At 39.2% G+C, this 53,232-nt stretch overlaps 3 protein-coding genes across 4 annotated transcripts in view; 2 read left to right on the top strand and 1 right to left on the bottom strand.

The window, feature by feature from the left end:
• The window catches only part of LOC109208593, an 11,146-nt gene extending 298 nt beyond the window's left edge, over positions 1–10,848 (top strand). Inside the window, exons 2-4 of the mRNA XM_019371723.1 lie at positions 2,956–3,110; positions 3,277–3,570; positions 9,968–10,848. Of these exons, the coding sequence (XP_019227268.1) occupies positions 2,967–3,110; positions 3,277–3,570; positions 9,968–10,615 (1,086 nt within the window). The 5' untranslated portion in view covers positions 2,956–2,966 and the 3' untranslated portion in view covers positions 10,616–10,848. The remainder of the gene's footprint in view (positions 1–2,955; positions 3,111–3,276; positions 3,571–9,967) is intronic.
• Positions 10,849–14,392: 3,544 nt separating this feature from the next.
• LOC109208592 (50S ribosomal protein L24) lies at positions 14,393–20,412 on the top strand. 2 transcript variants are annotated; one of them, XM_019371720.1, is made up of 6 exons: positions 14,393–14,476; positions 15,953–16,039; positions 16,137–16,232; positions 19,029–19,132; positions 19,212–19,348; positions 20,052–20,412. In XM_019371720.1, the coding sequence occupies exons 2-6, from the start codon at positions 15,980–15,982 to the stop codon at positions 20,132–20,134; spliced, it is 480 nt and encodes a 159-aa protein (XP_019227265.1). In that variant the 5' UTR covers positions 14,393–14,476; positions 15,953–15,979; the 3' UTR covers positions 20,135–20,412. The 2 variants fall into 2 exon arrangements, with proteins under 2 accessions (XP_019227265.1, XP_019227266.1); XM_019371721.1 differs by lacking the exon at positions 14,393–14,476 and adding an exon at positions 14,516–14,906.
• A 3,474-nt stretch (positions 20,413–23,886) lies between these two features.
• On the bottom strand, positions 23,887–25,577 carry LOC109208597 (replication protein A 70 kDa DNA-binding subunit C-like). The gene is made up of 2 exons (XM_019371727.1): positions 25,095–25,577; positions 23,887–24,217 (listed from the first exon to the last, which is right to left on the bottom strand). The coding sequence occupies exons 1-2, from the start codon at positions 25,379–25,381 to the stop codon at positions 23,887–23,889; spliced, it is 618 nt and encodes a 205-aa protein (XP_019227272.1). The 5' UTR covers positions 25,382–25,577.
• Between the last annotated feature and the right edge of the window lie 27,655 nt (positions 25,578–53,232).

Raw genomic sequence — 53,232 nt, 5'->3', positions numbered from 1 at the left:
GGGGGGGGGGGGGGAGTTGGTGGTGTGTGTAGGAATTAGAATAAATTATACTGATTTCTTCTGTATGCGTTTAGCTGAGATTAGTTTTTGGTTTTCTCTTTTTCCTTTTGTTATTTCAAATGATTTGGGATATTGGTGTATTTTGATTTTTGAGCTCAATTGTAGTTGATAGTATGACAACAGGGGGAAAAGAAATTAGCTAAAAAAAGTAAAAATTAAAAAGGCAGGGTGGACAAATGACGATAGGGTCTTAACTCTTTTAGTGTTCAGGAAGTTGAACTTAATTGATTGTGCTACCATGATTTACTGATTTACTCCCACTTGCTGTTAAAAGAAAAAACATCTGCGGATTCATATAGCTGATCCCAACTTGTTTGGGACTGGGACATAATTGTGTAGAAGTTGCAAACTTGTGTGGACGAAGATTACACAGAGAGGAATAGATGTCTTAACATCTAGTAAAAGAGTTCAAAAGATACATGGAGCTTTACAATCTAGTTGATAAAGGGATTATCTTGAAGGAGCCTATTGCTGAACACCTCTGGGAATACCAAACTAGGTGTAAAAGACTGCTGGAACATTGACCTATATGCTTTTGCCTAGCAACTCGGTAGAATACGGAAAGCACGTGCATTTTCTAGTTTTAGGCGTGATTTGATATATGATTGTCCAGTCCCATATAATGTGACTCATCCAGGTATCTAACTCTTCTCGCTATAACCGATAAAATCTCCTGACCCCATTTAAACACCCTCCCCCCACGCACACGCAAAAGAAAAGGGGAAAAAAGGAAAGAAACTGTATTTGGAAAATAAAGGCATGTTTCTTACAAATTATTGGAACGATAAATATCAATCAACCATGTCTCAAAGCCAAACTAGTTGGCATTGGCAGTTTGAACAATTAAATAAGTATGTAAAGTTCCCCTTTCTTTTGGATCTACCATGGTTTTGGGGTGTTTGGTGGAGAGAGATGCATAGTGTATTCAACTTATTGTATGTGAAGTTAGTGTCAAATGGATAAATAGGTTGAGATAATGAAGACTTGAAATGAGAAGAAAGATAGGAAAATTAGGATAATAAAGCTAGCTTGAGACCTCAAAGCGAAAAGAAATGAAGTAAGTTGGCTGAAATGAAGAAATGAAGTAGATACAGCTTAATGGCTTGGAGCTATACTGAGAGAAGTTTCAATTCATTGAAAAATATACTCCAAATAAGTCTATGTAATCATAGTTATGCTGTCTGTGAGAAAGAAACTATGTTAACAATGGAGTAAAAATGGATGCATGAAATAAGTAAAGAAGAAGCAGCAGTCAGAATAGAGAAAAACCTCAGTTAAGAACTGGAAGGCTAAATAATAAAATCTAGTTAAGGTGAATTTGTAATTTGCCCTAGAGTTGTTAAAGCCACGCTTAAAGCGCTCTTAATCCCTGAAGCGAGGCTCAAAAAATGTTGAGCACTTCGCCTCGCTTAGCGGACACTTCAGTGTCGTCATCAAGGCTTTAAGGCATACTTTTCCTAGCCAATGAGCATAATCCTGAAGAGGCGACATGAAACGATTGATATTTCACTTTAGCATAAATTTTTTTCAATTTCTTTTCCACATGTTTGTTATTCATGCTTATAATTATTCGTCTTGGACTACATATACATATTTGTACTTTTTTGTCCCTTGCGCCTTTTTTCATTAAAGCCCACGCTTTATTTGCGCTTTCGGCTTAAACCCAATGGACCTTAGAGCTTTTTCGCGCCTTTTGCCTTTGATAACATTGATTTGCCACGAGTTTTTAGTAATTATAATCCAAATCCATGCTACTTCATTACCTGAGATTTGGTCAAAGTCCTCTTTTTCGAAAAGAAACTTATAGGGTTGATCCCCAATGTCTCAGGTAAGAAGTGGTTTGGGATTGGATTATAATTACTAAAAACTTGTGGGTAAATATTAAAACTCCCAAAATGCCTGAGTGTTGTTCGGCACAAACTCAGGTTGTTTAGTTCAAACATTCTAAGTGCATTTGAGTGGCAGATTCAGATTTCTGAAAGAAACTGAAGGAGGAAAAAAATATCAAAAGAAGTATCTTTGATATCTGGTATTGCATACTAATGCTAGTGACATCCTTTTCATGTTTTCCCCAGTTTAACAATGTTTTCAAAGGCTCAATTTAGGTGCTTAAGCCCTGAAGCTCAGAGAAGCTCAGAGTAAGCGCTTCACACCACTTAGGCTACTTGAGTATAGGCGAGGCATTAAGGCGTGCACCTAATTGTTATCTTGAATAGAATGATGCTAAACAATAAATGTGATTAGCAAAAAGATATTAATTGTTAAGGAAATCATTATCGGTCATTCTTGTTCGTAGTGGTTGAGAGAGTCTTCTTCATGCCACTAGGTCAAGAGTTTGAGCCTGGTATCCTGGCAAATAAAAAGTTGTTAAGGAAATCATTAAGAATGAAGTTGTTACTTTTTTCTTACATTACATATACATTTTTATTTTTTTCTTTGTTGTGCCTTTTCTAGCTAAAGCCCACACTTTAATTGCGCTTTGCGCTTAAAGCCTTGATAAACTTGGATCATTTTTTAACGTTTTTTGCCTTTGACAACGATGCCCAGTTATAGGTGGCTGGAGGGACATATAAAGCAAGTCTAAGTCGAGGAAATCATATTTTCTGTTGTCTATTCTCAGTTCATTTCTTGTTTCTTGATTTGATGCTGAAGACTCTCCTCTTCTACTCTTTTTCTGTCCTTTCTTTCTCTGTCCTACTTTGCATCATTACGATCTTGGAAATTGCTTAGTGCTAGTTATATATTCTATCTGCTATCTTTTGTATTATGCTAACAGAGTTTTGCCGTGAGCGGCATCTTAATAAATTTGGACATAAATGCTACATCCTATTCCAAAATATGTACTCAACCCTCATACCCGTTCTAACAGTCTTCTTTGCTTATATATTCGTTCAGGATCAGAAGAAATGGAGTTCTTCTTCAGGACACAGAATGAGGAGACATCTGGTTGCTCCTTCAGTGGGCAGGACATTCAAAGATGCCCATTCTTGAGGAACATCAATAAACCGACAAACTTTTCTGTCTTCTCTTCCCTGAACTTCCCCACAGCTGTAAGTTGTGATTTCTTATTGTTGGTGCTTCAAGTGATATGGTTATCCATTTGCTGTAGTACTTTTTAAACATAAACATCCTAGTTTTTTTATTTTTTGCTTTTGCTTATGCTGTTATTGCTTCTAATGCTTGTGTGTCTCACGCTTAATCTCTATTACCTTTCAGGTAACGGGGGGTAAAGGTCCAATTTTTGAAGATGGCCCCAACTTCGATATGGCATTTAAAGTCTTCCATGGAAAAGATGGTGTTGTCCCACTTTCTGGAAGATCTCAACCTTCCAATGACAACACGGAAGCAGAGTCTGCTCCTCAATTTCATCCGTTAGCGGCAAAAGCTGCCACCATAAGTTTGTCAGCATTCGGACCAGGAGGTCCTTTTAGTTTTGATTCTTTCTCTCGGAAATGGAATTCACAGAAGAAGAAGCCTGAGTCATCCAAAAAGAAAAAACCTTCTTCTCAGGTTTGTTTGCTGGAATTAACAAGCATATGTGGTATTGAAGAAGCCAAGAATGTTATATTGTAGTTAATAGCAGCAGTTATGATCATGATTCTAAATTCCTGTTATTGACTATATACTTGAAGACTGAAATGTTCGAAAAATGAATTGGTTAGTTTGCCTGGAAATGGGACTTCTGAAATTTATTCTGTCTTGTGGAGTCCAAATTGTGATGTTCAAAAGATGAAAGGAAATGAAAAGAATGGTTAGATGATAAAACTATTGCTACTAGAGATAGCACTGAATATTCTCGATCTATTGATACTGAAACATGAAAGTTATTCACTTTCTGTATATTAATTGTCTTGTCAAATGATATTGTCATTCTTTTTAATTGTTTTTTTTTTTTTTGAGAATATATAAATGATTAAAAATATTTACAGGAGATTGTGTAAGCCACAATCAAACCTCAAAAGATCTGTGACTGCCTTGCCTATATTTAATCGATTACATTTCTTCTAGCAAATCTAGTAAAGAATGTACATCCTCCCTATAGCTCTCTTTGCACCAAAAATGAAATAACAAAAAACAATTAAGCTTAATTTTCTGGTAAGAGCTAGGTCTATCTTCAAAAACTCTGGCATTCCTTTCCTTCCATATGACCCACCAGATACAAGCAGGAACTACTTTCCGCCATTTCTTCTGTTTAATATTTGCCCCTCCATTGTTCCAGCTACTGAGAAGAGATGCAGTGTTATTGGGCATTGTCCAGGATATTCCAGCCAAATTGAGATAGAAATGCTAAAGTTGAATAGTGACTGGGCAGTGTATAAAGAGATGGGAAACTGACTCCCCATCTTTGCCACATAGGCTACACCTAGCATGTAGCTGAATTCCTCTCCTAATAAGATTGTCCTGAGTTAGAACAGCTTCCCTTGCTACTAACCATGTGAAGCATAAGACTTTTGTGGGCGCCTGACCCTCCAAATTTGTTTCCATGGCCATCCTTGAGTAGGATTAGGAGTATTATTGATGAAATGATAAGCAGATTTCACTGAAAAGGATCCTGATTTGTGACCCTTCCACATTAAAGCATCTTCCTCTTTTGTGAGACCTTGGAAAACTTCTAAGGTCTCCCAGAAATCTGCCACACTTTGCAACTCCTAGTCACTGAAGTTCCTTCTGAAAACAATGTTCCACCCATGTGTGGATTTTGCTTCTGCTACTAAGATTCTTGGATTCGCAGCAATGTTATATAATTCTGGAAACTGATCTTTCAGAGGAGTGTGCCCAAACCATGTTTCACACCAGAAGAGAACTCTTCTTCCATTTCCAACCTTGAAACTAGAATGATCAACAATGAAGCTCCATTGTCCCCCAAGTGTTTTCCATACACCAACTCCATGTGGGGATGATACTGGTTTGGTGTACCAAGGACCTCCGTGGCCATACTTCTCTTCTATCACCCTTCTCCATAAAGCTGTTTCCTCCAGATTATACCTCCATAACCATTTTGCAAGGAGACTATTGTTCTGTGCCTTTAGCTTTCTGATACCTAAACCACCTGCCTGCTTAGAACACAAAAGAGTATCCCATTTGACTAAGTGAATAGTCTTTTTCTCACTATTTCCTTGCCAAATAAAATTTCTTCTTAGAGAATCAATCTTTTTCCTCACCTTAGTTGGCATTGGGAATAAGGACATCACATAGGAAGGCAGTGCATCTAAGACACTATTCACCAGAGTCACTCTGCCTCCAAGTGACAAATATTGGCTCTTCCATCTTGAAAGTCTTTTTTCACTCCTTTCAATCACCTCTTGCCAGATTTCTTGCGACTTGTTTTTGGAGCCCAAAGGAAGACCTAGATATTTGGTAGGTGGGTTCTCTATTCCACATTCCAGGATATTAGCCAAATCCTGTATGTTAGGAACTTCATTTACCTGATACAGCTTACTCTTTCCCCGGTTAACATGTAGGCCTGCCATAGCTTCAAAGGTTGTTAATATTAGTCTGAGATGCAGCATCTCCTCTTGTTGAGTACCCATGAAAATAATAGAGTCATCTGCATATAGTAGATGTGAAATCTCTAGGCTGCAATTTCGTCTGTTAGACACCTTGAACCCCTTGATCCAGCCATTTGACTTTGCAGTGTTGATCATCTGATTCAGCCCTTCCATTGCCATCAAGAACAAAAAGGGAGATAATGGATCCCCTTACCTTAACCCCCTTTCTGAGGAGAAAAAACCTTGGGGTGAACCATTAATCAAGATAGAGAATTTTACAGTGCTAAGACAGAAACGGATCTAGTTAATCCATTTAATTCCAAAACCCATATCAGACATTAATCTCAGAAGGAACTTCCAGTTGACATGATCGTAAGCCTTCCCTGTATCCAGCTTGCATAGAACACCTGGAAATTTGCTTTTGAGCCTAGATTCTACCACATCATTAGCAATAAGAGAAGCATCCATGATTTGCCTTCCTTTTATGAAGGTCATTTGATGACCTCCAATGAGCTTGTTAATTACAGACTTCAACCTCTCAGTTAAGACTTTGGCTATAATCTTGTAAACACTTCCAATCAATCTAATTGGCCTAAAATCTTTAAGTTCTCTAGCCTCATTCTTCTTTGGGATGAGAGTCACATAGGATGCATTAAAACACTTCTCAAAGTATTCATTAGAGTGAAAATTCTTCATGGTCAACATGACATCTTCCTTGACTGTTGGCCAGCACTTTTGGAAAATCCCATGGTGAAGCCATTAGGTCCTGGTGCTTTGTCTAAAGCACATGACTTGAGGCATTCCACCACTTCCTGTTCTTCAAATTCTCTTTGTAACCAAATACTTTCCTCCTCTGTTAAAAAGTTCCCTCTAGCAAGATTGAAATTTGGCCTCCATACTTCAGGTTCAACATACAACTTCTGATAGAAGTCTATGATTTCCTTCCTAATTTCTTCACAGTTTGTGGTAGTTTGCCCTTGCACCTCCAGCTTATCAATGTGATTATATCTCCTATGTGCATTAGCCATTTTGTGGAAAAACTTTGTATTCTTGTCCCCTTGTTTCAGCCATAAAGTTCTGGACCTTTGTCTCCATGTTGTCTCTTCATACTTGGCTAACTCCTGAATTTCTAGCATGAGGCCAACCTTTTCCAATAACTCTCCTTCAGTGAGCCTTCTGCTTTCTTGAATCTGATCAAAGATTGAGATGTTACTGAGAACTGTCTTCTTCCTTTCTTTTAGACTGCCATACTCCTCCTTATTCCACTCTTTTAGCTTAGCTTTGAGAAGCTTTAATTTGGTAGCTAGCACAAAATCTGGCCTACCAACAATCACAAAGGAATTCCACCAAGTCTGCACTTTTGAGGGGAACTCTTGGACATCTAACCACGAGTTTTCAAACTTAAAATAAGATTTGTTGAGTTCCCATTCCCCACATTTCAAGGAAATTGGTGTATGGTCAGATATAACTTTTGGGAGAAGGCTCTGCGTGATGAAACTAAATTCCTCATCCCACTCCATATAGAAGAGAAATCTGTCTATTCTAGAAGCACATGCAGAGTTGTCACCTTGACTCCAGGTGAATTGGCCTCCTAGGAGTGGAGGGTCAATCAATTCCAGTTCTTCCACAGTTTCTGAAAAATCTGCCATTGCTCTACTGTATGAGTTCCTATTTTTCCTTTCATTAGCAAATCTAGTGGTGTTGAAGTCACCACATACCACCCAGTTTCTATTACATAAACCTTTCATAGCACCCAACTCTAACAAAAGCTCATTTCTTTCCACTCTCTTACATGGAGCATACACCCCAGTTCCCCTTTCCATTCTCTCTTATCCCACATAATTAAGATGCCTCCCCTTGTCCCTTCAGCTTCTAGCTTTATATGATCAATCCACCTACTGCTACCCAGTTGTTTTGCAATACCATCACAGCTCCCTCAATCTTCGTTTCTTGCAGACAGTAAATGTTTGCCCTCCACTCTTTGAAAGCTGATTTTATCAACTCCCTTTTCTCCGCCCATTAAGACCCCTANCCCCCCCCCCCCAAGAAGAGCATTTGAAATAGGAGCAGAGTCTGTCACGTGCAGCCTACTCTCTTCGAGAGGGTAGAGCCCTTGATCCTTTCAAGAATGTAATTATCCTTAATATTCAGGAGCAAATTTAGAACCTTTATAGTGGATCTCTATCTATTTATCTAGCTTCTTAGGGCTTAACTACTTTATCCGCTAGAGGAAGATAAGCTGCTTCATTGTAGGATATTATGTGTATCTTCATCAACTTTTAGTGAGTAGTTGCCTCCCCTTGTTCCTTGGAATTCCATCTTTGTACTTCACTCCAACCTTCAGATTCTTCCTTTCATACACTCCTTTTAATTTTGGTGAAACCACTGTGCTTTTGCTTTTTGGTAGGATATTGCCTGTAAAAATCACACCCTCGTATTTGATCTCAACCCTAGCAGGAAACAGTTCCGGTGGTCCTTTAAACCTTTAATCGGGCCCATCTCAAATGGTTTCTAAGATCAGTCTCCTCCTCTGTTTCCAACCATCCACCGCATTTATCGCCGATTATTTTCATCACCTTCTTGTTCCAAAGCTGTAGAGGAAGGCCCAAGACTCTAATCCAAGTCCAGTCGAATTTTTTAGTTGTTGGAAAGCACCCGCCGTCGGACTCCACCACTCCAGCCTGAGATTACTATTTTGTCTTTGCCAGCGACCCACCAAGACGTGTTCCGCCAATTTCCTTGAGGGGAACTCAAAAAGGAATTGAACTCCATTCATGTCGTATACGTTGAAACCATGAGCAACCTTCCAGGTTTGAGCGGCCCATCTACGAACATCATTCCTTGTCGGAGGCTCATCCTGACCAGCAAAACTACCCACCAAGCATCTTTGCAGCATTTCAGATTCATCCGAGGATTTGCCACCAGTTATTCTGATCAGATTATTTGAAGAAGTCGCTGTTTGAAGACAAGCTTCATCTGTTCTCCATTTGCTCTTATCTAATGCCTCTTTGTATGATTCTTCTCCAGTTAGTTTCTGTAAATTCCTCCTGAAAGGAACCTTTGTGGCCAATGGAGTACTATTTATGAGATTTTCTATATTCCTAGCATTTATGTACCACCCTGCATATGGAACATTATCTGGCATAACCATAACTGTTCTTCTGTGACCCTGCACTGAGATTAAGCATATATATCTGCCAAATTTATTATGCTTAAGAGAGCCATAAATGTCTGTGAAATGGTCCCCACTCTTCCATGTTTTGAAGCTCCTTCCCTTGCACATTGAAGCCTCTCTGAGCGTTTGACAGACCCACAAAGATAGCTTCCTGCTTAACATCATCTTCCGTTTGATGTACCTACTGCTTTCCACCCATTCAAACCAACTTTCAGCACCTTCATTGTAGGCTTAAATGTCAAATGACTTCCCCCCTGACCTGAAATAAATCTTATGTTCCATGTAAAACAAATAGACGAGATATAAAAACCTTGAAGCTAATAACTGAGAAAAAAAAGAAGAAAAACAAACTGTCCTCCGATGGAAGACCGGAGAAGGAGAGGTTCTCCCTCCTAGAGGTTAGGAGAGAGAGAAATCTCGAAAAGAGTGCCTGAGAGCATTTTTTTCTACCAATTTTCATGCATATGTTTCGCCAAACAAAAAGAAAAGTAAGAGAGAACCACTTCTGTTCCGCACACTTCAACAATATAGATTCATTCTTTTTAATTGTTCATATTATGTTGACTGACTTTTACTGGTTTAGTTACTCTGTCGAACCCTTTTGTTTTTCACTGAGGTTCTATCTATCATATGTCAGAAGGAGATGGCACGAAACATTGTGATCTCCTTGGAAACTGATAAGTCAACATTAGTTTCTCTTTGATTCTTTAAATTATCATTATAGAGTACTTGCACTTGTTGACTGTTTTGAGTGGTATGTTTGTTTTATCTTTGGGAGTATCAATGTTCAAATCTAATGCTTGGTGTGAAATGGATTTCTTTAGGGTAAAATGATGACCTTAAAACAGTGTAGGTAGAGTTGCACAACATTGGGAAAAAGAAAATTGTCTGTCTGTATGGCCCTTTCGGATTATTTTCTAATCAACAGGAGGGACTTCATTAAATTAACTGTGGGTTGTCAACTATAAGTCTATAATGTTGGATTGACATTAACTAAATGGTTGTCATAGAAAATGTGTATAGGAAGTTGTTGAATTTGATAAACTCTTCTTGAATATCACGTCACAATTTATTTTGATAGGTCTTCTTGTTTCTGAAAGTGAAATTCAATGGTATATAATTTTTTCAAAGAAATTGACGAGTATTCTCCTTGGTGAAGTGCTACTTTCTCGCATTCTTATCTGCAAAAATGGCATCTTATAAACTTCGGCTTATCTTTAATTCATCATTTTTTGTTCTTCAGGACAATTCCTCTAAGCACGAGGCAATGGGGAACGAGTGGTTGGAGACAGGGAACTGTCCTATCGCCAAATCTTATAGAGCTGTGAGCGGTGTCCTCCCACTTGTGGCAACAGCATTTCAGCTGCCTCCTGGAATGAAGCTCAAATGCCCACCTGCAATTGTTGCAGCCAGGGCTGCCCTTGCCAGGACTGCCTTTGTGAAGACTCTGCGGCCACAACCACTGTCTTCAAAGATGCTTGTTATTGGAGCCTTGGGTATGGCAGCCAATATTCCACTAGGCATATGGAGAGAGCACACTGAGAAGTTCTCACCATCTTGGTTTGCTGCTGTCCATGCTGCTGTTCCTTTTATAGCTATGCTGAGGAAGTCGGTTGTGATGCCCAGAACAGCTATGGCATTAACCATTGCTGCTTCAATCTTGGGACAGGTCATTGGCTCAAGAGCAGAGCGACTTCGAATGAAAGCAAAAGCCGAGAGTCTTAAATTGGTAGCGCAGACTGGCTCAGATGGGATTATTGCAGGTCTCAACTCGATCGAGGTCAATAGTATGCCCGACCGGTGCTCATGTGGCAAACAGGGGATGATTAAAGACCAATCCTCGAATGAACCCGGCAACCCTATCACTTCATCTGCCAGTCTTTGTTTCTAAAGGAGGTTTATAGAACTGGTAAATAAGCAGTAGAACTATAAGCTGCATATAAAAAGTGGCAGAGACCAAGGGATTTAACTGTAATATGGATTATTACATATTTAGTTAGGCTCGAGAAATATTACCATGACCTATTTGGTCGTGTGTTGCAGAAGAATCCACAAATACAATGTACTATTGGATGGAACCACTATAATATACTTATTTACCAATATTATCCATTGGGTTCTTAATTGTGTTGAATGTAAATTACCATAAAGTGTTAAGAGTGGGTGGAGAAATAGAAGGAGCACTTTGCTATGAAGAAGTGAAGACTTTCTGACATATTTCAGGAACTACCATACAAGTTGTGTGAAGAAAGGAGCTCATCTGCAGTCTAATATCCAAGTCCTTTCAGCAGATTGGTGGCACACACGTTTCAGTTTGTCTTTTATCATGTGACAACTAGCATATGTTTAACTAGAATATGTTGTCAACAAATCTCTCTCTAAATTAACCTTCTCAAGACTACAACATTAAAAGTTAAAAAGTTTAAGTGGATCATTGACGATGTCCAACTTAAATAAGAAAATGTGACATTGACCTCTTTTCTTCCTTCAAAATTTCAATTTCGAATACTATCTTCCTCTATACTACTTTTTGGTTTCTCTTTCCTACATATCAACAAATCGAGCTACCTATATAATTGTTCGGTTGCCTAAATTCGATTTTGGTGGTTAATTTGACTAATTTTATAATGATAACCCATCAAAATTCAAAAAATTAGAATAAGCATTATCGAAGTAGATGAAAAATATCATCAAATTTTTTTGAAGTCAAATATAAAATTCGGCTTTCAAATTCAATTTATGATAATTAATCGGGCAAAATACAAAGGTCGGTTGGCCGAAAGTAATTGCATTTGCTAGCCAAAAAGTGCGCGCGCGCGCACAAACACACACACACACACACACATATATATATATATATATATATATATATATATATTGATAGCAGCTAAAAATATATATTTCTCTAATTAATCTAAGGATGATGGAGGGAATGTTTAGTCTTGGGGATGGAATAAAAGAAGGGAAATTTTCGTTCCTATACCATATAGGAAACTATATTACCAAATATGTTCATAGTTTGCATATTTCCCTTCATGCTAATAGTATTTCTACATAATATATACAATGAATTAAATAAGGAATCATTATAGCTGTAGGATTCCTTATTTAGGCGCGCTAAAAAAGGGGAATTAAATATTTTCCAGATCTTCCAACGCAAATCACACACAGTAATCACTATCGTCGTCTTCGTTACAAAATTTCTGTACTCTGTTTTTTGCGCTAAACTCTGTTTCAATATTTTTTCTGATTTCACAAATCAAAAACGACTAAATCTTCTACAATTCATCTACATCATACGCAATTATGTCCAAATTTCAATAACACAAAGCAAAGGAAAAGAGAGCAGCAATTCCACCATTGACAGCCATTAAAAAGCTATGAAGCTTTGAATTCAAATTTGGGTTTTTAAAAATCATTATTTGTTTGGATTGGGTGTTGTTGCAAATAATTGGGAATATGGTTTGGAGTTTATATCTCAATTTTGAGGGGTTTTGGTGAAGATTAGACTTGGTTTTGGCTGAATTTCGGATTGAAACTCGAAGAAGAAGAAGAAGACATGACATACATTATATTGCAGAAAATGTAGATAAATTGTAGAAAAATTGTATTTTGTTGTTTATTTATTTTTCTTTTATTCATTTAACTATTGTATGAAAGTTAAACAACATTGTATAAAAATTATATTTAAGTTGTATTATATTGTAGTTGTATATAACTTAGTAGAAATAATGTACGAAAATTATAGATAATTTGTAGATAAGTTGTATAATATATAATTAATTGTATGAAAATTATTTTTACTATGTATAAATTAGATACAAATTATACAAAAGACATATTGTATAAATTTTGTATAAAATTTGTATGTAAGTTTTATGTTATTGTAGTTGTATTTCACTTGGTGGAAATAATGTGTGAAAGTTGTAAAAAATTATAGATAAGTTGTATTCCTCTATAACGGGAGATGCTGGCATATCAAGTAACTTTAGTGTTCCAGACGAACATGCATGAAAATAAGGATAAATTCTGTTATGAACAGTTTGTAGATAATTTCTAGATAATTTGTAGAAACATTGAAATTCTGTATTTTCATATTAATTTTTCAAATGATATGCAGTTTTCTTGTAGAATAAATGTAGAAAACAAGACATTGTGAGTCTTATTTGACTCATTCCTCACATTCAACCTATTCTACAAATTCACGCCTCTTTAAATATAATGCAACCATACTTTCTTGAATTTAAAGGTATAGCAATATATATAACTTAAAAAACATCTTCTCCTCTGCACAAGTTAGATCCAAAACAGACGAAGTGGAATAACAAGCTCCCATCAAAACTTTTTACACAAAAATGCAAAGCTCAAATTTTATGTTATTGTAGTTATATTTCACTGGGTGGAAATAATGTGTGAAAGTTATAGATAAGTTGTATTCCTCTATAACGGGAGATGTTGGCATATCAAGTAACTTTAGTGTTCCAGACGAACATGCATGAAAATAAAGATAAATTCTGTTATGAACAGTTTGTAGAAATTTTGTAGATAATTTGTAGAAACATTGAAATTCTTTATTTTCATATTAATTTTTCAAATGATATGTAGTTTTGTTGTAGATTAAATGTAGAAAATAAGCCATTGTGAGTCTTATTTGACTCATTCCTCACATTCAACCTAATCTACAAATTCACGCCTCTTTAAATACAATACAACCATACTTTCTTGAATTTAAAGGTATAGCAATATATATAACTTAAAAAACATCTTCTCCTCTGCACAAGTTAGCTCCAAAACAGACGAAGTGGAATAACAAGCTCCCATCAAAATTTTTAACACAAAAACACAAAAACTCAAAAATAAATAAACAACAGTCTACAATTTATCTACAATTGCTGCAATATAATGTATGTCATGTCGTTTTCTTCTTCTTCTTCTTCGAGTTTCAATCTGAAATTCAGCCAAAACGAAGTCAAAATCTTCACCAAAACCCCTCAAAATTGAGAAATAAACTCCAAACCATATTTTCAATTGTTTACAACAACACCCAATCCAAACAAATAATGATTTTTGAAAACCCGAATTTGAATTCAAAGCTTCAAAGCTTTTTAATGGCTGTCAATGGTGGAATTGCTGCTCTCTTGTCTCTTTGAAGGTTTGTTCTTCTTCATTGAGAAAATTTGAAGCTGAAGGTAAATGTGTGTATGAACTTTGAAGCTTTGACTTCAATTTTGACTGGTTGTAGAAGAAAAAGCTTGAAATTGGACATTAATGGAAGGGTGTTACATATGTTTCTCTGGTTTTAGCAGAGGGAATAATGGGTTTGAAATGTGGGTGTGGGGAGATACGTGGGTGAGGGGTTTGGGAGGGAGAAACGTGTGGAGGGGGGGGGGGGATTTGGAGGAATATACGGTAGCGTTAATTAAGGAGTGATATACGGTACATTAATTGTACAGTTAAAATACATTATGGTATAAAATTGATAATTAGATATACTAAATGTAATTAAATCAAACCTTAAACATTGAGGGTAATATAGTTTCTTATATGGAATAGGAATGTAAAAATTCCATAAAAGAAACTAGTTTCAACAAATAAAAGGTTGAAGCTTATCAAGATTTGGGCCAACATTGGACCTTAAAAGTAATTGGGTCGCTTAGACAGCCCAAAATAAAAAACCTAAAACGATAAAGTCAGACAAGTGAAAATTCCATTTAATTAAACCCCCAACCACCTTCTCAAGCTAAAACTTGAGGTACCCTTCTCTTTTTTTTTCTCCTATCTAATCTAAGTAGTTTTTCTGATTTGAAATATGTTTGTGAAATTAACGACTTTTTCTCAATTTTATTTATGTTGTATCGAGATATTTAGAATTTAGGTTAGGCCCCATTTGAATGGACTGTTTTTGAATAGATTTTGTGATTTTTTTCTTAATTTGGATTTATTGGAACGAGTTTGCAAAAGATTTGATTTTTTCTTGATTCTTGATAGTGTTAGGCTTTTTATTTATTTATTTACTTTATATTCATCAAGTGAAAGTACAAACCTCTTTGTTCTCTCTATGTATATATATATATATACATACAACACTTCTTGGACTTGTTCTTTCTTTTCTTCTTCTTCGCAAGCGAAATTTCAGTTCTTGAAACTTGCATTCCAGAACAGAAGAAAGAAATTAAAGAAAGGTAGAGAAACCTAAAGGGTCGCTAAATGCTTGAAGAAACAGAGAAGTTTACTTTTATCTTATTTTGGTGTAAAAATCTAATCTTTTTTTCTATTTTTGGTGATGAAATGGAACTGGGTTTGTAATGTGGTATCCGGTTTCATTATAACTGGATCATCGAATTTTTCTTTGTGGTTTTTTTTCCTTCTAATAGATGCATTGGGTTTTGGAGTTTTTGTTGGTACTAATTTTTTCTTTTTTGATGATATCAATGCTGGAAAAAATGCATTGGTGTTTATTTGGGTCTGCATGTGGTTGAAGATAAGATCTAAGTGTTGGATTGGCTTGTTTTTGGTTTTCGTTTCAGAAAGATGTGTGTTTTTTCTTTTACTTTGCAGGTAAATTTAGCTCAGCATTTTTTACAGCTGTGATTGAATTTTTATCTTTAACTAAGTCTTATGTTTGTCTTTTTTTTTTTTTTTAAGTTTCTTGTTGATGGGTTTTCTTCTTTTGTTAATGGGTTTTAACTTTCATTTCAAAGTGTTATGTTTTTTATTTATCTTTTTGTGACTATGGTTGAGGTTGGATTGTGGTTTCTCAGTCCCCCAGTAAATTTTATTAATGAGTGGTTATATTAGTGTTGTGAAAGTCAGAATTTTGAAATTCTCTTAACTGATAAAAAAAAAGTCAAAAAATTGAAATAAATAGATGCCTTTTAAGTTGTGGGGCTAGTTGGTATTTGGCACCTTTTAGTCTCTTGTTTTTGGATATTAACCAGCTTATGTTAATTGCAAATGGATTTTGGTGCATGCATTTGTATAAATATCTGTGATATTTTATATTGATGTTAAAGGCCTTTTCTTTTTGCTATTTTTAAATTTGTGGTCTTTTCTTTAGCCGAGGGTCTATCGGAAACAGCCTCTCTACCCTTCCCGGGTAGGGGTAAGGCTGCGAACATCTCTCCCAGACCCCACTTGTGGGAATTTACTGGGTTTGTTGTTATTGTTGTTGTTGTTGTTTATATTGATCTGATTAATGGATTTATTTTCACATCTGAATGCAAAGCAGGTTGCTTGTACTTTACTGAAGCTGAAAATGGGTTGGAAAAGTTATCAGAAACTCATTCATCAGTGGAGAATTCTCAGAGGTGATAATGTAAGCTCATTAATCACTGTTTCCCTGGATGATTGACCTCTAATACCCTAGGGATTTTTCTAATTATTTCCTTTTTTGTTTTGTTTCCAATGCTCAGGTCATGATTATCAGAGGAAAAGATAAAGGCGAGACTGGTACCATTAAGCGTGTCATACGTTCCCAAAACCGTGTAATCGTTGAGGGCAAAAACCTGGTTAGCATTTTTCTTGGCACATGCTTTATATCCTTTAAACGTGTCTTGTGGTAATTTACCCTGGTTGTCAAACATATCTTGTCATAATTTAGTTCTTTTTCACTTTTTTTTTGCATTGTTTCCAAAATCCTGTTTTTATCTGTTTACTTGTTATTATGTATTAAGGAGTCCTGTTGTGGAATTGATACTAATGAGTGGGAGAAGATTTAATGTCAATTTGAGAATCTTAACTCATAAAGTTCACCTAATTCCAACTTTGAAGTTGCAACTTGCAAACAAATTTCAAGTCTTACAACTGTTTTTGTTTCTCCTCTTCTGTGTCTCGTCATCTGTGATGGTTATGCTTATCTTTGGTTATATTTTTTCAATGCAAGGGTTATGCAAGAGGTTTTTCAATGCTTATGGTTATCTTCGAGTTATTTTATTGCATGTAAATGAAATGTGGAACCATAAACTGAAATCGAGTATTTTTTGGATTCTTTATTTTATTTTTTAGTTTTATTAAGTTCAACTAATTTCATCTATACAGTACAACGTATATATCAAATAAATAATTTAGATGTGAAAAATTATCCTTAAAAATATTGAATGAATTAATCATAAATTATGAGATTTTAAAAAAATTGCCTTCGAAAGAAGATATTAATGGTAGAGAAAATGGAAAGAGATTGTCTCTCAAGTTTGAAGACATTTCTATCTAATCTTACACAATCTTCAGAAATTTTGGGAAAGTACAAATCTGCAATGAAAATTTATGATGCTCTTAATTCCTTTTGTCTTTTGTTGGTATAATGATTAAAATATTACTTAGATCACCTATTCATGTTCCATTCCCCCACCTTGAGTACCTGATTTTAGCTTAGTACTTCGGAAGCCTGAGAACCTGGTTGTTTTGGCTTGAATCGAGAATTTTGACAGTTTGGCCTTTGGGTCATCTAAAGCTTCACTGGTTGTCTTCTGGGAACGATTTAATATTATGAGCTTCTTAGTAAGTTTGCAAGTATAAAATGGCTGTCTCGAAAATAAAATCCATGCTTAATGATCAAAAAAATAGTGGAAGAGGCTAGTTTAGTATGTTTAGTCTCCCGCACAATGTAAAAAGGACCAAGGAGGATCCTATCCTAAAGTAGAAGGAGGCAGAGTAGGAGCTATAATTGATTGTTGAGTCCCAAGTGTTGTATAGCATCTATTACAGTGTCAGGATATTCAAAATTAAGTATGTGCCGTATTTTATGGTGGAGCCATCATAACCATGTTTCTCTGACGTTCCAACATATGCTCAAAGTGGAGGTGTTGTGTATTTAGAACTGAGGACTTATTTGATGAACCAGAAAGTTTGTTGTTAGAGTTTCCTTTGCGTTGCCTTTCCAAATCTTGGCTCTTACATGAATGTTTTCTTTCTAATAGTTGTGATCCAATATATGGTGTCTTGTGAATTTTACATAGAAAATTGATAAGTTGTTCGGACAATCTGATAGTTGTTTTTTATGGTATGATGTTGTTTGCAACTTAAAAAAAAATAAAATATCCCTACTTTTAAAGCAAAAGGCATGTTGCAATTTGAAGGTACAGCTCACTATGTATGAAGATTACCAGATTTATAGCCTTAATGAAAATATTGAAAAGAAAAGAGATGTTTTGATGCTATAAAGTCGAATGCAAATGAGATGTTTCCTTCTAAAACAATGTCAATGCAGCTGAGCTGTCTGAATTTTCTGCATAATAATAATAGTTCTACATATAGAAACCTTGAGCAAACACTAAACAATAGACAGTTTGTGAATATAATAATAAGTAAAGTAATAGGTAAAGAAAAAAGGAATAATTTTATATCATAAAGTGCTGGTTAGTCAGTTAACAGCATATACTAGTGTTAGGTTAGTAGATGTAGCAATTCCTAGCAAGAAAAGCTTTAAATTGAAAAGCTCATAATGGATAGAGAAGGATCTTGAGGTGTTAACAGTCCTATATGATCCTATCAGACTTTACGCGACTTTCATGACGCTACTCTGGTATGCCACGATTTCACGTTACCTCTGAATTTGGATTATTTCTGTCTGGGTTCAAGTGTTGATAGTATCAGCCTTTGTTGTGCTTTCTTTTGCATTAAGTTTTAGTGGTGGTGTTGGAGAATGGGTGTAGACTGAAGAATGTTTAGGTTCTAATTTCCCAATGGTATACGACTGTAATCTGAGAACATAAAGATAATTTCAATGTAGTAAATCCTCATTGGTGACCGTAATATAAAGAATATGAGATAGACTTATGACACCTTTGTCAAACTATGTGGGAGGAATCGACATCAAGATTGTTAGATTGAACAAGAAACTGAGTTGCTCAAGGTGGTTTTGTTGAGATGTAGCTAGCTGTAGGAGTCTGCTTCACTAGTTAGAACTTCAAGACAACCTCTCCACGGATTGGATTATTAGTGAACAGCAAGCAAGAATCAGTTGGTGGTGTTTTAGACAAGTAGCTCGTTCACTATCACACTTAATGATAGCTGTATTAAGGAAGGGAGCTGTTAATTTGACTAAGAAGCGCTTCAAGCTATTCTTTTTATGTAAACAATATAGTTAAGACTGTTGGTGTAAGAGAGATTCTTTATCTAACATGACCAAAATATTTTGGCCTTAGTTAGACTTTCTAAAGCTTTGGCAGAGGACAAATCACTTATTTTGTAACATATTTCGGTACCCACTTGATACTGTTTATAAATAAAATTATGTTATTTTATCAAAAACATAATCAGTATGTAAAACAACACTACCCCTTGCTGTATTATATGCCATTTTGCAGGTCAAGAAACATATTAAACAAGGGCAAGGCCATGAAGGTGGAATATTTACAGTTGAAGCCCCGCTGCATGTATCCAATGTTCAGGTTGTAGATCCAGTCACAGGGTATGGATGTATTCATTTTTCTCTAACCATTTGTCTTTTGCTCTTAGAACATGGTGGTAGCTCATGTCTTCTTCCACAGGAAACCAACAAAGGTCGGAATTAGATACCTAGAGGATGGCTCTAAAGTAAGAGTCTCAAGAGGTATAGGAGCGTCAGGTTCTATTATTCCCCGGCCCGAGATCTTAAAAATAAGGACCACAATAAGGCCTACAATTGGTAATTATCAAATTCTTTCACCTTCGCCTGAGTATATGCTTCTAGATGAGTATTCTGTTGCATCTTAAATGTAGTATATGCTGTATGTTTCTTCTCTACTTTTTCTCTTCTTTTTTTTTTTTTTTTTAAGAGTTGGGGGGTCGGGGGGGGGTCTTAAAAAAATATTTCTGTTTGTAGCCTTAGAGGTATAATCTGATTTCAACTGGAAGAAGAAATTAAAGCTTAAAACCTTAAAGAGCTAAGAATCAATTGTAGACAACTTTATGATGCAACCTTAATGTAGGACAAATTGTTGAGATATGCGTGACACGTCATGGTGCAGTTTTAAGAAGTGTAACCTAAAATTAGATTGTAAGTCAAATGTAGATGAAGCGTGGATCCGGGGAGATCAATAATATAGTTTATCCTTCTGTTACTTTCCTGTGGGAGTAGTGTTTGGGAATATGGAAGGTTGAAGCTAGGAACGGCTTGGGGATTGTGTGCTGAGTGATGATGGATGGTTCCTGAGGTGTGTGACTTAAGTATTCTTTCTGCTGGGAGTTGATGGTGCTTGTTTGACATTGTTGCTTACCACGTTCCTTGTTTTGACTAAAAGGAAAATTTTCATAGAGTTGGTTCTACCAAATATAAGATGTTTGATTACTCTTCCAGGGTCAATTTTCTGATCCTCTTTCTTCTGGATGTTCTCCTTTTCTTTGTGCAGCTGGTCCCAAGGATACTCCAATGGAGGTGGTCATGGAGAGAACATATGATCCAAAAACAGGAAAAGGCATGCCAGATCTCTGATGAATTTATACATCTCAATGTGATGAAGATGCTTGTTACCTGCATTACTTTTGTGAAAGCTGGCATAATATGGTTATTTGTTTCAGTCAGAATCTCAATGTACACTGTTTGGCTTTAGACCAAGTCAATTTGCACCGAGACTTCTCCCATTCTTTTTTTTTTTTTTTCAAAACTTAAACGAGTCATCTGGGGATTCTTCAATTGAAAAATTGATAGGATGTTCACAAACCCGATTGGTTTTAACAGATAAATATCTCAACCACGAGAATTATGGTGTACTTAAACAATCTTTGAATTTTGTCGTTCCTAGCATTTCAAACTCAGATGACAGCTTCTCGCATTATGGCTCCACTGAATCTAGACGAATGAGATTCCTTACAAATAGAAAAAGGAAGAGCTTCTCAGTACAGCCTCTAGGCAAAGACTGGAGCTATATCCTCACACTAAAGTTTGGACAGGAGTCACAATTAAAAATAGGGTCTCAGCCATTACAGTTCACGATGAGAGTCCTAAGATCAAATATTAATTAGCAGTTCCAACTTAGGAGCATAGCCACTTCTTACAGTCTAAAATAAGCCAGAGTAAGAGGAACTACAAGAAGCAGGATCTTCTTCTATTCGTGACGTATACATAAATCTATATACAAATACAGGAAAGATACCTGAAGTAATCTCAGGTATTACATCCGATCAATCTGACAGAAACAACAATTAAATATCATATGATTCAGAAAGGCACTTTATTCTGTGTTTCAACGCCCTTTAAGTTCAATATAGAATGATTTAGTCACAGAGATAAAATGGGTTCAATTGACCACAATGCTTCACAATAACATATAAGGAGACACGAGAAGAAATAATCATTGGAACAGTGAAGAGGTAGCTTAGGCTCATCGAAATAAACATTGCTGACGCAAATAACTTCCCGCCCACCTATATCTGTCAGTTTTAACCAGCAATCACGCCCTCTGTAATTCATATCTCATATTCTTCCTACTATAAAAACCATCAAAGGTGGCTTTTACAAACATTGAAAATGTGGAGAACAACAGCACCAGCATTTCTTAAACACCTTGAAAATAACATAAAGTTGTAGCCCTTTTTGCATTTACGGCTATTAAAACTCCAGCACTGGCACAGTTCCTTAACCCTTTTTATGTCACAAAGGAAAATAATAATTTTTTTACTAGAAGTTAATACACAAATTCTTTGGTCTATCGACCTTTTGCAACTTTCAGATGCAGCAAGTTTATCACCTGCTACTCAACAGAAACTATTTTGTCGGATAATAGGAAGGTGAGAGCCTTGAGGATTTAATAAAATCCCAACTATACGTTAAAAGAAATACACTGTTCATTTTGGTCTTCTCACTGTCATAATAATTGGTCAATACCAGAATCACTTCTGAGTGCTATCGAATATGAAGCTTATTACCCAATTATTAGGTATTCAAGACACGAATACAGATGACACATCACAGATGAAAAAAGATAAATAAGTAACATTAATATAGCAGTCTACACTATAACACAGGAATTTTGCTCTTAAAAGGACGAAACCACAAAGACAGACTACCTAAAAAGAACAATAAAAGAGATCAAGAAAAACTTAAACAGGAAATAATTTACAGGGAAGAGCAAAAACATGTCGCTCCTCAAAACTGAAGACAACTTTAAGCCCAGGCATCCAGGAACACTAGCGCAAAATTTCAGCCCCAAGTAGTCACTGTATAGAAAGAAGGCAAAATCCATGAAGGTACTACCTACCTAAGAGAAGGCATCTACCCGCACAGGACAACTTTATATGCTCAAAGGTTGATCAAAATCCACCAACACGTTGCCTTGGAGGATTCCCATATCTTCCAGGAGTCATGTTATTGGCAGCGGGTGCACTGCTTACACCTGGGCAATCTCTTGCCCAATGTCCAAGCTGATGGCATTTATAACACTCACCAGAAGCACCACCACTACTCATTCCTGAAGCAGGAGTCATGTTATTGGCAGGGGGTGCATTGCTTACACCTGGGCAATCTCTTGCCCAATGTCCAAACTGATGGCATTTATAGCACTCACCGGAAGCACCATCACTGCTCATTCCTGAAGTTACCTTATTGCCAAAGCCACCTCCATATGCCTGGACCTGACCACTCATGATGCTTGGACAGTTTGAAGCACTATGGCCTGTTCCACCACAACTATTACAGCTCATACACATGCCTGTAGAACCAGGTGGAGCAAACTGTGAGCCAGTAAACTGATTTCCGTATTGACCTTGCTGATTTCCCTGCAGTCCACTTTCTCTGCTGATACTGCTATTGCTGCCACCATAATTTGCAACAGGATTCATCGATTCTATGGTTCTACTCCCAAATCCAGCATTATNGTATCGGTTGGTGTTTGGTAAGGCTTGCCATCTTCCGGTGGAATTAGAACACAAGGCTATGTGGGCGTTGAGAAAGTTGAACTTGGAATGGGATGTTGCAGCCAATCTACGTGTGGAGCAATTGAATGAACTTGATGAGTTTAGATTTCATGCCTACTCTAGCTCGTCCTTGTATAAGGACAAGATGAAGTACCTTCACGACAAATATGCTCGGGGTAAGGAGTTCAAGGTGGGTGACATGGTTCTTCTTTTCAACTCCCAGTTGAGGTTATTTCCGGGAAAGCTCAAGTCAAAGTGGAGTGGTCCTTTTGAAGTGGTATTTGTGACTCCTTTTGGCGCTCTTGATCTCAAAAACAAGAATGGTGAAGTATTCCGGGTCAGTGGGCATCGTGTCAAGCATTATTTGGGGAAGTTTGATGACAGCCACGTGGTGGCACTCATTCATTTGAGGTGATATGATGGTAACATGAGTCGTGCCGCGACGTTAAATCAGGCGCTTCTTGGGAGGCAACCCATGTCTTTTTCTATTTCTTTGATTTTCTTTGTAGACTATGATTTTTGGGCTAATGGTTTGTGAGATGTTGCAGGGATAATGTTGAAGCAGTGCAAAATAAAAGCACAAAAAGTCAGGTCTCTGAAGTTTGCCAACGCGGCCGCGCTACAAATCAGTACGGTCCGCACTAGCTTGTGCTAGGGGGTGTAAGTCTCTGAAGTTACCCGCGCGGCTGTGTAGCATTTTTGCGCGGTCCGTGCTGGGAAACTATGTTCAAGTGTGCTGGACATAAACCCAGCGCGGTCCGCGGCCATTTTTGCGCGGCCGCGCTGGTAGGTAAGTGAAGGGTCCCACGATTTTCTATAAATAGAGACCCAAGGCCTCATTTTACCCTTTTCGCACTCTAACTTCCTGAGCCTAAATTTTTACTGTTCATCTGAGACCTTTGCATCAAGTAGTTTGAATCTTCATAATTCCTGGTAACATTTCTTGCATATTTCATTCATTAGTCTTAATTTTTAATTATTTTGTTTACTTCCGAGTAGTATAGCTTCTTCTTTCTTCACATTTTCCTTAGGTTTAATGATTAGGTTAGTTTTTTTGTGTTAGTTTTGAACACTGGGCATGAACTTCTATATGAGTAATTGAGTAGGGACAACTAGGACCCTAAATTGATAAAAAATGGACTAAAGTGTTAAACCCTAACTCAAGTTAAAAATCCATGGCCCAGCGCGGCCGCGCGTCCTTTCTGCGCGGTCCGCGTCCATTTATCTGTGTGCTTAACTTGTTACCAGCACGGCCGCGTCGCATTCTTGCGCGGTCCGTGCTGGCCCAACGCGGCCGCGGTCCATATCAGTGCGGACTGCGTTGAGGAGGATTCANTTGGGGTAAAGGGGTGCACTTGTTGAACTATATCTTTCAGAGTCAATATTACCAGCAGAGGAAGTATTATAACCAATGCTACGGGTTGACTCGGGAGATTGCATCCCTCCAGGCATATTTGATCTTGGAGCTGAGCTTGAAGTAGCTGAAACAGCAGTAAAGGATTGAGGGCTGCCACTTAAACCACCTGATTGATTGGTGGAAGGCTGAAGTGGGGCAGCTGGCCGTGGCACTGAAGGACTAATACCATTTGGGAGATAATGCTTTGGTTCTCCAATGGTATCACATGTCTCCAGTAAAATATCTAATTCAATAACAATGATGATCCTGTTTGAAGAATTAGACAAGAAAAATCAATAAACAAACAGTGAAAGCTACAAGTATGATTCTCAAAGACACTTACAAAAAATGAAGTGTGTGTATATATAGTTTCTTATTGGAAGCATGGTGGGGTTGCAGGTCAGCTGTTTGCTAATTTTTTTGAAATGGCCAATCTCAGAAAGCTCATCATACAAAAGTGTCATCCACTCACCTTAGAGGAAAAATTAACAATTAGGGTCTAACTATACACATATAAGATGTGCTTCAAATCACAGCACTGTCACTAGAGGAAAAGCCAATCTACAAACCTAAAAAGTTGCAACACCAACTGCAGGAGCAAAGCATATACACAGAAGTTTACCATATACACATTTAAGGAACCCTGTTAATAATAGGAAAAAGTTTACCATATACACAGAAGTTTAAACCCAAGTTGAGCCTATTCTTCATTAGGTTTATAAAGTAATCCTAGGTAACTTAGGTATAAGCAAGCATGCAATAACAGCCCCTAATAACGATCAACAAAAAAGAAAAAGTCCACCACTCTCCCAGGATTTTTTGGTTTATAAGGTATAGAAGATAAAAACAAATTCACAGACACAAATTATTGAACAGAATCACCTTATTTTCTCCCATTGCTTTGACCGTCCTAAACAATACGGGAGTTCGTGCTAAAATTTGCAAACAGCTAATTAAATAAAAAGCATAAGCAATTGATTTTCTCAAACCTAATAATCATATATATCTCCAAGCAAACATACACAGTTCTTGTGGCGAAGCATCTTAATGAAAAAACTCACTCAAGGTGCACATATGCAATCCGAAATTTCAAGCATTTATATCATATAAATTGACAAAATTGAAGGAAAATAAGAGCAATTACATTCGATTTTGGATGTTATTACAAACGAACTGATTCATCTGAATAATAGATCCTTTTTGAATCTGTTGAGACCGAATAAGATCGTTTTTTTGCGTAGCTAACATCCCTTGCTGAAGAAACTCCCCGTCCGATAAAAGGATCCGGTACCGTTCGTTATTGTTATTCTGATTCTGAGTGTTCACCAACCGAATATCTGTGATTTGTAACACCGGTTTAAAATCCTCCGCATGTGCTTCGCGGTTCGTTAGAATCGCTATCGCGCCTTCCGTCAAGTTTATCGGCGGCATTTTTTCCGGCGAAATTACACTTTTTTTCTCGAGAAACTGACAGAGAGAGAGAGAGAGAAAGAGTGAGTTGAAAGTGAAGCGGAAGAGCTTTTCAAAACCATAAAAATGAAGCGGGATAGAATAGAACTGAGCGGGCGCGAAACTGGAAAAAAGGGGGGAGCCGCTCTTTTTTTGTGATGTGGGTAATGACAGGATTGGCCTTTTGTTCGCTGCTTGAGGCTTCTGAGAGAAGCTTGGAAGTTTTGATCGGAGGTTCTACAGAGTAGAGTAATTACTAATTGCAAAGGAAGCCACAAGTTTTTTAAGTTTAGCCATGTAGACTATCAGGTTTTAAAAAGAAGGAAATGAACCGCACAAGTAACTAAAGCAAAACATGTCGTGGAATGTGCTGGCACTTCAACTAACTTCACAAAGGTATCCGCTATCTTCTACTAGCACAAATTAACGTACTTTTAGTCTACTAGTATACTTTAATTTAGGCTTATAGTTAGCAATAGTAGACATTTGATTTAGGTTTTATATTTAGCAAATACTAGTATATGTTACGACCCAAAATCAACCCAGTCGTGATGGCGCCTACCATGGAACTAGGCCAGCCGACAGTCCGACACAATCTCAAAACCAATCAATATTCTCATTCTTAGGATAAAAGCAAAGCTTTTTAACAATAAACCTCTATAAAGTGTTTAATACAAAACAACACTGCAGAAAGAAAGCCCGACATCGGGATGTCACTAGTCATAAGCATCTACTACTATCGTCTGACAACATCAAGACCAACATGGCCGGGAAAATCACTTAATACAACTAAGGGAGAATAAGGAGGGAGTAAAAAAGGGCTACGATCGCCAGGCAGCTATCTTGCTAACTCCGATGAACCTGCCACTGGGTAATCAACACCCGCTATCGGGTTCAGAAATACCTGAATCTACACACAAGGTGCAGGGAGTAATGTGAGTATGCCAACTCAGTAAGTAATAAAGATAAATAAAGACTGAGTGCGGTGACAAGCATTTTAAAAGTCATATACATCTCATAACATAAAAACCTCAGTGGAAATAACAAGGTTCAAATTAGCAGTTAAATTCCGAACATCTCGTAAAAATTCCAGTTTCAATGAAAGTTGGTTAAAATATTTGTTCAACATTTTCAATAGAGGCTCAGTATAAAAGAAAAGTGAAAACAGTAATTTCATAAAAACAAGCCCCTCGGGCAAAGTATCACTCATATATATGTATAGCCCCTCGGGCAAGCCTCTCAGTCACCCGTGACTCAACTCTTACCAATCAGTGCTCGCACTCAGCACTCACGCTCAATAGGTACCTTATGATAATTGTTGCGGCGTGCAGCCCGATCCATAAATATATATAGTCGACTGCGCTCACTGGGGGTGTGCCGGAGGGGCTCCTACAGCCCAAACGCTATATCGTTGCGGCGTGCAGCCCGATCCAACATATCGTTGCGGCGTGCAGCCCGATCCATAATTATATAATCCTCACCTTCAGGCCCTCGGCCTCTTTCAGTCATCAACCTCACAAGCCACTCGGGTATTTCAGCGTAAAATCAGGGAACTTGGCCCAAACAACTTTCATATATGTAAAAATAGAGTAATGAAACTGAATCAAACAATAAACAGGTAAAAATCATGACCGAGGATATGCTTTCGAATCAAAACAGTGTGAGGATCCAAACAGTACGGCACAAGGCCCCAAACATGGCATTCAGCCCAAGTTAATAGAATCATTTCTAAAACACATAAATATCATATAGAGTTTATCAAAATATGCAACTTTACAGTTTTCACGGGACAAATCAAGTCACAATCCCTACTAGTGCACGTCCACACGCCCGTCACCTAGCATGTGCGTCACCTCATTTATCAAAATAGCATGAAATTGATTTACAACCATTACTTACCTCAAACCGGACGAAAATCTACACCGCCATGCCCTTGCCGCTCGACTCGGCCTCAAATCACCTCGAATCTATCCAAAATCAGAATCATATCATCAATACATGTGATAAGTTAGGATTTTACCATGATTATACCCCTTACTTGCTATTGCTTTTGTTACAAATTGCCACAAAATAGTCCCAAAAGGCTTACAAGTTGTGCTTGATTGCAGGTTTGAGCGAAAAGGTGACAAATGTCAAAGATCGACTCAAAACGGAGTGAAACTTGCCAAGTGTCAAGAACAAGTGAAGTTGAGGAACAGGAAGACCTAGCGCGGACCGCACTGATATGCCACGCGGCCGCGCTAGGAGATTCAGAGAGGGGTAAATTGAAGTGCAAGCCACGCGGCCGCGCTCCATTTCTGCGTGGTCCGCGCAAGGGAAGTTCAGAGAACCACCAGTGCAGGCTTAAGTCCCACGCGGCCGCGCTACATATCAGTGCGGTCCGCGTGAAGGAGATTCAGAGACCTGGAGATTTGACCAAGTCAAGCCATGCGGCCGCGCTCCATTTCTGCGCGGTCCGCGCCGACCCTCCGCCGCGGCCGCGCTACATTTCTGCGCAGTCCGCGGCCCCCAACTTCAGAGATGAGATTTGAGAGTTCAAAGAGCCTACACGGCCGCACTACCTTTTTGCGCGGTCTGCGCTGACCCCGCAGGGGTATTTTTGTCCAAATTTTCCAGCTCGGTATAAATAGATCTTTTTACCATTTTTAGGTCATGTTTTAGCTTCTGAACGAAGGCTGCGCTCGTGAGACGTGTTGTGTAGCCTATTTTGGCATTTTTACTCTTGAATATCATAGATTCTAATTAGTAATCAGTTAACATGCCATTTCATCATCTATTTCTACTGTTTCTTCTTTAATTATGTCTAGCTAAACCCATTAGCTAGGGTTGTGGCTCAACCCTAGTATGGGTAGTTAATGGGTGTTGCATTCTAGGGTGAGATTGAGATTGGGTATTTGTTATTTGGGTTAATTTTGTGTTTCAATCTATAATTTGTGGTTGCAAACATGAATTCAAGCTTAGTGGGTCTAACTCTTCTTGAGAAAGAGAGTCATATGACCCTAAAAGTTGACCTAACAAGGAATTGGGATGGACCCATGAGAATGGTAGTCCCAAATAACGGGTTAAACCTCGAAAGAGTAACTACCCTACTTGAGCCCTAGTTGCTCGGTCTAATTGGCCTACCTAATTGGTCTCGAGAGAGTCAATTGGGCAAAATCGTTCTCTCTACCGAGAGGTGTGAGAATGAGTGCAATTGTGCAACGGTTATAGCAATAAACCCAGATTTATCAATCTCCCCTTAGTAGCTTCTACCCGTTAGCTAGCCACCTAGGTAGTGTCACCATCCTAGTGCCTTTTTCCTATATTAAGCACAACTTAGCAATATTCTCCTAGCATAATTTAGTTTAAATCATTAGTTTTACAAGAGTAGTTTAAAAAGAAAACCCCAAAAATGTGTGAAGCGACATTAGAAGCACAACCGCAACTCTAGGCTAGACAGATATTTCAACTCCTTTACTAGCTCCCTGTGGAATTTCGACCTCGATCCACTAATCGGGTATTAGTTATTGCTACCCACTCTTCCTACCATTGTGTAGTGTTGATACGGCCGCGATCAACATGCCAAAGGAACAAAGCCCAGCGAAAATTATCAAATTTAATCAAAATTCTCGAAATTGGCCAAACCCGACCCCCAGGCCCACGTCTCGTCATCCGATGAAAATTACAAAACTAGAATGCTCATCCTCTCACCAGTCCACACATACCAAAATCATCAAAATCGGACCTCAAATGGCCCTTCAAATCCCCAATTTGAACTCTCCACTTTTCCTCCACTTTTCCCCCAATTTTCACTCCAAATTCCCAATTTAGATGTTAAAAATCAAGACACAATCATGGAATTTAACCAAAAACAAGTGAAGAACACTTACCCCAATTGCTCCTCTGAAAATCCCCTCTAAATTCGGCTTCTCCCGAGCTCTCTATTGAATTTTGAAATTATGGACTCAAACTCTCGTTTTGAACTTAAACATTCTGCCCAGATGCCTTCCGCGAACGCGGTAGTGCCCTCGCGTTCGCGAAGCAGAACTGCCTCTGACTTGGAAATCCTTCTACGCGAACGCGATGCCCCACTCTCGAATGCGTACCTTAACCAGCTCAACCATCGCGAACGCGACTCCCTCCTCGTGAACGCGATGCATACTCAAATCAAACCTTCGCGTTCGCGGCCTCCCCTTCTTGAACGCGAAGAACAAAATCCCTCAGCTCTCAATAACTCTTCGCGAACGCGAAGAAGGAATTCTCTGCAACACAATACCAGAAATCTGCCAACTTCTAAAGCTAAGAATTGGTCCGTTAACCACCCAGAACTCACCCGAGGCCCTCGGGACCTCAACCAAACATGCCAACAAGTCACATATCACCATTCAAACTTGTTCCAACCTTCGAAACACTTAAAACAACATCAAAACATCAAATCACCCTCGGATTTAAGCCTAAGGATCCCAAAACTTCTGAATTCCGTAAATGATGTAAAAACCTATCAAACCTCATCCGAATGACCTGAAATTTTTCACACACATCAAAAATGACACAACAGACCTGCTTCAATTTTCGGAATTCCAGTCCGACCCTGATAACAAGATTTCCACTGCCGACCGAAAAATGCCAAAATTCTAATTTCGTCAATTCGAGCCTAAATCTACCACGGACCTCCAAATCACATTCCGAACGCATTCCCAAGTCCAAAATCAGCTAACGGAGCTAACCAAATCATAAAAATTCAAATCTGAGATCAAATACTAGAAAGTCAAAACTTGGTTAAACCTTTCAAATTTAAAGCTTCAAGCTGAGAATCATTCTTCTATATCCGTTCCGATTAACCTGAAAACCAAAGACGACGATTTACACAAGTCATAACACATCATACGGGACTAGCCATGCCCAAGAACCGGCGTGCGAAGTGCAAATGCTCAAAACGACCGATCGGGTCGTTACTTCCTCCCCCACTTAAACATACGTTGTCCTCGAACGTGCCCAGAGTTGTCCCGAAAACCATCAAATCGTTGATAACCTTACCGTGCATATACCCGGGGGTGATCCCTCGTCACCCTATCCCATATAGGTCCGATCACACAACATAACTGGAATTTCACAATTCACCATATGCCATAACCTTAGAACCAAATCTCCATTTCCGAAATTATCTATATGGTTAGAATCTCACATCTATACACTGTTCAAGTCCGAACAAGTTGTAACAACCCATAACTGTAACCCAAGATGTAATCACATGATATACCACATAACTCAACCACTCGTAGCGATAACTTTTAATCACATCAGCTGCTCAAACAACCCAATACCAGTAATAAACCCTCTTATCAAACCAGCCTCATTCCAACACTTTCGTATACTACCAATGATGAAAGAAACACGCAGAAAGTCATAACCATTCCTCAGATCAACCCGTCTGGAGCTCCCTCTCCTTCGGCAAGGACCATAGTAAATTTCTAAGCTGAATCTCGATATTATCCTTCCAACATGCTGAAATCGAATCTGATAGTATTCATTCAAGATCCCAATGACCTCTTCTCATCCAAAACGGCTACTCTAGTGACATGACACATCGATACAATCTAAAACCACAACCTGTGCGACCCGCGCACCAATAAGTAACAGTCCAAATGTACCCAAATCATGAAAAAAATAACTCAAATGAGAGAGCTGCCCCGCAAGTTCACTAGTACCACCACAACACCACGCTAAGAACACATCACACCTCGAAAAACCAGAACACGCGAATCTATCCCGAAGGATCATACCTCCACATAACTTTGCTGCAATTGCGACCCTATCCAAACACTGGTCCACATGAGTCACCTCAAGTCACCATGCTCAAAGTCATCAACCACGCACAACTTGATGTCTAATACCAAAAGTAAATAACCATAACCACGGAGAAGTAAATGACACAATGCCATGCCAGCCCGAAAGAACATATCCAATGCGCAATCGATCATGCAACACCCAAATACCTGTCTCATCCAAATTCCGCTATAAAGCCTAAATAGAACCCTATCACTCGTGCATAAAATCAACAAATCACAACTCCTCGCCACGCGGAAAGGTAACTCATAGATCACTCTAGAACGCGAATATGCTCAATGACAATCGAATGGTACATCTCTCAACAATAGCAACTCGGAGTCAACAATTCCAACCCGGTGCAGAATAGACATCCATACTGGGCCTACCAATGAACCCTATATCAACTCTAGACAACAACAACAGATAATTAACTGTCCAAAAGTTCACAACGACTGAATTACACACATACCATCACCAGACTAGCTTTGCCCACATCTTCACAGTGCACAACCATGAAACAACCTGCTTATGAGAACTCCTAGTCTCAAAATCCATAAAGTGCAGGAATCACCATATCCGATCTCAACTCCACCGCTCGGATATATAACACAACTCTAATACTCAATCATTCCACGAGGGATACTCCTATTATTCTTCTGTGCCACCAAGCAACCTCGAATATCAACCGTCGATTAAACAGGAGGGTGCCGCAATACTAATGAAGTATCCTTAACTCGAGCACATTGCTCCTTTATGAAATGTATACCCTCATCAAGGCACACCAATTAGAATTATCATTTACCTAGTCATCTTAAACTGCCCATGCTGCCTAAGAATTTATGTCCTTCCTTCCAGAACAAAATTGTGACCTCACACATGCAAATCTCAACCTTACACAACATACCGCATATGCCATGCCATCCTATGATAAATATGATAACTTCATAATCCCTTCCGATCCACATGCAACTACGTGCTCAACTAGCCAAGAACTTTCCATTTGATCCCATCTAGAAGAAGATCACTATACATCACCTGCTCCTCACGCTAAAGGAAAATATACATCTCTAACCGTGGTAGAAACCATCAAAAACTCTCCGAATCCCACTCGCACCAAAACTAAAACATCAGGACCGATTCCTTCTAACTCAACCCGGCTACACAGGTCACCAAAAACCCAAGAGCATTGCCACAAAACCCTGTAGAAACTCATTACCTCACAAGCACCCAGAGAACTAATCATATACCTTACCATACCGATCCGACCTACTACCAAGCTGTCTTATTTATCCATATTCCTTATGAATTACCTCCAATTGATACATCTCCTCGCCATAATACCGCAATCCTCGACCCAGACTCACCACATGAGACCCAAACATAAAACCACACAGTCTAAGGCTCATAAGCCACTGAATGTTCCTCTTAAGCATCCCAAAAGTAACACAACTCAATTACTTACTCAGAAGAGACTTTCTATCGAGTTAAGCTTTTTTTTCCCTTCCCTGATACCGAAATGTAGGATCCCCTACGATATAGAAATTCCACAAATCTTGACGCCTTCCAATGTAAGTCCCAATTTCTAGCCACATACACAACCTGAAGAATTCCCAATTGTTATATATAAATCTTGAATCCGTCGAAACATTCTCAAAAGTCATCCACTCTGCTCAAACCTCAGTTAGACTGATCAAACGGACTGAACGACCTGTGCTCCATTAGCACTCCAACACCCCAGGAAGTAACCCCACCTTAGTGCAACCAAATAAGTTCCTGCTCCATGCACATCACATCCTTCACCAATAATAACTTACGTCATTCCATGATTCTGATACACCCATAAAGCATAACACAACATCTAACCACAATTTTCTTTACACGAGTCATTCTCGATCTCAACCCCTGTAAGCCACAACTGATTCGCCAGTATACCTCAACTGAAACTGATACGACACTTAGCCGCGCAATCGATTTATCAATAGCAGACTCCCCCACTTAGCCCAAGGCCATATATCAAAACACACAATAACTCACGATACCCATGCTCTATTACTGCCATAGTGAACTAAACTAAATCTTTCATAAGCTCGTGCAACACAAACTATCTAGTACTTCAAATCATCTGCAAATCTCACATTCCCCCTCGTATCAGTCAAGACAACTCCCACACGCGATCCAAACTCACTCTGCAACACGTATAATTTACTAGTAAAAGAGGACTCACCACAAACAACATAGGGATCAGACGCCCTCAGGACACCCCGCGAAAAATAACCCCGCCTGCTTGGCCTCAAACTGATATCCCTCTATACCCTATAGTCATAACTATAAGATATCAGTTTACCCTCCTGCATTTAAACCCAACCAATGCCTACCCTCGAGGCATCACAATACATGGTATAAGAACCGAAAGTTGATGGCAGAACTGACACTGAAGCTATGGTCAAAGCAATCTTGAGCTTCTGAAAGCTCTCTCCACACTCGTCTGGCCACCTGGATACCCTCACTGGACATTGCATGCCCCAAGAATGCTACTGGATTGAGAAAAAATTCACACTTGGAGAACTTTGCATAAAGCTTCTCCTCCCTCAATCTCTGGAATATAACTCTCAAATGCTGAGAATGCTCCCCTTGGCTATGTGAATACACCAGGATGTCATCAATGAACACAATAACGAAGGAATCCAAATATGGCTGAAATACACTATTAATCAAATACATGAATGCTGCTGAGGCATTGATCAACCCAAAAGACATCTTTCACGACCCCGGTTCGCCCTCCGTGAACCATCGTGATGGCACCTAGTCCCTACGACTAGGTAAACATAAAATGCAGAAAAATAAACCAATTTACGGAAGAAAACAAATAGTAAATAAAACAGTGTTCAATTTTACCGCTCGGCATACACCATATCAACTTTCGAATACTAATACTTTCCCAAAACCTGGAACTCATGAAATCACAAGCTAAGAATACTACATAGTGCTCTAATTCCAGAATGTCTAAAACAAAGTAAATACAAAAGGACTATAACTACAAGAGAGAATGGAGAGAGACTCTTCGGTCTGCGGACGCGGCAGATATACCTCGAAGTCTCCGAAAGATCGCCTCGCCTCAGGGATGGTAAGTCTGAGTAGAGGTACCTGGATCTGCACATGAAAAACATGCGCAGGAAGGGCATGAGTACACCACAACGGTACTCAGTAAATGCCAAGCCTAACCTCGGTCAGGTAGTGACGAGGAAGGTCAAGGCACTACTGAGATTAAATATAATATAAAGTTCGGCAGTGTAGAACAGAGCAATACAAATGAGTACAAAAATAAGAGTAACACAGGATATAAAGGACAACGACAACTGAAACAGAAAAAACAAGTAATCACAGTAAACGAATACAGTTCAACGCAGAGGTAATAGTCGGGGGATCTCTCAGGATACCGTCCTGTAGTCCCCAAATATAATATCTAGTGATCTCCCGGGTGCATTCCCGTAGTCCAACTCATAAATGCGCAGGGATCACCGGAATACCACATCCGTAGTCCCAAATATAAATACTCAATAGTGGGGAATCTACCGGGTGCAATCCCGTAGTTCCAATGTAAAAGTGCAGGGGGATCTGCCGGAATACAAATTCGTAGTCCCAAAGTAAACATACAGGGGAGCTCCCGGGATACAGTCCCGTAGACCCAAAGTAAATACACAACAGCAACAAGAAACTCAATTCAATCAATTTCACACCGAGGTAGAGCAGGTATTCCTAACCTAGCATGATGTACATAATTCAAGTAGGGCAGTAGAATAAATAAGCAGTTAAATCAATTAGGCATGCTTTCCTAAGCTAACGACAGGCTTAACTTGCAAGTAGTGTAAACATGAAAGGAAAACACAATTCTAAGCACTTAATGCGAATCGAATTTTTCAACAATTAGCACAAGTACGCATTCGTCACCTTTCGTACAAGGCATTTCAATTAACAAATATTCCAAATCCTAAGGGGAAGGTCCCCCACACAAGGTAGGCAAGCCACTTACCTCGAACCAGCTCAAAAATCAACCCGAAACCACGTTCTTGCCACGAGTATTCGACTCCAGATGGCCCAAATCTATTCAATTCAACTGCATAATGTAAATAATACTTCAAGTAACTAATTCTACAAATAAATTCTAAGCTAATGCACGAAATTAGGTGAAATGACCAAAATGCCCCTCGGGCCCACGTCTCGGAATCAGGTAAAATTTATATTTTTAGAATCCTCATACTCTCACCAGTTCATGCATACCAACATTATCCAAATCTAAGGTCAATTTCCCCATCAAAATTCGAATTCTAGGTCTAAGAACCTTCTTCCCATTTTTCTCAAATTTTCATCTCTAAATCCGAATTTAAATGACAAAACTAAGATAAGATTAATGAAATATAACTAGAAAGGAACAAGGAATCATTAACCAATGATCTTCTCTTCAAAAACCTTACAAAATCGCCCTACCCCGAGCTCCAAATTTGATTTTCCAAGTTTTGAACAAAACCCTCGATTCTGCCCCTTTTCTGCCGAGTAAAACCGCATCTGCGGTCCCGCTTATGCGGAGCCAAGGTCGCACCAGCAACTTCTCACTTAAGTCAGTTTTCTGCTTCTGCGACACACTTTCCGCACCTGCGGTATCGCAGGTGGGTTAACCTTCTCGCACCTGCAGCTCCTGGAGCTGGGCCAAATTATCACTTCTGCGGTCCAATAGCTGCTTCTGCGGCGCCGCACCTGCGGTCCCACACACGCAGGTGCGGTTATGATAGGTTCAGCAATGCAAAAATCTTCCAAGTCCAAATTCAACTTCAGTCAAGCACCCGAAACTCACCTGAGGCCCCCGGGACCTCAACCAAAAACACAAACAAGTCTAATACCACTGCCCAAACTTATACCAATTCTTAAAACACCTAAAACAACATTGAAAAACCAATTTAACATCGAATTCAAGCGTAAGAACTTCAAAAACTCAAAATTTACGCTTTCGATCAAAAAGTCTATCAAACCTCGTCCGAATGACCTGAAATTTTGCAGACACATCACATTCAACACTACGGAGTTACTCCAACTTCCGAAATTCCATTCCGACCCTCGCATCAAAATCTCATTATTGAACCGGAAACATCAAAAATCCAACCTTCGGCATTTCAAGCCTAAATTAGCTACGGACCTCCAAAGTGCAATCCGATCACGCCCCTAAGCCAAAATCACCCAACGGAGCTAACGAAATCGTCGGGATTCCATTCCGAGGCCGTCCTCACACTGTTCCAACTACGGTCGAATTTCCAACACTTAAGCTCTCATTTTGGGACTAACTGTCCCAAACTATCCGAAACTTAAAACCGAACATCCCGGCAATTTAAAATAGCAGAAATAAACACGGGGTAAGCAGTTAAAAGGGGATCGAGGCATAAATTCTAAAAACGACCGGCCGGGTCGTTACATCCTCCCACACTTAAACATTCGTTCGTCCTCGAACGAGCATAGAGACATACCTGAAGTAGTGAAAAGATGAGGGTAATGGCTGCGCATATCCTGCTCGGTCTCCCAGGTCGCCTCCTCAACCGGCTGACCCCGCCACTCAACCTTTACTGATGCGATGTTCTTTGGGGACGTGAGCCTCCAAGTGATATTCGAGATGCTGCAAGCTCAGCAAATCGCCATCGCTCAACTTCAGAGGCCATTCGATGCTTCCGCCTTCCCTTTATATAACATACCCAGGCGCCCACCCCTTTTTACGTATAATATACTAAGTGGTGGACAAACAAAACAAAAAAAGAGAGGAAATTTTATTAATTAAATAAAAATTCTTCAATCAACTTATCTTATACAAAATTTGATGATGAAATATGAAAACAATAAAAAATAAATAGAGTAATGTAATAGTGAGAGTAAGGTTCTACATTTCTCTCTCATAAGTGAGTGAAGTCAAGCTAGCCTCAGCAAATCGGACATAAGCAATAGACCTAAATCCCCGTCCTTTTAGAAAGAGGATAGCGATTCTCTTCCAGTGCTTTAATGTTGAGTTCAAAGACTTGCTAACCTGCCTGTCCAATATTGCCACTGGCTCCTCAACATAAGATAAATCCTTGTCCAACTGGACTAAACTGAAATCCAACACGTGCGGCGGATCACCGTGATACCTCCGGAGCATCGAGACATGAAATACCGAATGAACTCCTGCCAAGCTGGGAGGTAAGGCAAGCTCGTAAGCAACCTCCCCAACACGCCTCAAAATCTCAAAAGGGCCAATAAACCTCGGACTCAGCTTCCCTTTCTTCCCAAATCTCATAACGCCCTTCATAGGCGAAACACAAAGCAGAACCCGGTCTCCAACCATGTAGGAAACATCACGAACCTTCCGGTCCGCATAACTCTTCTGTTTGGACTGGGATGTAGGGGGTCTATCCTGAATCACCTTAACCTTCTCCAAGGCATCCTGTACCAAGTCTGTGCCCAATAATCTAGCCTCACCCGGCTCGAACCAACACACCGGAGATCTACACCGCCTACCATATAAAGCCTCACACGGTGCCATCTGAATGCTGGACTGATAGCTGTTGTTGTAGGCAAACTCCGCCAATGGCAAGAACTGATCCTAAGACCCTCCAAACTCTATCACACACGCACGGTGCATATCCTTAAGAATCTGAATAATGCGCTCGGACTGCCCGTCCGTCTGGGGTGAAATGCTATGCTCAGCTCCACCCGAGTACCCAACTCATGCTGTACGGCTCTCCAGAATCACCCCAGAATCGCGATGTAAACTGAGTATCTCTATCGGAAATGATAGAAACTGGAATACCATGCAGACGGACAATCTCCCGGATATAAATCTCCGCCAACTGCTCTGAGGAATATGTAGTACACACAGGAATGAAATGCGCGGACTTGGTCAGCCGATCCACAATAACTCAAATGGCATCGAACTTCCTCAAAGTCCGTGGGAGCCCAGATACGAAGTCCATGGTGATCCGCTCCCACTTCCACTCCGGGATCTCTATCTGCTGAAATAATCCACCCAGTCTCTGGTGCTCATACTTCACCTGCTGACAATTAAGGCACCGAGCTACAAACCCAACTATATCTTTGTTCGTCCGCCTCCACCAGTAGTGCTGCCGCAAATCTTGATACATATTTGCGGCACCCGGATGAATGGAATACCGCGAACTATCGGCCTCCTCTAGAATCAACTCCCGAAGCCCATCAACATTGGGTACACAAACTCGACCCTGCGTCCTCAATCCCCCATCATCACCAATAGTCACATCTCAAGCATCGCCGTGCAACACTTTGTCCTTGAGGACAAGCAAATGAAGGTCATCAAACTGACGCTTCCGAATACGATCAAACAAGGAAGACCGAGAGACTACGCAAGCTAGAACCCGACTAGGCTCCGAAAGGTCCAACCTTACAAACTGGTTGGCCAAGGCCTGAACATCCATCGCCATGGGCATCTCTGCTACTGGTAAATAAGCCAAACTCCCCAAACTCTCTGCCCGGCGGCTCAAAGCATCGGCCACCACATTGGCCTTGCCCGGGTGATACAATATAGTGATATCATAATCCTTCAGCAGCTCTAGCCATCTCCTCTGACGCAAACTAAGGTCCTTTTGCTTGAACAGATGCTGCAAACTCCGATGACCAGTATAAATCTCACAAGGCACGCCGTACTAATAATGACGCTAGATCTTCAAGGCGTGAACAATAGCACCTAACTCAAGATCATGGACAGGATAATTCTTCTCATGTATCTTTAACTATCTGGATGCGTAGGCAATCACCCTACCGTCCTGCATCAATACCGCTCCAAGGCCAACTCTTGAGGCATCACAATAGACAATATAAGACCCCGAACCGGTAGGCAATATAAAAATTGAAGTTGTAGTCAAAGTTGTCTTGAGCTTCTGAAAGCTCTCCTCGCACTCTTCCATCCACTGGAACGGAGCACCCTTCTGGGTCAGTCTGGTCATAGGAGCTGCAATAGATGAAAACCCCTGAACACATCGATGATAATAACCCGCCAAGCCAAGGAAACTGCGGATCTCTGTACCTGAGGATGGTCTGGGCCAACTCTACACTGCCTCAACTTTCTTCGTATCCACCTGAATACCCTCACTCGAGACCACGTGACCCAAGAACTCCATGGAATCCAACCAAAACTCACATTTCGAGAACTTAGCATATAGTTTCTTTTCTCTCAAGGTCTGGAGCACTGTCCTCGGGTGCTGCTCATGATCTTCCCGACTCCGGGAATATACCAGAATGTCATCAATAAAAAGATCATGAATGAGTCAAGATATGGTCGGAAAACACTGTACATCAGATGCATGAAGGCTGCTGGGGCATTAGTCAGCCCAAATGACACAACAAGGAACTCGTAATGACCATACTGAGTCCTAAAGGCAGTCTTCGGGATATCTGGCTCTCGAATCTTCAATTGGTGATAGCCTGAACGTAAGTCAATCTTAGAAAACACACAAGCACCCTTTAACTGGTCAAACATGTCATCATTACGAGGCAAAGGATAACGGTTCTTCACTGTCACCTTGTTCAACTGGCGATAATCAATACACATACGCATAGAACCATCCTTCTTCTTCACAAATAAGACAGGAGCACCCTAAGGTGATACACTAGGCCGAATGAAACCCTTATCAAGCAATTCCTTCAACTACTCATTCAACTCCTTCAACTCAGGAGGAGCCATACGGTACGGAGGGATAGAAATGGGCTGAGTGCCCGACAACATATCAATGCCAAAATCGATATCTCTATCGGGCGGCATGCCTGGAAGATCAGCAGGAAACACATCAGAGAAATTCTGTACTATTGGGACTGAATCAATAGAAGGGGTATCCATACTGACATCTCTCACATAAGCTAGATACGCATCACACCCTTTCTCAACCATACGCTGAGCCTTAAGGAAAGAAATAACTCTACTGGGAGTGTGATCTAAAGCACCCCTCCACTCAACGCGCGGTACACCTGGCATAGCCAGCGTCACGGTTTTGGCGTGACAATCAAGAATAGCATAATGGGGCGACAACCAGTCCATGCCCAAGATAATATCAAAATCAACCATGCTGAGTAACAATAGATCGGCTTTGGTCTCAAAACCACTAAGAGCAACAAAACACGACCGATAAACGCGGTCCACAACAAGAGAATCTCCCACAGGAGTAGAAACATAAACAAGGGAACTCAAAGAATCCCGAGATACACCTAGATGCGGAGCAAAATAAGAAGACATATAAGAATAGGTGGAGCCTAGAACGAATAGAACCGATGCACTCTGTGACAGACCAAGATAGTACCTGTGATGACAGAATCGGAGGCGACAACCTCAGTACGGGCAGGTAGAGCATAGTATCTGGCCTGGCCTCCCCCTCGAGGGCGACCTCTACCTCCCTGACCTCCACCTCTAGCTGGCTGGGCAGGTGAGGTAACAACTGGTGTTGGGATCATAGCCTGAGAACTCTGCGGGGCATGCTGTGGCTGAGAAGTCTATGGAGGTGCACCCCTCCTAAGTCTGGGGCAATCCCTCACCATATGGCGTGTGTCACCACACTCAAAACAAGCTCTGGGAGGACATGGTGGTTGTGAATGGCTCGGGCCAGGTCTGCTGGACTGACCACTGGAAACACCCCGTGCAGGAGGCGCACTAGATACTAGAGGTGCATAATAAGGCTCCTGAGGCCTAGGTGGAGCTGGAATACCACTGGCTGCTGGAAGAGCTGAATGAATGGGGAGACTTATATAACCCCTACCATGACGACCTGCAGCTGGGGCACGAGCACGGGCACCAGAATAATGGCCCGACTCTCGAGACCTCTTGGCCTCCCTCTCCTCTCTATCCCTAGCATGCATACCCTCAATCCTCCCAAAAATGCTCACCACCTGCTGATAAGAAATATCCATCTCTAACTCACGAGCCATGCTAGACCTGATGCTGGGAATAAGCCCCTCAATAAACCGGCGAACCTTCTCGCGAACCGTAGAGACCAAAGCTGGTGCATATCTAGCCAAGTCGGTGTAATGGATAGCATACTCCGAGAGAGTCATAGTACCCTGGCACAAATGCTCAAACTCCGCGTGCCAGGCGTACCTGAGACTCTGGGGGACATACTCCCTCATGAACATATCTGAAAACTGAGCCCAAGTCAGGGAAGCTGCCACATCCGGACTGTCTAAATCATAAGCACGCCACCACTGATAGGCGGCTCCTCAAAGCTGGAAGGTAGTGAAGGAAACCCCGCTCGATCCTGATATGCCCATAGTACGGAGGATACGGTAGCACTCCTCAAGAAATCCAAGGGCATCATCTGAGGCTAGCCCGCTAAATGTCGTAGGCAGATACTTCTTGAACCTCTCAAGTCTTTTTTTCTCCTCCTCTGAAACTACTGCCCTCTCCTCGGGCTGAGCTGGGGCTACCGGTTGTAAAGGAATAACCTCTAGGACCTGATCAACATGCACTTGCTGCTCAAGAGTGCGGACGGCGGGAGTCTGTGCTCCTCCCCCGGCCTGGGTTGTAGCTGCAGCAAGGGGAAGCAACCCTGCCTGAGCTAGAGTGGTATACATAGTCATAAACTGCGCCAGAGTCTCCTAGAGTGCTGGAGTAGTAGTAGTAGACGTATCAGGTGTCTGGACTCCGGCTGGTACCGCTGGTGGCACCTCGGCGGTAGCTCACGCGGGTGCTCTGGCTGCACCATGAGCGCGTCCTCGGCCTCTACCCCAGCCCCGGCCTCTGACGGCTCCAGTAGGGGGTGCGGGTGACTGATCATCTCGGGTAGCACGTGTCCTCACTATCTGTGAGAGAATAGAAGACAGAAGTTTAGAATTTTGATATCAAAAATCTTGCACGACAAGGAAATAAAATGAAGTGGAACTTTCCTAACATTTACATAGCCTTTCGTAGATAAGTACAGACGTCTCCGTACCGATCCCCGAGACTCTAATAAACCAGCTTGTGATTCATGACTCCTATGAACCTAGAGCTCTGATACCAAGTTGTCACGACCCCGATTTTCCCTCCGTGAACCATAGTGACGGCACCTAGTCCCTACGACTAGGTAAGCCTAAAATGCGGAAAAATAAACCAATTTATGGAAGAAAACAAGTAAAAACCAAAATAGTAAATAAAATAGTGTTTAATAGTGCCGCTCGGCATACACCATATCAACTTTCAAATACTAATACTTTCCCAAAACCCGGAATCTCATGAAATCACAAGCTAAGAATACTACATAGTGCTCTAATTCCAGAATGTCTAAAACAAAGTAAATACAGAAGGACTGTAACTACAAGAGAGAATGGAGAGAGACTCTTCGGTCTGCAGATGCAGTAGATATACCTCGAAGTCTCCGAAAGATCGCCTCGCCTCAAGGATGGTAAGTCTGAGTAGAGGTACCTGGATCTGCACATGAAAAACATGCGCAGGAAGGGCATGATGATAAGTGCATTTTACCTGATCTTAACCACATAATTTCTCTCATAAAAACATATAAATTATCATGTTTCCTCCATATTCTTAACTTTATTTTGCAGGAATAATTATAGAAGAATTATTGTGCGAAAAGCAAAATACAATAAAGAAGTGTGAAATCGAGCTACGATTCATTACTGCCGTGACAATGCACCAAATCTCGATTTGCCATGATGAAATCTAAACTTAGAATTGTAGAATTCTCATCTCTGCAATTTGAAAATCTTGATTTGCCATTGAAATCTAGCACCAAATCGAGAATTCAAATTCTCATATCTGCAACTGCAAAATCTAGATGTGCCATGATGAAATCGACGAAATCTAAACTTAGAATGACGAATTCTCATATCTGCAAATGCAAAATCTAGATTTGCCATGGAAATCTGTACCAAATCCAGAAGTCATCATGAAATTTTCCTATATAAGAAGATGTTGCCCGATCAGAGCATCACAGTAGAGAGAAAGCTTAGAGCTAGAAGTCTGAATCCAAATTCTTAATAAGCTTCTCTGTTTTATTTCTTTTACTAGTATCGAGTTATCTTTTCTTTTAAATCACAATAGTGGTTTAGTTGTTGTTTCTAAATAAATTCCAGTGTAGGAAATTACTCTAGTTCCTGCTTTTAATTAAATAGGGGAAATTATTCTTCTTGAATATTTCTTTCTATTTTCTTATTTAATGGACAAGAATATTTCCATTGTTAGTACTAGTTCCAGTATGGAGTAACTTTTCTTGTGTTGGGAGAAAGACGGATCTTAATATTTTTATATAATAGTAGATATTATTCCTCAAATTCACATGCTTGAGCTAGAATTTATTTAACTTTTATCTGCTTTTACAGTTAGACGTTATTTAATTTATTATCATCTATCTATCTTATACTACATATTAACTATTTATTAATTCTGTAATCGAGAGAGGCGAAAGAAATAATATAGTTAAATGTAGTATTGATAATTGTTAATATTTATTCAGTAACATCTATCTCTTTTATGTTATAATTAATTTTACACTTATTAGTAATCGAGAGAGGCGAATGGTGTAATAATAAGTTATAACAAGTAGGGTAACCGAAAGGGACTTACTATCAAGAGCATATTTTAGTTCAATCATATATTTCTGGTTCTTTAGTATTACTATTTTGAAGATTAATTTGTATAACCGAGAGGAGTGCAATTAATTATTCAACTTGGGTAATAATATATATTTGTAATCGTGAGAGGCATTTATACCTTTTTGAGAAATAGAAATTGAAGAATAATAATTCTACTATATAATAGAAATATTAAGTGAAGTCAAGATCCCAACACCTTTTATTATATTTGTGAAAAACAAAATATTTTCTACTGCTCTATTTATGCATTTTTAGTTAGTTAATTTACAACTCAACTCTTTCTGATTTTCTCAAATAGTAATTAAAACAAGAAACGTCTGTAGAATAGATAAACCAATCTCTGTGGGTTCGACATCTTTCTATACTATAATTTGACAGAGTACGAGTTTAATTTATACACACGCCAGACACTCGTCAGTTTCATCCTCACTCGACTATAAAATCCAAGGGCTATTTTCATTTAGAGTTCGAGCAAGTACTCACTCGTCAACTAAGACCAAGGGCTACCTGAGTTCGAAAAAATTCGCACTTGGGGACTATCTTTCGAGCCAAAGGGCCACCTTATTTTGAGTTCGAGGTTTCATCCTCACTTGACTATAAAGCCCAAGGGCTATTTTCATTTCGAGTTCGAGCGAGTACCCACTCGATAACTAAGCCCAAGGGCTACCCAAGTTCGAAAAAATTCTCACTCGGGGACTATCTCTCGAGCCCAAGGGCCACCTTATCTTGAGTTCGAGGTTTCATCCTCACTCGACTATAAAGCCCAAGGGCTATTTTCATTTCGAGTTTGAGCGAGTACTCACTCGACAAATAAGCCCAAGGGCTACCCAAGTTCGAAAAAATTCTCACTCGGGGACTATCTTTCGAGCCCAAGGGCCACCTTATCTCGAGTTCGAGGTTTCATCCTCACTCGACTATATAGCCCAAAGGCTATTTTCATTTCGAGTTCGAGCAAGTACTCACTCGACAACTAAGTCCAAGGGCTACCCGAGTTCGAAAATATTCTAACTCGGGGACTATCTTTCGAGCCCAAGGGCCACCTTATTTCGAGTTCGAGCATGTCCTCACTCGATCATAAAGCCTAAGGGCTATTTTTATTTCGAGTTCGAGCAAGTGCTCACTCGATAACTAAGCCCAAGGGCTACCCGAGTTCGAAAAATTACTCACTCGGGGACTATCTTCGAGCCCAAGGGCCACCTTATTCGAGTTCGAGCATGTCCTCACTCGATCATAAAGCCTAAGGGCTATTTTTATTTCGAGTTCGAGCAAGTGCTCACTCGATAACTAAGCCCAAGGGCTACCCGAGTTCGAAAAAATTCTCACTCGGGGACTATCTTTCGAGCCCAAGGGCCACCTTATTTCGAGTTCGAGCATGTCCTCACTCGATCATAAAGCCTAAGGGCTATTTTCATTTCGAGTTCGAGCAAGTGCTCACTCAACTACTAAGCCCAAGGGCTACCCAAGTTCGAAAAAATTCTCACCCGGGGACTACCTTTCGAGCCCAAGGGCCACCTTATCTCGAGTTCGAGCAAGTACTCAGTCGACCATCAAGCCCAAGGGCTACTTTACCTCAAGTTCGAGAAAATAATCATTCTACTATTAAGCCTAAGAGCTACTTAAACTCAAGTTCAAATGGTCACTCGTGGTCCATCGATCAGAAACGGCCGAGAGCAGTACTTGTTCGGTCATTACCATCTCAAACTCTGGACCTTCAAAAGAAATTTTATGTTAAGGCGCGTTGACCCGCACAAAAGAATAACAGATTCAAAATCCATGGAAGGGAAAAAGCTTTATATATTCGTCAAAACCTTTTTACAAGGGCTATAGGTCCCGATCAAGAATTCTTTATAAGGGTCGGTCAATCTCAAAATAAAAGCAAAAAAATACGAAAAGTACGAAGCCTAAGCAGCACGATCCTTATCGGTAGAAGTGTCTTCGCCCTCAAAATCTTCTCTACCGCCAGACTCGCTAAGGTTCTCGGAGTTTTCCTCGGGAAAGGCCAGCTTCCGAGCTTTTGTTTCCTCTGTCGCTTATGTCACGGTGATGATGTCATGGGGAATCGGGGTAAAGATCGAAGACTCAATTCGTTTCTTGTCATTGCACTCCAAAAAATGAGAGGACTATGTATACGGTTAAAATCGGGCCCACCCGATTTTACTATTTGATCGAGACCAGGGAGTTGCATCAAAGGTCGGCCCCATAGTGTATCAGACCAAAGCACGAGGACAAGGTACCGAGTTCGAGAATCGAGGTACCTATCGAGATCGACGCCAGTAGCGATCGAGACCAAATAGGGCAGACTTCGAGCAAAGCGCAATAACAGAAAAGCGAGATATCCGTGATTGGTCGAAGATCATGGCGAAAATCACGGAACAGATCAAATCAAGGCCGGTTGTTTAGGCTAATCATGGGATTACTTCCGTAATTAGAATTGTACCATGGATATGATCCTCTACTATATAAAGAGGGTTCTAATCATTTTGTAAGCACCTTACATTCACGCATATCAAAACAATACAATACTTTCTGTCTAGCTTATATTCTCGTTCATCAGTTTGCTTATTTCTTAACTATTCGGACACCAATCAGTTCGAGGGCACTCAAGCTCGAAGGCTGAATTACGTTTCAACGCTGGTTTGCTTTATCTCATTGTTAATTTCTACTACTAATCTTTACATTTATCAATTGATATAGGTGAAATCATGTGTCCTTAAAACCACATTAATGGTTATCCAATTTAAGAGTAAACACTTTTGCATCAAATTTCACCATTTTGTATCCCTTATGTACTTGTAATTACTTATTTCTTTTAAGTTTGTATGGACTATTTGTTTATCGAGCCAATCTGAAAATTTTAAAAGATAAACCATACTAAATTAATTAAGAATTAATATTGGATATGCAAAAACTAAATAACAAAAACCTACAGTAAGTTGATATTTTATTGTCAAAAGTTTTTTTTAATATCATCCTTATTATTTCACCTCAACTTTCACTACTGTAAGGTGAAACAATAAGGATAATATTGGTCAAAAACTCTTAAATAACGAAATAAACATGACAACATTTTAGATAAAATGTCATTTTATTTCTCTTGTGCCTTTGCTCTACTAGCGTATCATTTTTACCCTTTTCTATTGTGCCAATAAGTATATTTTTAAGAGCATATTTACCGCTCTACATATACTTGAAGTGTGCCAATCATGAATTGCAACTTTAAGATAAGATTGTTACGACCATATTTGGAATTCTAATTTCTATTATGGAATAAACTTGAGAAGCTTTACACATTCGATAATTTGGTATGAAGTTAATCCAATTTTGAGACAATTTCTGCATATAGACATTATAACTTGAAGGCTTGATCTCTATGAAGATTTTCTCCTATAGACACACAATCATAGAAGCATTTAAGTTCGTGATCAATGATGCAGTGGCAACGCCAAGGGTGATTCACCCGTAATATTACTCTGTGATTCTTATCCATTTCCTTCACAATTAAGAAGAATTTGCCACCAAATATAGTACAATCAAAATAAATGTGTCTGAAATAATGAAAGAGAAGAGAAGAAAATGAAAAGGTTATAAATTCTCACCATTCTCTTCACATGTGTAACTTACCTAGATGAAATAAAAGAGAAATCAAAAGGTCCTTCTGTAGGGTGCATTAGAAGCATTTTACTCACAAAGCATAAAATAAAATTTGAGAGAAAACGTCAATCTTGCATTACATTCTCACAAAAAAATGAAGAAATAAACGTTACAATCAAATTGAAAAAGTATATTTTGCAGTTGTATGTTTTTCCCTACTTGTCGATGTGAAATGCCAATACCTCAGAGCCTTCTATTTGTTATAGAGAGTTAGTCAACAGTGTACAGTTCGAGTTTGCAAACTCATACTAGGAAGTAATTGTCACGACCCGGATTTCCCATCCTCGGGAGTCGTGATGGCGCCTATTAATAGGAGCTAGGCAAGCCAATTAGTTTAACATTTCTCTCAACATCATTATCAGTATAAAGAAGAACGAGGCAATTAATATAAAAGTGGAAGTCTCGAAACATAAATAACAGAAACCAAGTGCGGAATTTCAAATACACCTCTACCCAGATCTGGTGTCACTAACTCACGAACTTCTACTGAATGCTAAAACCAAAGTCTGAATAAGAATACCGTACTGTCTGATCCGATACAAGGGAAATCAAACGAAAGACAGAGATAAGAGAGACTCCGGGCCATGCGGACGCCAGCAAGCTACCTCAGAAATCTCCGGACTGAAGTAAGCTCCCAACGCTCCTACTGCTGACCAAAGGCTCCTGCTCCGGTACTATGATCTGTGCAAAAAACACAGAAGTGTAGCATCAGCACAACCGACCCCATGTGCTGGTAAGTGCCTGGCCTAACCCCGGCGAAGTAGTGACGAGGCTAGACAGGACCTACCAAAAACAACCTGTGCAGATATATAATATATATATACAAAGGCAACAGAAATAACAACAGAGAATATCAACTAAAAAGGGGAAGGGGGCATGCTCGGGGAAAAATACAGCGAATACAGATCAACGGATATAACGACGAAACTACCTCAACACCATAGCTCATATATAAGTGGTCGGCGCGCCACACGATCCCATTTCTTAATTCATAAGTGGACGGCGTGCCACACGATCCCATTTCATAATATATAAGTGGTCGGCGCGCCACACGATCCCATTTCTTAATTCATAAGTGGACGGCGTGCCACACGATCCCATTTCATAATATATAAGTGGTCGGCGTGCCACACGATCCCATTTCATAATTTATATATACGTGGTCGGCGTGCCACACGATCCCATTTCATAATATATAAGTGGTCGGCNTACGTCTGGATATTGTGTCTTGGTAGGAGGAAATTTGGTGTCCTGGAAGAGCAAGAAACAGAATGTGGTTGCTCGGTCTAGTGCAGAAGCAGAATATCGAGCAATGGCTATGGCGACATGTGAGCTAATTTGGATCAAACAGTTGCTCAAGGAGTTGAAATTTGGTGAGATTAGTCAGATGGGACTTGTGTGTGATAATCAAGCTGCTCTTCATATTGCGTCAAATCCAGTGTTCCATGAGAGAACTAAACACATTGAGATTGACTGTCACTTTGTTAGAGAAAAGATACTCTCGGGAGATATTGCTACAAAGTTTGTGAAGTCGAATGATCAGCTTGCAGATATTTTCACCAAGTCCCTCACTGGTCCTCGTATTAACTACATATGTAACAAGCTTGGTACATATGATTTATATGCACCAGCTTGAGGGGGAGTGTTAGAATAGTCATGTAAATAGGAGTAAATAAATAACCCTAATCCAATATATGTTAGGAGTAGGACATGTATTGTGTGTATATATATAGGGCTCATTGTAACATATGTATATACATCAATAATATATTTTCTCCCGTGCTTTCTCACAGCTGATATTGCCAACTACTTGGTTGGAGGATGGATTCCAAAAGATTTTTCTTATGAACAAAAGAAAAAACTTAAAAAAGAAGCAAGACATTATTACTGGGAAGATCCTTACTTGTTTAAATTTTGTGCAGATGACATAATCAGGAGATGTGTACCGGAGACAGAAATGAACAACATCTTAAGTCACTGCTATGATGGGGCTGCAGGAGGACACTATGGCGGACGAAGGACAGCAGCTAAAGTACTTGAAGTTGGATTTTTCTGGCCTACTCTATTCAAAGATGCAAGGAATTATGTCGCCACTTGCGATAAAACGAAATGCCTCTTAACTCTATTTTTGTGTGTGAAATCTTTGATGTATGGGGCATTGATTTTATGGGTCCTTTTCCTCCTTCAAACGGCTATGAATATATTTTGGTAGCTGTTGACTATGTTTCAAAATGGGTAGAAGCAATTGCTACTAAAAAAAATGATGCTCATATTGTTTGTGCTTTTCTCAAGAAAAATATTTTTTCTAGATTTGGAACTCCACGAGTTATAATAAGTGATCAAGGGACTCATTTTATAAATAGACAATTTGCTATTTTGTTGTTAAAATTAAAACAGGAACTCCATATCATGCTCAAACAAGCGGGCAAGTAGAAGATTCCAACAGAGAATTAAAAAGAATTTTAGAAAAAACTGTTGGTTCTTCTCGAAAAGATTGGTCTTTAAAATTGGATGATGCGTTATGGGCATATAGAACTGCTTTCAAAACTCCCATAGGCACATCTCCTTATAGACTAGTTTTTGGAAAAGCTTGTCATTTACCTGTGGAATTAGAACATAAAGCATATTGGGCTATAAAATTGTTGAATCTAAACTTGCCAGATGCAGGTAAAAATCGTCTATTGCAGCTTGATGAGTTGGAAGAGTTCAGACTTACAGCATATGAAAATGCTAAATTGTACAAGGAAAAGACAAAAAATGGCATGACAAGCTCATCCGCCATAAAGATTTTAAAGTTGGAAATCATGTTCTGTTATACAATAGCCGATTGAGATTATTTCCAGGAAAGTTTAAGTGTTGGACAGGACCATACACAGTAACAGAGATTACCCCGTATGGTGCCATTGAAATACAATAAATAAATGGGGGAGAAAAATTTAAGGTAAATGGTCATCGACTGAAGCCTTATGTCACCAGAATATTTGACAAACAGGTTTCAACGATCCTTATTGCTTAAAACAAAAATTAAATAATAAGTCGAGCTGACGACATTAAACTTAGAACTATATCCTTACTTCTTAAGTCTTTCTAAATAATATTAGTTATATAAAAATAGTAACGTAATTAAGTATGTACATGTACATATATTTGAGGCTTGAGTTAGTATTAGTGAGTTGATGATATAAAAAATAAAAAAATTACTTTTTGGTAAGAATAGTTTCGTCCCTTCTATATGTATTCAACAAGTATATGTGTAGTATGATATGCTCCTAAGTAAATCTACTATATATATATATATATATATATATATATATATATATTAGAAATCGGGGGAGGAAATCTAAGAGATAGGGACACAATATCCTAAATTTAGCTACTCACATAGAGCTAATACTAATTGGTTGGTCATAAATCCACTCTGAAATTTTGATGCACAAATTTTAAGATTCAAGACAAGCCATTTTTACTGTTAAATAAGTACTTTGTTCCCAATCTCATTCAAAAAAAAATTCCCTCTAAATATATATATATTTATTTATATAATGTTCTATTTTATTTTATTTTATTTTACTAAAAGAATAAAAATTTATATTATATTGTATATATATATATATATATATATATATATATTTAAGATTCCATTTAAATTTTTGTCTCTTGCTAGTGTTTTGTTTTTGCTACTTTGAGTTATATATATATATATATATATATATAGTGCTCTTAAATAACAAATTAAAAACAAAAAAAAAAGGAGAACGGAAATCTAGACACAACAAAATTGATTATCATAAGGATTCTTGCTAATTGGGTAAATCAGACACACCGTTCTCAAGGGAAAAAATATTTTATAATATTTGTTTTCTAATAAAATGCCTCAATTTTACCCCATAATCCAAGAAACTAAAGAGAGCAATTCAAGCGTTCCAGTTTTCACCCATTTCATCTCTCTCCCAAGAAAACCTTTACCATACCCACCTCACATCACTGTAATTTTCTCATGTAATCATCAGTCCACCCTCACCAAACACCATATTTTCATTATCAATTCCACCATATGGGCTTACAAAGTGAAAATCTTGATCCTTTAGTGCAGAGATTTTTGGAGACCAAAAAATCTTTTGCAGAAGAAGGTGAAATGGTCTTTTCCCCAACAGATGGGTCTCATGCAACCAAGATTCTAGAGAATGTTCGGTCTTTAGGTTGGGAAGGGTTTGTGCAGAATCCAGGTGATTATGTTGCTGAAATCGTTCTTGAGTTCTACGCCAATATCAATAAATCTGAAAGAACTTCGAAAATTGGCGGTAAGATTATTCCCTTCAACTCCGTAGTTCTGAATGATTTATATAATTTTAAGGACATTAATGATGAAGGAACTGTAATTAAAATTGAAGGGAAAGATGAAATAGTCATGGCAGAAGCTTTTAAAGAACTCTGTCCAGATGGTGTTAGGAGTTATTATAAGAATTCTTGGAGTATCGCTTTCATGTATGCTAGAAACTGCTAGAACATGGGGTAAATTTGTTAGTTCTCGATTAATGCCTTATCAGAATACCTCTAATTACAATCTGGAAAGGGTAATGTTGTTGTATGCAATTCAGAGAAGTCTACCTATAAATGTCGGGAGAATGATTAGTGATGGAATTATTGCTAGTCGTTTTTCAAATGAGTCTAAATGTCTGTTTTACCCATCAACCATTACTCGCCTCGCAGAAATGTTTAATGTTGATATGAGTAACTTTAGGAGGGTTCAAAGTAATTATGCTATTGATCAAAGTTATCTTTCTACATTACAACCTCCGCGAGGCATTGAAAGAAGAGCTTCACATGGCCAAACAAGTTCCGAAAGTCCAGAATTAGAAACTAATGTGCAACCTATGCAAACAAAAACTAACATTGCCCCTGCGACTGTCTCATCGGATATTCTTGCTTGTCTGCAACAAATAATGCTAAAACAAGAGGAGATGACAAGAAATTGGGATGTGTTTAAAAACGAGCAGGTAATGAGGATAACTCATGTCATGACAGAGTTGGCACAGACGAGATCTAGTCAAAAAATTATTAGCCAAACTATAGATAATCAAGTTGCCTACACATTTCCGACGATCCAGATGATGGGAAACTTAATGTGGAATGTTGCTAATGCAGTAAGAAATTCTAACATACCAAATTTTCAGCCATATTTTGTTACAGATCCAGGCATGAGCAGCTTCAATGGTGAAGGTATCAGTGTACATCCAGCCCAAGGACTCTCTATGTCAATGGTGTCACCACCTCCTATAGTGTTTTCAGAAAGAGGAGAAGTATCTACTGCATTTCCAATGTCACACACCAGTCATCCTTTTTCAGTGACTTAACTACCATTGGCAGTCCTTCTAACTTCTTCAATAAAGGACCTTCTAACTTCTTCAATAAAGGACCTTCGGACCCGTCTCGACATCCTGAGTTTGGAGAAATTAATTCTGAGCTTCAATTCTTCCAACATAATGGCACCAAGATGAGCCACACTAACTCTTGAATTGTTCATTCAGGAGAATGAACGATCCAAAAGTTGGGGGTAAAAGTTTCTCTTACTAGCTTTGCACTTTTAGAGTAATGTAGATGTACTGTTGTTTTGTTTTTGGGATGATGATAGTTCTTATGTTTTTGGTGGTCTAAGGAAGATAAGGACTTGGCATGCCTCAGGTAAGGTATCTCTTTTTGTTAAGTAAATAACTCACTAAAGGCAGCTTGTAAATAGCCTAAAGGAACTGATGCTA

The sequence above is a fragment of the Nicotiana attenuata genome, unplaced genomic scaffold, assembly GCF_001879085.1.
Source record: "Nicotiana attenuata strain UT unplaced genomic scaffold, NIATTr2, whole genome shotgun sequence".
NCBI classification, from domain to species: Eukaryota; Viridiplantae; Streptophyta; class Magnoliopsida; order Solanales; family Solanaceae; genus Nicotiana; species Nicotiana attenuata.
Note: the sequence above shows the minus strand (reverse complement) of the source record. Positions and strands in the feature narration are given on the sequence as shown.

Bases quoted from the DNA above. Each gene is read 5' to 3' on its own strand.
- LOC109208592 (XM_019371720.1), top strand. From the start codon at position 15,980: ATGGGTTGGAAAAGTTATCAGAAACTCATTCATCAGTGGAGAATTCTC. The intron at 16,040-16,136 runs GTAAGCTCATTA...TCCAATGCTCAG, and splicing joins GAATTCTCAGAGGTGATAAT to GTCATGATTATCAGAGGAAA. The intron at 19,133-19,211 runs GTATGGATGTAT...CTTCTTCCACAG, and splicing joins GTTGTAGATCCAGTCACAGG to GAAACCAACAAAGGTCGGAA.